Source organism: Toxotes jaculatrix, chromosome 12 (genome assembly GCF_017976425.1).
Source record: "Toxotes jaculatrix isolate fToxJac2 chromosome 12, fToxJac2.pri, whole genome shotgun sequence".
Classification (NCBI taxonomy): Eukaryota; Metazoa; Chordata; class Actinopteri; family Toxotidae; genus Toxotes; species Toxotes jaculatrix.
The window spans coordinates 15,810,632-15,880,812 of record NC_054405.1 but is presented as its reverse complement, the minus strand read 5'-3'; the positions used below and the strand labels follow the sequence as shown (position 1 = coordinate 15,880,812).

The 70,181-nt window shown below is 39.9% G+C and overlaps 2 protein-coding genes across 2 annotated transcripts; both read right to left on the bottom strand.

Annotated features, from left to right (window-relative positions):
- Positions 1 to 52,792: 52,792 nt before the first annotated feature.
- On the bottom strand, positions 52,793 to 58,268 carry c12h5orf15 (chromosome 12 C5orf15 homolog). The gene is made up of 3 exons (XM_041051979.1): positions 58,141 to 58,268; positions 55,034 to 55,806; positions 52,793 to 54,608 (listed from the first exon to the last, which is right to left on the bottom strand). Exons 1-3 carry the CDS (start codon positions 58,253 to 58,255, stop codon positions 54,474 to 54,476), a joined length of 1,023 nt encoding a protein of 340 aa, XP_040907913.1. The 5' UTR covers positions 58,256 to 58,268; the 3' UTR covers positions 52,793 to 54,473.
- Positions 58,269 to 60,377: 2,109 nt separating this feature from the next.
- vdac1 (voltage-dependent anion channel 1) lies at positions 60,378 to 68,588 on the bottom strand. Its single transcript, XM_041051820.1, has 9 exons — positions 68,480 to 68,588; positions 66,200 to 66,269; positions 64,682 to 64,731; positions 64,108 to 64,260; positions 63,728 to 63,780; positions 63,214 to 63,441; positions 62,205 to 62,355; positions 61,419 to 61,476; positions 60,378 to 60,653 (listed from the first exon to the last, which is right to left on the bottom strand). Exons 2-9 carry the CDS (start codon positions 66,264 to 66,266, stop codon positions 60,562 to 60,564), a joined length of 852 nt encoding a protein of 283 aa, XP_040907754.1. The 5' UTR covers positions 66,267 to 66,269; positions 68,480 to 68,588; the 3' UTR covers positions 60,378 to 60,561.
- Positions 68,589 to 70,181: the final 1,593 nt, after the last annotated feature.

Below are 70,181 nucleotides of genomic sequence, written 5' to 3'. Positions count from 1 at the left end.
ACTCAGCTGCAGCCTTGATTGGACTCCCAGAGAGATTATAAAGGCAGATGATTCCTTCCGTTCTACCTTAAATGACAGATGGATCAGTGTCTATCAGAATGACCCCATATGACTGTTCAACAGACAACTCTGATCTGTCTCCTTTATGGATAAAGTTGGTAAAGGAAATGAAAGATTTATTTCTGGTAAGACTGGATGCAAAACACAGTCAGGCAGTTTCAGTTTTATTAAAACTTTGGCAAACAGTTAATCTAACAAGTTAAATTTATGTTAGAAACATAAATCTTTGTAAATGTTTTCACTGAGATGGTTAAAGGTGGTGAGGATTATGTTTTAGCCCTCACCTCTTGCTGTGGTGTGTCTAAATTCAAACGAGTGAGGGTGGGAAGACTTAAGAAGTGGACATGGACAATGTGATAGACTGCTTTGTAGTTAATCACCAAAGCAGGCAGATCATCCATCTGTGACCAGTGAGTCCACATTTCTTTAAATTGATTATTGGCTGTCACAAGAAGGAGGTTAGTAACATTTATTGTTTGGGCCAAAGATACATAATGAGATCGTTTATGTGCATTGTGTCACCGTTTATGTTTATGGTTGCGGTAGCTCAGTGTCTTAGTATGGATAGTAATAATAAAACATAGACAGAGATTAGTAAGGGCTGTTGCAGCAGCGAAAACATCGCAGCACAGCAGGGTGTGCATTCCAGTCAATGGCGGTGCTGTTCCACTGAATGTGATGGTTGTATAGTGCCTGCTGTAAAGTCTAACATGTGGTGTTTTATAAGGCATTTGAAAATGTGTGATGCAGCTTCTGGCTGGATAAACAATAGATTTTTTTTCCCCTCAGAGTGTCTGACTGCATTGTGTTTTATGGCTGTGTGTGTGCAGTCTCACAATGAGGCATAAATAACCAACAGTCTTGAGCTCTGGGAAGCAAATTCATGGCTATAATTAAGGACAGTATATAATTAAGTCCCAAGTCTAAACACAGTTATCACTGTAATTATTATTACAGATTTGTATTTGTTTTCAGGACAATCTTTGAACAACTGCATTTGCTAATTTATCTTTTTTTGGATATCTATATTTATTAATGTATTTATAACCAATTACAAATAAACCTGTCATTTTTAAGCTTACACTCTTTGTATAGCTTTGTGATTTATGTATTTCTTTTATTCTTTCTTATCCTATTTATTGTGTGTGTATGTATTGTTGCCCATACAGATGCACTTGCTGGGATCAAAAAAAAAAAAAGGAAAACAATTAAGCTCCATCTTAGCCTACCCAACCACAGTCACCTAATATGTGGTTATTACTAACCACGGTCTGTTACTGAAGCCACATGACTGCACTTCTAAGCTTTTGCAGTGGTATAAATACTTCACACTACTCCTGCCTTTAAATGCAATAAAGGACATCAAGAGGTTAAATGCCAATTGAGCCCAATTTAAAAAAAAAAGGAATGTTTTTCTGCTCTCATCTTAGCTGTACTCTTGATCTTCCCTATAGAAACCAGCGTAAATGAATGACCTCCTCTCTGACAGCATGTTTAACTTCAAAAGCACTAGCTAGCAGGAACTCAAAGCAATCTAATATAGTCACAAAAGAAAAAAAAAACGTGAAACAGGTCTATAACTTCCTCGAGTGCTACGATGCAGAAAGCTCATTTCACAAAAGTGGATGTGGACGTGTATTAAGACTAATCCTCGACCAACCAGAGAATCTCTTTACAGAACAGATCTCCACTGAGAGGAACTAGACTTAATCCATATGTGACATCATGCTTAGTTCACACGTACAAGGATTTCAAAATTGTACAAATATTTAATCACAGATTATTCTCCCTCTGTAGAAGACCAGGCCCATGTTGTAACATTTTCTAGTCCACATGCTGCACAAGTACAGAGTAAAAGTCTCTCTGTGGAAGCAAGAGAACTCCAGTTAGCATTTCTAGCTTCATCAAAACAAGAATAAACGTTTATTCAGGATTATTTACATGTGCAAAACAGAACTCCAAAAGCCCGATCAGGATTCTAGCATGCAATATGCACTCACTGAGATGAACATCTCTGTTTTTAGCCAAGGGACAGCATAAAAACATTATTACAATAAATACAAAACAGACTGCAGTTATATATGGCGCAGAAGACCACAAAGATTATATCTATCTGTCTTAGCTCTTTACTTGAGGGAACCATCCTCTCAGCAGCGCAAAGCACTTCTTCATCATGTCAGGGTTTTGCTGGAGAAAACAGCATAGAAGAAAATGAGCACTTTTCTCCACAGTGGTTAACTACATCTGTCAGAAACATAAGACTGAGGGGAAGTTGAGAGCTTGATGTCAGACTAACACAGAAGCAGAGAAACGTATTCTAACTGATGAAAGGGAATGCTTTAATACCCGGTGGTGCTAACTCTCTGTAATTGACCCCTTATGGCAGCACTCCATAAGAAGATGATCTCCAGTGAATTGTAAGCACTAACTTTTCTGGAACGAGTGTGGAACGGCTGAACTTAACTTGAGTGTGTGTGTGTGAGGGAGACAGTTTGAGAGCTTGTGGCTGCCTATATAAAGGTATCATCAGCTATAGTGTGTAACTCACACAGAAAAACTCCCAGGTGTTGACGATTGAATTTCCCACAAAGCCTGAACACACCAAAGCACAAACGTCACTTTATCTGTGTACAGTCAGGCAACTGTACTCTGAGTAAATAAAAAACAGCCCCTGTTATTTCTGGATATTTCATAATACAATTCATATCCATGTCAAACAACAAAACATCCTTATTGGATGCTCAGATTCTCAGCACTTTCTGACTTGCCATTTTTCTCTGCATTACTGCAAGCTTGTGGTTACTTCTGCCAGCCATGACCTTATTCTGAAATCAGTCAAATGTGAGCAGCTTCAGAGGTTTTGGCTGCCACAACAACTTAGAAAGCTAATGAATCTACCAAATGTTACACTTCCAGTGTGATGTTTTTCATTACATTGATGTATATGTATATTAACTTATAACTATAGCAGATTTTAACCACTGGTCCTGTATGGTATACAGTTTGCTGGTTACAGTATATGATATTGATGCAATCCACACTATGTCCTCAGCCAATCTTGTCTAGGCTTTAATATCTGATCTTCTGAGCCATGAAAAACACTCATCAATTACTTCACACACACACACACACACACACACACACACACACACACACACAGACATGAGGTAAAATTTGCAAAAAAAGTAATTAATGACATCACGATCAGTTTTTATCCTGGCAAGCTCATAGTCTCAGTCTCCTAATTGACACTGATATTGAAACTGATACTCTCTTTATTAAATGCCAGATAAGTTCTTATGGATTTATGAAGCTGCAGATGCAAATGCCAGCTCCATCCGTCCTTGTTACCACTCCACCGCAAGTTGAAAATGAGGTGAGAGGTGTCTCGGCAGGTTATCGAAAGATGGCGGAGAGGACGAAAATAGGACAACTGTAAATTAGTCAAGTCATTAAAGCAAGTCGGAAAAAAAAAAAAAAAAACTTCTCATGATTTCAGCCTCGCCAAGCAACATGTTTGTTCTTAATCAGCGAAGGTCTCTGTCGATTTGCGGCTGTCTGGGGAATTCTGTGTTGGTTATGTGCAATTACTTATTTGGCATTCAATAAGGCGGTGAAGCAATAAACTGGCTTTGTGTTAATCCAAGATTAATTCTCATGAATATTAGATCAAGGAGCGGGATTTCATACTGGGGAGATGTAAAATACTCACTCGAGATTCATCACCAATTATATAAAGCTCTATGAAAGGAGACTGTGCAGCTCAGTTTCTTTGTGGGTGTTGCATAGATGCTCAGGATGCCATGATTACTGTTGCACTTGCCCACCATACATATTAAATGGCTTTTTTTTTTACTTCAGCTTTGTAGACGAAAGCCTGATATTGATCCTGACAGACTGTGACAGTCATATTCATCGATAGAGAATCAAAAAAGGTGTTCTGGTTCAGATAGAAATGATGGGAGGGGAAGGAAAAGACAGGAAAGGGAAAATAAAGAGGAGGAAGCCAGAGAGAAATAAAACAAACTGCAAAATGTGTTCTCGCCCACACTGTTTCGTGATTTATCCAGTTCCCTCCACTCTCCCAACCAAACACATCACACTCACAGCCTCCTGCACGAGATCATCATCACATAATTGGTTTTAAATCAAGAGGAAGAGTCTCCTGCCTAGCAGGGGCTGGGATCAATCATGGGGCTCAATGACAAAACACTGAAATAATGCCTCGCAAATTGCATTTCTCAACCAGGAGGGGGGCCCGAGGAGCCGACCCCCACAAGCTTGGGACAGTGAAAGGTGTTTTCTCTGTCAAACGCCTTAATTGGTTTACATGTGGTTTACTGAAGTGGATATTTATTGCATTCCCAGTCACAATATAACTCTATAAAAGCTACAGTAAAGTGTGTTATGTCACATAACATTTCTGTCATAATATACAAGAGGGATGTTACAGGATGTTATAAAAACTGAAAGTACAAGTCCGATTTCATGCTGCACATACGCTGCCAGGGCTACTGCTGCTGTTGTCTGTAAAGGTGAACAGCAGATCTCCACCATACTAACACTTGTTCTGCTTCTGTTCCCAGTTGGCCAGCGTCAACAAAAATCTAGTGGAGCATAAAAAATAATCAATATCAATACTGAGCAAAGGGCAGAAAATGTTGTTTGGCACACGCAGAAAAACTTGGCTGATGAGCAATGCAACTACTGAAGGAAGGAGTCCATGCCAAGGATGGGAAGTTTTACAAAATAAGAGGGAAAAACAACAACAGCTTAAAGCTAAAGCAATGTCAACAAATGAAAAGTCTGCCCCCTTCCCTCCGAGAAAAGACCTGTGCCTTGCATTTTTACCTATCTTTTTTTTTTTTTTTTTTTAAACTTCAATTCAACTTGAATCTACCATCTGCTCAGGTAAGCAGCCGGTGAGCTGAACAGGTACAAGTATTCAAAGAATTCTCCATATTAACAAATGAGCTATTTAAAATACCTAATTATTGCTGCCTTTAAAAATTAGCTGTGGCCATATACCAGCACACACACACACACACACACATTCTCTAACTTTAGCAGAAACTGCATAAGAGTTTCACCCTTTCTCCTACAACTCAAGCGCGTTCAGTCACATGTTGCTTAACAACCTTAATGATGCGCATCTGTTCAATAAGTGAGCAGGTGATCTGCATCAACATCAACAGTAAAAAAATAAATAAATAACCATACATGACTGCACACAGGTGTGACTCTTTCAACAGATTTAACCCTGTGGAGCACATCAATGCAAACAACTTCAACAAGTTGGTGTTCTCTTATTTTTTTATACCCTAATACATAAAGTAAGGGTTCAGAGATAAACTGACAACTTAACACTGAAAAAAAGATAAGGGAAATGAAGCAGCATTTTCACAATTGCCTGATTTCACCCCCGATTCATTTCTATGAGGAAAGGGCTGAGACATATGAGCTTCCAACAAATTTACCTACCACTTTAACAGTGATCACTACAAACTACAATCTGATTGACCCTTGACTTATCACAAGGCTCTCAGTGTCCAGCCAGTATGAGAGAGAATTTTAGTTGTTAGCCCATTGACAATGTCAGCTCCTGCATTTTTTTGTTCTTTTTTTTTTATTTCATGGATCAATCTTACTGCTTTTAATGTTCAGAGTGAATGAACTGTAATACTAAAAACAATTACTAATAAGTCCATTCCAATGTTATGCCAATTAACTCTCAACTTCTCCATTTAATTAGTAGATCTGTCACAACAAGCATAACAAACTCATCCCACGCAGCTTGTGCAAACCTTTGTAATAAGTTTTCCCAGAACTTTTGCCATGCTGAGTTATTCATGGTGACCTTTGAAAAGTACACTCTACCTCAACAAAACACTCGCTGAAAACAACTGGGAAAGAACAAGAAACCTTCCACAATGGCTAGTTGTGACATGAGGTGACATTAATTTTGTCCTTTAAATAGGTCAAAAAGCAACATTAGGTCTTAGATCACCAAACCACACAGAAAAAAAAATCTCCATGAAGCATCCAGGTGTATAATTTCATCTGTCCTTGTTCTGTCAGTGGTCCCAGCTGAGGGTGCTACTGGTCAACATGTCCTGTCCTAATTACTGAGGACCACAGGCCAAGATGCACTGGGACTCTCTGAGTGCTGGAGAAAAGGTCCCTGGCCGCTGTCCACACAGAAACGCACAAGCACCAATATAGGAGCATTATACACACACACACAAACACCCAACAACCTGAGCAGAGGCATGGACACATCCTGAAGTGCATTCATAGATGTACAAATGTATCTGCACACACACATACATATGACACAGACTCACAGGCCGTCAGGCCCATATGTAGTGGGACTGTGTATCCTTCCAGGTCATTAGCCCCTGACTGTCAGGGTGAGCTGAGGAAGCGGAGGTGACATGTCGTCTCCAGCTCTGCCAGATGTGCTGCTGACACTGCAGACAGACAGAAACACTTTTCAAACCAAAAGTTTGTGCTCAGGGCATCTCAGCCACTGTCATGTAATTATCTCCTAATTCCTCTGAACTTCAGATGAAGAAGCTCTGAGGGTGGAGATTTTAGTAGGGACGGGTTTAACACTTTAAGAAGGACAGCAATGATTTTTTTTTTTTTGGCAAATGTAAAGGTAAGTGCAGAGACAGTGATAGAGATTGTGTTTACCCTTTCTGGTGGAAAAAAGGGAAAAAAGGTCTTTGTCACTTCTTGTAAGCATTTGTTATCTTAACATGAAACGTAGAGAAGCTCACTGATGCACTAAATCAGTTCATTACGTTTTGCTAATTTAGATCTTTGTCACTGTTTCTTTGCCATCTACAGCTCTCTGTATTTTGCAGAATCATCTGTGTTAATTTAGTTCTGAAAGCATAAAAGCCAACGCTGTGTCAGTCTTTATGTACGTTCACACCCTTCTAAGCCTTTGATAGTTTTCAGCAGCTGAAACTTGGAGCGATTTCAGCTCCATGAAAGGACAAGCAACACTCCAATCCACACTTGTCATCTCCAAACAATTGATAACGAAAAATACTGTTAATGAAAAATCAACACCTACAACATAACACTGAATTGGTTGTGTTGTGTGGATGTGGCCACATATTGAAAAATCAGTCATCATGCTAAACTGTGGCTGAAAGAATTCTAAAAATTCATCTACACCGCACAATTTGTATTGTAGTGCTCATTTTTTCCATAGATAAATAAATGTGCCACTGCCCTCTCATTCTGATTTCAAAACAGGTCCATCATCTCAAACTGACTAAGCAGGGCAAATAAATGTTGATCATAAAACAAAAATCTTTACCTACTTTAAATAAACATCATACTTTTCTGAGTGGATTTCATTCGAAATCTGCCTATGTGTGTAATTATGAATTAGTAAATGTCATTGATTGGCCCATCATTTACTGGGAATGTTCACTCAACTTTTAGCACATTTCACTCTGTATTGATAACTTCCTACTCCGATGTCCTGTGAAAGGTATTTGGACATTGGCCATTCAGTGCATCTGCTGTCACAAGAAAAAGATGATGGTTTCGTTTCCAAGAAAATCTTCTGTCCTCTGTCCTCAAATCAGACCAGAGAATACTCCAGTTATGAGGAACACTTCAGAGTGTCATGCTGCCAGCCCAACTGGATAAGTCTCAGCAGCTTAAGCACGCAGTTCATCTTGCAGTCGGTGAAGGACAAGTTTTGTAATTAATAAACTCACAGTAAAGTTAGTCGGAGCTGCAACATTTTTGACACCAGACCAATACTGCACAACAGAATAAAGACAGAAGTATGTGCCCAAAAAGTTGGCATAGTCCTGGTGCAGGACAGGGTAGGAAATGAGAGGAGGCTGCATGGGGAAAACACAGCTACTGGTGGAGGAAATTTGGCAAAGTTATACTCTGGGCTCCATGCTGCTGCCTCTGCTCTGGAGCTAAGTTGGCTCGTGTGAAAGGAAGGACAGCCAAATCCCCTAACCCAGAACAAATATGTCCAACTAACTGCACTACACTGCAAAAAGTGTCCAAGTTCACCACTGATTTTTATCTTGAATTCATGCTAATTGCTAAAGGAAGTGTTATAATTTAACTTCATTTTCTTCTCTAAAGCATTAGGAACTGTTTAATTTTCATTAAAAATATGTAAGAAATGGCAAGCTGAAACTAAACTCAAATACTTTCCAATATTTAATTCTCTCAAACTGTGATATGATGTCCTGAGTTATTTTCTCAGCTAACAGATGCTGTAAAGTTTAAATGTATGTTTTAAAATTATGACCTAACTAAACAGATGGGATCACTGAGTCACAAGAAGAAGCTACTTTCACATAATTTGATCACATCCAACCTCTATGCTACGTTTTGTTTTGGTGCTATTTAAAGAGGCTGTATTTATAACGTGATTTCACCTCTTAAGGGTAGTTTCAAATTACTGTAGCCCTGTTTGAACTGAACAGATGGGACAGATGATTGGCAGAGTGGATGCTACTGTCAAATTTATGGATTGCCACTGATTTTTATAACACCTTCGGTTTTGCACCATTTGAGGCTCATCAGTAGCTCTTGAGGGGAAGCAACACATTTGCCATTTCATGTGTGATAAATTCATTTAAACTCAACAGATGCAAAAGTTTCATATACTTTAATTCCCTTGTACTTTGACTCTCTGTCCCTAGTTGTGCTTCTTCCTTTGCAAAGTTTTACTCACAGTTTCACAGCAACTCTTGAAGAAAATCAGCAGCTAAACATCAGTTCACCCAACAGTCAACAGGTAATTTTAGACACAAGTTTCATGTCTCCTCCTTAGCTGTGAACATTGCCACATGTGAAATATTATCACAAGTGTGTTGATGTTTCCTCAATCCTGAGGCCACAATTAGAAAATTCCTGGAAAAAAAAAACAGGCATAACGACAGAAGCATGAGATTGAGGGTGTAAAAGAGCAACACCTTCAAAATTTGTGGTGTAACACGCCCTGTATGCAAAAATAGAGCATTGAAACCATGCGCACGCCCATACACACACACACATACACACACTAGACAGAGAGACAACAAACTGTTCTCACAATAGTCACAGGCACAAGCCAAAATGGTCTGCAGAGACCCTCCTAAGAAAATGAGCATCAGATGCACACACACACACACAAACGCACAAACAGAGAAACGCTGAGAGGCACTGACTTTATCCCCAGCTATGTCTTCCCAGTCTGACACACACCTGTGCCGTTGTACACAAACCAGTGAAGTGTGTGTCTTTCTCTCTGGCATTCGTCAGGTTTAATTAAAGAGTGAGCTGCTCACCAGAGGGGTTGATGACACATAGGGGTGTTTAATTAATATTCAAAAGCAGCTACACACTGTGTCAACGTCACAGGACGGGACAGGCTCAAGCTGCTGGAGAGCCAGGAGACGGAACAAAAAAAAAAAACAAAGAGAGAAAGAGAAAGAAGGGAAATGGAGAGAGAAAGAAGGAGGTATTTCAGGAATTTTGCCAGACAGAGGAACTGGGAGATTTGTGCTGTGTTTGATTCAGAAGAAACAAGTTTCAAAATTTCAATAGGTCGTAACTCTATCTGCTTTCCAGCAATAAAATTCAGACAAGAAGCACGGACTACTACTATACCCCTAACATCTGCATGTTGTCAGTGATATTTGGTAACATTTAGCTAGCTAGCAGAAACAACATGAACATAACATGGACATAAAATCTTTTAATCTGATATGACGAACATGTTAGCAAAGTTTCCCATTTACAAACTGAAAAGACTCAGAGCAACACAAACTCAAGCTTTCGACTGGAGACAGATCTTTGGCCATATGATGAATGCAGTGTAATATTCACTCTCCTTTTAGTTGTAGTGTTTTGGTCTCCACAAACTCCTGGGGGAAATATCTGGCTCCTTAGGTACTAAATGCCTCTCTGTATTCACTTACAAGTTTCTAACTTTGTCATTAATGTACAGAGAATTTATCACAGCTTTTCTGCAGGGGAAAAAAAACTGCTGCTGCTGATAATGAGGTTGATGAAAGTGAGATTTTAAAGAGTGTTGAGATTAAACCACACCAGTAAATCTGTGTGAAAAGCAGCTAAAAAGCTCCACAGAGCAACAGGTGACTGATAATTATTTGAAGCTTTGTCACTTCAAGTGAGACTTTGAACTTTACATGTAGTCATTTCATTCAGTGGTAAAATAAATTAATATTAACTTGAGGAGCACAGAGGTGAAATACCGCGTAGTATCATGGTAACGCTTGACATCAGATACAACTTCAAGACCCCAAGAATCCTTACTGAATTTTCTACTTGTAATTTTGAGTTGAAAGTCTGTTACATTACTTTTTTTCCTGGTGGGAATTTCCAGCTTCAGCGAATGCCGGAGATGTAGAAAAAAAAAATAAAAGTGAGAAAAATGGTGAAAGGATGTAACAAAAAGCAAAGGGGACGATGGGTGGGGAAGAAAAAAACTGAAGCAGGGAAATTGAATTAAATGGACAAAAAAAACAAGGAAAGAAAAAGAGAAGGGATGTATCAAAAAGAAAAAGAGAGAAAGTGTGTAAAATCACTCATGACCAGCAGTGCAGCCGAGGAAGCTGTGTGGTGCGGTAAATGAATTGTTCTGCAGGAAGCATTTTCATTTGTGTGCACACACAGCACAAAGCAACTGGAGGCGAACTGGAGCCACTCGCTCTGTTTCTGTGTGTGTGAGCGTGTAGATACGCCTGCATGTGTGTACTTGAGTGTGTGTATAGGTGTCTGTGCTGTTCTGTGGTCGCCTATAACTTGGGATGAAGGAGTGAATATTTTAAAGCCACCAACCCTCACTAATCACCAAGTACAAAACAGCAGTGTCATTTATGAATTGTTTTCTTACAGAAGCAGCATGAGAAGACGTTCTGCTTATTGAATGTCTAATTAGTGATGCGGAAAAAATGACTTTACCAAATGCTATTACATAATAGGAATGCTGAATTATTCTATGCATCGTACGCACTATACTGTATGTTGCCAGTGGACATTATTCAAGATAGCAATTATGTTTCCTTCAAAAGGCATTAGAACTAATTTTATATACAGGGTTTGTTGTTTTCTACATGAACTTGCACACCATTGGCAGTGTGGCAGGTGGATGGATAAAAATAAATTGAACTGAATGAATTTTCAGCAACATGACAAAAACATTCAAGTGACTTTCAAGGTCCCCAGAGGATGAATCCCACTGAGTTTGCGTCTAGTACCACCTCCAGGTGGACATTTTTAGTGAAATGTCTTCATAAAAATGAAATAATGTCCAGGGAGACCAGAGGATGAATCCTAATGAGTTTGGTTATCCACCAACTTTTTTCCCTAGTTCCACCAGCAGGAGCAAGTTTTCAAGTTATTTGTTCTTTTTTTTTTTTTTTTTTGTGAAATACCTCAACAACAATCTGATGGATTGGCGCAAAATTTTCTACACATTCATGGTTCCCAGAAGATGTAACCTACTGACTTCTGTGATTTCCTGACTTTTATTCTATCACGAAAATGAGACTGACATTTGTTGTTTCGAGTTAAATATCTCAGAAGCATTTGATGAACTCATATTCATGCCCCCCTCAAGATGAACTGTAATAACTGATCCCCTAACCTTTTATCCAGTCTCATTACCAGGCCAAAATTTACATCTTTCTTGTCTCTACCTGCCCTTAGGCCTTTAACTCTAATCAGACCAGAATGCAATGCTGATGATTAAATGCTGAAAACGGTCCTTGATCCATTTTGATTTTCAATGTTTGTTGCTGTCTGTATCTTATGTCTCTGTCTTGCCAGATAAAATGTAAACAGGAACAGATAGAATTGTCTGCACGTCAAGAAATACTGTTTATATCTTCAAGCATTTCCACCACCATTTTGCTGAAACAAAACATCAGGGGATATTAGTGACAAAAAAAATAATAAAATAATGTTTAACTCTCTTTCAGGCTGACACCATTTTCACTGAATGTTTGTTCTTTTTCCAGAGGGGGAGCTTTTACGAAACAGTGTTTTTCTTGGTAATCAGTGCAAATAGAAAGTCATTCAATCATGTTTATAATGCCTACATTGTACAAACAAAATGCATACAATATACACTACACATACAGACATGGACTATGCACCACCCAAACACACACACGCTTCAAAGTTTCTCTTGTGACAACTGTCTCACACACACACACGCAAGCACACACTTGGCAGCTCTGCCAGGAGGCTTCGAGTCGCTCCATCCTCCTGTATAGCTTTATTTGTTTTGTCATGAAAGCAAATTTTTGAAAATTGACACTTGCCGTAACGAGCATCTGTTTTCGCCATCTGTGGGCTATGCAAATTAAGCCAATGAATATTCAGGCAGGACTCAGTTTAGAGATTAGAGATTTAGAGGCACAAGTCCTCAGGCTTGCTTACAGTTGGTGGAGAGAATCGTGCAGACCAGCGGGACAAGGGGGGTAAAAAAAAAAAGGAAGTAATTCTTCGTACCCCTGCTCTCCAGCTCCCCATCCTTCCTTTTCCAGTTTAAGTGGGCATATGCTAAATGAAAGCTCTACTAATTTGGAACAATTTATGAGCTGACAGACATGTCTGCTTTATTCATCCACTCGCCGGGACATCTGATCTACCTGTCCTGCGCGTAGAAAACTGCTCTCCTGTTTCCTCCCTCTGTGGTTCCCCGCTCCTCTGCTTCTCCCCACCATCTCCTATTTATCTGTATACTCTCCGACTGTCCTCTCCTTGTCTCCTTCTTTGACCTTCGACCTTCATTTTCTCTCGGCAGCCTCCTGTCTGTATTTTCACCTTTTCCTCTGTACTCTGTTTCACTTGTTTTTTTTTTTAATCAATTCTTTGTTTCCACTGTTTTTATCACCTCTAATTCTCTCTTTCCATCTCTATTCCTCTTACCCTCCCACTTCATTTTCATTTTTCCACCTCTCTTCCTCTCTTCACTTTCTCCCTACAGCGAGGGCATTCCATGAATAATTCAAAAGCATTGCAGGATGATAATGGGAAATTAGAGGTGAGACTGGGCGTAGCTTGTGTGTGTGTCTGTGTGTGTGTGTAAGATTAGTTGATTCATTTCAGCCAGGAGCCAACTGTAAGGGGCTCTTTATCCATATAAATTATGTCAACAAAGTGACACTTCTGTTTAAAGTTGCGGAATGAAGACGAGTGACAGCCGATTTAGTCGTCTCAGGATGATGGCGTAATGATTACCGTTCAGTTGTTATGTCAACATTATTGCCGACTGCCATTAGGGCTATCACTCAAAGCTGGTTTCTGGGGAAATTCAGCAAAAAAAAAAAGAAAAAGAGAAAAAGCCTTGGCTGTGTTTTGGTTGCAGTAGGTAGCAATTTCAACCGAGAGGATACCATGATGGACTGCTCTGTTCATGATGTGAACTTATACCATACACTTCAAATTTATGATATATATCATACAATTACAAACACATTCACATGTCATATTGTACTTCCAGAATTATGATACTATATTTCCCAAAGACGCTCTCCTAGTTGCTACCTTTAGGGGGGCTAACACACATATACATCCAGGGAGACGGTCACTGGTCAGATTACTGTTCTAAGAGCCAGAAGCTCAAGGTTAAACTCAATTTCAACACATAAATGCATCAGTCTGTCTTCTGTCACCTGAATATACGCACTCTTATTCACATCAATGGAGACTTTGCCTTTCTTTGCTTCTCTTTTTTTTTCTTTTTTGTTTGGTACTCCACTCAGTACGCAGAAGATGCAGTGAACTGAAGCAGCGAGTCTGAAACCTTTTGTGTAATTGTGCGTACGAGTCCCATCACCCTGCAACCCTGTCCCAAAACTGACAGGAGGAATCTATTTCTGTTAGATTCTCAATTGAAGATAAGTCTCTTTTAATGGCTGCTCTGAAGTGCTGCTGTAGAAATGTTTTGTTTAATTGTGCATACAGGTCCCGTCTCTGTGCTACCCTGCTCCTGCATTATCCCTGTCCCCAGAGGTGACAGCAGAAAGTATCTCTATCTGTTTTTACTCTCTGAATGGAAGATAAGTTTCCTCTATTGGCTGCCTTTGAGTGCCGCTGCTGCGGGGCGAGCTCATTCATGCTCCTTTAGGGCTTCATTTAACTAACTTACAGTCTAAGCCGTGCAAATCCATCCAGCTGGAGGTGAACGGCAGCACAAGCAGCTGTCAGCTGCGAACTGGCCTCTGTCCTGCTGAATCCCAGAGCAGCAGCAGCAGCACTGACAGAGAGGGACTGTCAACAGAGGAACTGACCAGGGGGGGCATTGTGACACTGAAAGGCATCTTCTTCTCTCCTTGTGTGGCTAAAGATAAAGGAGAGGCAGGGGTGAAAAGTGAAGAGAAGAAGAGGAGAGGACCAATCCTCTTGCCAGAGAGAAATGAGAAACGTTCTCAATGAAAATACGCACAGACTGCATTCTGGTGAATCATTTGATTCGCACATGACTGGGATTAATGATTTCATGATTTCAATGAAAAATGATAGTGAATAGTTAATTTCAATATCACAAACCAATTCCACAATCTTGACAACTGTTTGTATCAAACCTCAGCCAATTTCATACCGACTGAACATGCTTCATGAAGCACAAAAGTGCAAGCGTACTTCATTAATTACATTAGATCCTAGCTTTAACACCATCATGTGGTAAAAAAAAAAAAAAAAAACAGCTTAAGACACGTTGTGTACCTGTGATGTCCTTGGCCTCGCTGCACATGCCACCTTTCTCGCACCTTTAAAACGAGCTATTTCCAAAACCCAGCACAGAAACCAAATGTACCATACTGATCAGTATCCATATTTTATATATAGTCATATTTATAGGCTCTATTTTCTGGGGTAAGCTCATATGTGAACAAAAGCTGAACCGAGACAAACAACACGGACACAACTACAGACATATCTTATGCTTGTTGTTCTAATGTATCTAATAAGTCAATACATCAGAGAAACAACTTTTCCACTAATATTCAGGCAGCTGCAGGCAACAACCACTGACAGCTGGATGTCATGATTTTATATATTTGGATGAACCGGGTTCCAGTTGCAAAGCTGACAGAGATGCAGTTCATGATTTCATACCTAAACCCAACAGATGTGAATGTTAGAGATGTTACACGCAGCTAAAATACATCCACTTTGCTATGCGAAGTGATACTGCTCTGGAAATGGATAACACATATTTGCATACTCAGCGCTGTACCGACAAACGGACGTGTGCACCTGAGCCACAGAGATGTACGTGTGCTGTCATCGCGAATGATTTCTGACGACCTGTTCACATCTATCATGTATCTCTTTCCAGCACCACATATCTTCTGTCTTCTTGATACATTTTCAGCTTACTTCAATTTTGATATGTCTCCCAAGCCCAGAAAGGTCAAACAAAGACTCAAAGGCAGTCTCAGGATGATGACATCACACTGAAGTAGGTGAGACACAGACATCTGTCAGGATACAAGACACTGGCTTCAGGGTAGGAACACACGCACACACACACGTCCTCAGAGGTTCAGCCCTGAGGTGATAGAAAGAGAGCATTACTTCCTTCTCCACTGTCTCAGAGCAAGAGCCTCATCCATTCTGGCATAAAGTCACATGCTCACACACACATTTTCTCTTTTTCTATTTCACACTAGCCTTCTCTCACTTCCGCCTTGTGCCCTCTGGGGGAAGGAGTTACTATATACAACGCACATAATGACCCCTGGATGAGCCTCTCAGGCTTCCATATCTACCTCTGTCTCATAAAGCTCTGGACAGCACTGACAGAGAACCAGGAGTCACCTCAGGCCTGCTAGCTGCACTCGTAAAGAAACCTGGCAGTGCTACCTCATCACTGCCAGAGTCACAAAGCTGCCCAAGTAGCTAACATTTAAAGTCCCTTCTCTTATACCTGTAATACTGCACCACTGCCTACACTGCTGTCATAAACACAGACTCATTCGATATCAGAGGAGACGCCAGGATGAACTTCAGAAACAGATTAAAATGCACACACTGAGTGTATTTCCAGAGCTAGTAAGAAAAGGTAAGACATGTTTAACTGTGAGGAGCAAATAAATTAAATAATATGAGAAAAAACTTCACTTCCTACTTTTTAATGGTTTCATTTGTTATTTTCCATTATCCCCTTTTAGTTTGTAGCCGCAGTGACCCAGTTTACCCGCAAGAATCAGAACAACTTAATATGATTTTACTTTATCAATAATCAATGAAAACTCTGCCATGATGTGGTTGTTTTTTTATGCCGGGGCACAGTTTATGTCCCCCCTTTTTGTCAGTAGGGAAAGACAAATGGGCCGAATGTATCCCATCCCTTATTAAATATCCAACTGAAGTACACAGGAAGACAAATGAAATAAAATGATGAGCTCTCGTAGTGGCACTCAGACAGGCTGTATGCATTAAAAGAGAGAGAAAAATGAAACAGAGAAAAAAAAATGAACACACTGAGATAACATTAATTTTCTGTTACTGCTGTCATTGAAATTCAAATTTACAGCGATGCTCTTCTGTGTCGACAACCCTGCAACATTCGTGTACCAAAGTTTTCAAAGTGCATCACCACTGACCTCTAAGCTCGCAGAGGGGACGGGAGACAGAGACCGCCAAAAGCTGAATTCAATCGCATTTTCCTCTTTTCAAGAGTCATGATTTAAACATAAAACCACCAGATTAGGAAACTGTACCAAAGAAAAAATGAATATTCATGCATCCTCGGCCTATCTGTCAGATCAGAGCTCATCAAAATGTGTCAGTTATTAATCTAATAAGCTGAAACATGATTTTACTGGACAGTACATTAAGTCTTTCCTCATCTTTTTTCAAACTGAATGAAGCAGCGGCAAGGGGCCTGGTTATTATTATTCAGAGGGATATTATTCATCATTTTAAATCTTTAAAGCTTTCAGATGAATATAGATGAGGAGACCCCTGTGAAACTGCAGTCAAATGCTGCCACTCCCGATAGGGATGCAATACACTGCAAAAATCATACTAATTTAGTGGTACTTACTGTAAAGTAATTCAAAACGCTTGCCAAGACTGACCTATTGTGTTTCCAAAGAAAATCAGCTTTGCAAGTTTAAAATTCATGAAGTATCTGGTGTCGTTTTAACTTATTACTTAGACCAAATGGACCTCTTTTTTTCTAATAATGATACTCCAAGCAAAACAAACTCTCAGGAGTACTCTTGCAATTGAAATGTTCTGTTAAATTTCTATGGAGAGATATTTTTTATGGATACATTAGACTGTATTGCTTGTTAAAATGGAAATTCAGCGTTCCTTTCCCCCGTCGTTGGAATAAGGATAGGCTGCATGTGTCATAGGTCCCTCTTCATGTTTTTAATGATGCAAACATCATTAGCACTTAGATGTGTTTAAATAGAAAACTTTGCCCCTGGCATCCAGTGAAATTAGACAAATATCTGCAGTCGGCTCCTGAAGGCATTCCCTCTCTTGTTCTTTAATAATTCTCTTTTTTCCCTCCTTTTTTGCTCTCTTTACCTCGTTCTCTTTCCTTCAAATGTTTCACTGTAAAATGTCATAATGGGAATGTGTGAAATCATTTCATCATCAACTTAATGTAAAAAGTTAGTCATGTCATATTTAAAAAAAAAAAACTAAAGGACAAGGTGACATTCTTTATTAACTAACTTTCAAAACCTCAAATAGACCAAAATTACTGAAATCAACAATGAATTGTTCCTTATTGTCTTTTTCATCCATGCCATTGACCTCCATTGTCCAAAAACTATTAAAAACACAGTCAAAGGAGCTTGTGTTCCTTCATGACAATGGACCTGACCACTGTATTCTTAGTCACTCTCACATACACCTGCTGCTGTAAATATTCATTGGTGCACCAAGATAAGTATTAATCCACTGATGAACACAGTCCCAAATACGCTACTTACTATTGTTTGGGTTGCGCTTGCTGAAAAAGCTATATTTGAAAATATCTAATACGACCAATTTCACTATTTACATCTTCAGTAGAAACAAATGGTGTTTCTGAGAAGCAGAAATGGTAGGGAACTGAACTAGCTTAAAATGTTTTACAGTGTTGTGTATCTCTTTCCTCTTCCGCTCTCACCAGCCCCCCTCCACATCCTCCTATTTATATTTACCGTGGGACTCCAGCAGCTCCATTACTACAGGTCAAGGCACTATGCAGGGGAAGAGAGATTAACTCTGGGCAATTAGAGAAGTGAAATTCCCTGGCAATGTTTATTATCCTGCCCTCAGTCTTGTTCTGGGGCTCAGCTAGTGAAATATGGATGTACATTCAATATTTAACATAAGGACATCAAAGTGGGCCATAGCCTCAGTGCCAGGAAAAAGGAAGAAAAATGAGGCAACTTTATCTAGTGGTATGAGCAGACATTACTCATGGGGGCGCTAAAAATCTGCAATTTCCCAAACATTTCCTATCACTATGTCAGTTTTTCTTTAGGCAGCAGCGTTAGCAAACTCATACATTTTTCCATGGACACTTTTCGTTAAAAGGAACATTTTGAAGCAGCAGCTGAGCATGATCGTCACAGATAACTGTATAAACACGTACGCAGTAATATACAAAGAAGTTTCCAAACATAAAGTTTTCAAACCTTCATGTATGTTTTAAAGCTCTAGTCAGTTTTAACCATGATAAGTTTTCCCAGTGATATTGTGAAAAGAAACGGGGCTGTTGCCTGGATTATGATCACAGGCAAAGGTTATTAAATAAAACGTGTCTTGTGTTTCAAGCCGTGTGGAGTTTTGTAGACAACCAACCACAATCTATTGCTAACTTTGACCAAGTGCAAAAAGCGTGATAATGCTTTGGCTGCTATGATTTAATACTGTATTGCAAAAGTGGATATCGTCAGAAAACAAATGAGATACATTGTCAGAAAACATTTAATATATGCTTGCCAGATACATTAAAAAGGTTTAACCCTTTTGCTGGTAACATATGAGAACCAGGAAGCAATATCATTCTTTCAAAGTATGTTTACTATTGAAAATTAGTGATACCTAAATGTAATTCCTAAGGGACAGGGTTGGACTAGTAAAGTACCTTGAAGCCGACTATGACTGTTGCCATGGTTCCCAACAGCTTGACATACCTTGTGTACTAATTTGTAACGGACAAAAACTGGCAATCAGAAGGCTGCACCACTAAGCTGATAATATGCCAACAAATGCCCAGGCCCAAGAGAAGAAGCTCAAACATCTCAAGTGTGCACTTAAAGCGTGTGGATATACAAACTGGACCTTTGTGAAAACAGCCACAGGATCCAGGAAGAACACCAACACAGCAGGTGGCAAAGACAAGAAGAATAAACGATCATGAACAACACTTTCATCTCTGGAGTTTCTGAGAAGCTCAGAAGGATATTCTACAGGCGCCACATCCCTGTGTTTTTAAAACCAAGCAACACACTAAGACAGAAACTGCTGAAAGACCACAAATCCAAACACAATAAAAGCAATCTAATGAGGAATGCACAGATTTATGTATTGGTGAAACAACATTTCAGTCTTCAGGTCAAGACTCTACCACCTTATCAGTCCTCTATAGCTGCTTAAGAGCCACTAATGGTTAAACATACCACATTTAGGTAATCAAATTACCTGATTTAGGCATACAAGCGTGGGTAGTCCAGGGATGGAACATAGGGATTTGGGTTCCGTTCAGGACCGGGTTATACTAGCAAAACATCCGTCCCACCACATCAGAAATCAAAAGCGTTTATACCTGATCCAAATGGAGAGAGAGAGAGGATGGAGATTCAATATCATTTAAAAACTGGGATACGGGCGCACATTTTCTGACAGTCTGTCTTGAAGGCATTCATAGTGCTGCATTCGGTTGTTCACATTAAAAGTGCCATAAATAGGTGTGTAACAAATGAAAGAAAAAGAGCTAGAGAGAGAAGTTCAAACCCGTTTACTTTCTCACCACCACACAGCTGGCTAGTCACAGCTGGCAGTGTGTGGATATCCGATCAATAAAACACACAAACACATTAGTATGGACATTTAAGCTATTCTTGCTGGAAGAGTAATTCTTAACAGCACCCAAGACAAACACGTCAAATAAGCTATGGAGAGCTGATTTATGAGAAAAAACCCTGGAGTCGCCATCTACTGGACATTATGAGAGGAAAGGCATTTCAGTGCTACTCCATTTTAAGCCATGGTGGTTGACTCAAGCCTTTTTAAAATTACAGATTTGCTGAAGGTCGGTGCAACATAATGAAATTAGTAACATGTTTAATTTTGACTTACTTTTGGAACATTTACAATTATGCTGCATGGTTATTAGTGGATCTAGCTTTTCACTGCCCCTTTCTCTCTGTGAGTGTCTCTCTCTTCCCTCGGTCTTTCTCTTGTCCAAAGCAATTACTCTAACTCATTCAAAAATGCTATGATGAAACAGTCCTCCAGCTTGTTGGAGGAGTGACAACTTGACAGAGAATGCTTAAGGGCACACAAGGCTCTCTCTGATATACAAAGGCCTTTTTTTTTTTTACAATACTGTGTGCATGCACTCTTGTGTATGTGTGTGTGTAAGGTTTTATGTCTGTTCAGTTTAAAAGATGTTCCATTACGTCAGCTAATTATTTTCTTCTTTTTAGTTGAAATACATTTTAAGATGTTGATTTTTTTCTTTTTACTTTTTACCTCAGTTTACATGTGATTTTGTGTCTTCCAGGAAGAACTGTGTGAACAGTCCTTTTTACAGCAGGTGTGATTCTTTGACATGTCGCACCAGAAAAATCAGAGGTGTAACTAATGACATTAAGGATGATTCAGCTCCATTAAGCTTTGTCAGTGAACCAGAATGCCATTACTAACATTATGAGCAGCACCTGTGTTTGGCAAGTCAAACTGTCCTCTGTGAAAAATGGCCAAGAAAGCAATTAAGGATATTTTCCCCTGTAAAACACTATGGACAACATTTGTATAAAATAGTGTTTTACATACACTTGAAGTTAATGTAAATTTATTTATCTTTGTAACACAGCTGCATCTTAAGATGCAGTTTAATGTTATCACATTTTATCTTATGTCCACCATATAAATGTTGTGTGTGTGTTTTTTTTGGAAATGAGTATGACCCGTGTTTAAGTAATTGGATGTAATGTTTCCCCGTAGTTGCTAATATTATGCATCCTGCTAAAAGCAATCAATATTTCACCATACTAGAGGGTTTTGTGATTTTACTTAAGAGTGCCCAAGGCCCAAACTGTCAAGAACCACTGCCATTATTTTCTGGGCTGTGTATGTGTGTGTGTGTGTGTGTGTCTCTAAGGTCCTGTTCAGACCTGGCATGTACATGCGTTTCGGGTGATCCGATCACAAGCAGACAGATCTAAGTACATCAGTTCACAACTGGCAATAAAATGCATCTCCACATGTGTCTCCAGTGACCACTTGTGATCAGATCTCACTTCCTCGCTGTATATGCAAATAAGCCTGTGCATTAAATTCAGTTTGCAAAGACCAAATGCGTAGCTGCTTTTAACTGGCGGGAGGCAGCAATACAGACATATATTCCTTGGCATGCTCCAGGCAAACCAAATCACCAAAGATGTTCGACACACTCATAATATATCTCTATGGGTTTTTAAAATACTTCAGATGTTATGGACAAAGACAACTTACACGATTTGTACAACTTGTATTTGCTTACAAATGAGTACACAGATCCATGCATCCATTTGTTTACGAATGAGTACATATATCCATGTTTTCCATTTCCAACCATTTTCATCTTGCATTGCATTGTGAGACAACAACACACCTAAAAATTAAACAAATTTTGTAAATTTATGCTTTGTATCTTTTAAGAATTTGCAAAAATTGCTACATAGCTGTTGTAGGTGCTTCCTTGGTGACCGTAGATAATAAGACATGGGTTTTTTTTTTGTCCCCTCTCTGTTGATTCTATTCTATTTGGTGAATCAATTTCACATCAAAGTATTGTTTGAATGACTCATGAATACATCAGAACACCCCAAAGAGAACCTATGCAAAGGAACCTGTACTATCTAATATATATATACATTATAAAAAATGCTCTTGCAGTTCTGTGATGACATTATTTTACAGTCATGTGCTGCTCTCTGTTGTTGTCCACCTAAGTGTAACATGTTCCTTCCCTACCAGTCTAATCCCTTTAGCTCTGTGAACTTCTTACCCACTGAAATAGATAATTTTCTACCCCCAACATGTAGGCAACATGCAGCGGCGCACCATCTGACCAGAGCCGCATAAGCTCACATAGTCGTCCACGGTACCCCACGCTGCTTGCCCCCAGTAGATGGAATTACCCAGACAGCCATGGAGCGCTCCAAATGGGAGAAGAGGCGAGTCGTAATGCTGTTTACATCAACACCATGCTGCCACCGCTGTCTTAACTCGCCAAAGATTAACTTAATCTCATGTCACAACGGCAGTGGAAATGTCGCTTCCTGAAAGTTTATTCTGACAGAGGATTTAAAAAAAAAAAAAAAAGAAGGAATTTTTTTTTTCTTTAAGTAGACTGTATCCAAGGGTAAAGTGAATTTCCTCCCAAAATAAAAAGCATGCTGCTCAGAGGGGGGGCACGCTGGGTAAATCTGCATGGTGTCTTTGTGTGCACCTGTTTCTGTCTCTCTCTGTGCATCTCTTTTATTCAGTGAAGATATAGACTCCTGTTTCTCAATTTGCATTTAGATTCCTGCATCCCAGAAGCCCAAATCTGAGTCATGCCCGTTGCCTTTGTGGGGGCACAATGATTCCGGACAGTGAATAATCTAATCACTGCTGGGTAATGATACAGCATTTGTTCACTATTCTGTCTTCTTTGCGTGTCCATGATACTGCTCTTCCCCAAAGCCTTCATCTCCTTTTCCCCTGGTGTTTTTCTGTATTACTGAACTCTCCTCAGCTCCAAACTCCCTTTCCTTCATTTTCTTCTGCCTTTGTTCCCATTTCTGCTTCAACATCCAATTGTTTCATATCAACCACCTCATATATTCCCTCTTTTCTGCCCCTTTCCCTTCCTTTACCCCGTTTCTCTCCTTGGTTTCAAACTATCCTCTCCATTTTCTCTTTAGTCTCTATCAATTTCCCTTTTTACATTCACTTTCTATTTGACAGTGGCTCCTCTACCTTCTCATCATCTTCACCATTTGCTCTCCATTTTTGCCTTCACCTTGCTGTATAGCTCTCCCACAGAAACAGTTGAAAATACTTCTCCCAAGTGTCCTTTCCCTCCCGTGATTTCTGCTTGCTTTTTAGCAAACTCCAGGACATCGAAAGGCAGCCATTTATCACGGCCGCAAAGCTAAACCACATGACCCGAAAGTATTGAGGTGGTCATAAATCTGAAATGCGTGGGGGGCATGTTTCAGTCTGTGCAGGAAACGGTCAGGAAACATTCAGCACCATGTTCTTCGTGACAGGACTGCAGATGGCATACAGAGTTTGGCTCCAATCCAGAGCTAATTAGGGATGTGAGTTTTACTAAAGCATAAGCAGAAAATCTGATCTTCATCTGCTGCTCAGTATTAATGGCAAATAGAAACGTGTTTCCATGCAATGACATAAATGACTCAACTTTATACACATAGCTCCTTTCATACAAACATGCAGCTCATAGTGCTTCACATTACAGGATAAAACAATAAATAGTTATAACAAATAAACATAAAAGTCAATGAAACTAAATAAACACAAGGGTTAAAAATAGGGATGAAAACCGAAGGTTAAATGGAGGGCCTTAGTGATCTGGCTAGATGGCTCTGATGTAGGCAGGTGCAAGGTGTTTTAAAGCTTTATTTAAAAAAAAAAGAAGAAGAAGAAGAAGAATTAAAAGAGCCATTCTAAAAGGTACAGGTAGTCAGTGCAATGTCTTAAGCAGTGGGGTAATGTGATCTATATTCTTTAAGTAAGGATTCTAGCTGCAGCATTCTTGACCTGCTGTTGGCTTTTTATAGCCCTTTTAGGTAATCCACCAAAGAATGAATTAAAATAGTTTAAATTCCTAATTATTAATGTTGTGCTTCACAAAAACAGCCATTTGATGTGGAAAAAGCGGAGTTAAAAAAAGGCACAAAAATGATCAGAAACAGGGACCTTGGCAATGGATGAAATGTCAACATCAATACCCCTAGCAATAACTAAAGCCTGTGTATTTCCATGAATGTGGGTGGCACTCTGTACTTGCTGTACAAGATGGGAACAAGCAACAAGATTGAAGAAATCTAAAGCCCTTGAATCAGTGTACTCGTTCACAAGAAAATTAAAAAAGTAAAGTAAAATGATTTTATCTGGTAAGAACAAAAAAGCTGCTGTCATGTTTTGGACAGCTCATACAATCACGGTGAAAACTAGAAAACTCAGTAACTCAGTTTAGCATTATGCATATTTGTCATGTTAGAATTTGCAATAGAACCTGCTGTTACAGAGTTCATATTCAGAATCAACTCATAGAGGGATATTAGTAACTTTCATTCCAAATAAAATACCTTGATTGTGGAAAGTCTGCTCACGAGTAGGTACATACACACACTGTGGTCAACTGTGTGAAGACAACTTGTGTAGAGATCATCATTCATCAGGTGACCCGGTGTCAGAGAGATCCATTTTGTTGATGTGTCCTTGAGTGTAACTTCTGGAGCCCTGACCAGGTCCGGAGTCACTACTCTTTAGCTGTTTGTGACCTCTGACCTCTGCTGAAGGTAAAGAATCAGCGAGAGGTGAAGCTGAGCTGAGTGGTGACCACAGATCCAACTCGGTGGAAGGGGGGGGGCAGCACTGAAGTTTGCTCTGCTGCTACTAAAAGCCGAAGCCCATATTCATCTGCACAACTCATAAACTAAAATAGACCTGTTTAATTTGTCCTTCAGCCCGGTGTCATGTGAAACCTTAGTGTCTTAACTTGTTTACTGGTCATAAAGTTGCAACAGAATCTTTATCTTTGAACAGGACTTTGTAATTGTTTATTTTAATAGTTTCATTCCAATCCCTGTTGTAAATATCATATGGAAATGAAACCAAAGGTTAGAAAGTTAAATTTTCGGCGTAGTGATTCCACAGAAGCTGGAGGTTGGGACTGACAGAGAAACTTTCTCAGCATAAATGGAGGAAAGAGCACAAGTAAGTTCAGCTACAAAACTCGAGCCGCACTCACGCTTTTGCTCTCCTATGCTGCCTTGCTTCTTATTTGCAGACACTAACACAAAAAACTGCTACTACAGCTCATGTAGCATTTTCCATAAACATCACTGCCACCCAGCATTCACCTGCAGCCTCTAATTTTTAGATCTCACTGTCAATCCCTATTGTCCTCTTTGTTGAGCTTGGTGTGGGCTTGCAAGTTTTGCAACAAGTGGAATTGCATCACAGTTCAAATTCACTTCAGAACAAACAACAGAACAAACATCAAGAAACTACCAATACATAACACCATGTCTCCACAGCTACGGATTTAGTCAGTGATACTGATGGTTCACTAAAGTCAGTTCACTTTGAAGATACAGTCTTAAATATTCTTTTGTACATGTAGTGAACATCTAAACTTGAAACAAGTATTGAGGTTGGAACCTAAATTTCAATACTTCATGTGTGCAAAGGTCTGTTTCATTTCATAATTAATTTGTCATTGTGTGGGAAAAAAAAATCTCTGTTGGGGGCTACTGATGACCTGAGAGAGAGGCTGTTGCAGTGTCAGGAGCTGCACAGTCGTCAGTAGCTGAGAACTGCTGATCTGACACCAAATCCTCACACCATAATTACACATGAAAGCAGCCTGTGACTCATGATAAATACCAAAATAGCCCACACGTCCCAACTAATCATGTGAAAGATAAAGTCAGCCTCATTGGCCATGGCTTATACTGTGTTTGTGATGATGGCATTTGCTGTCTTGTTCATCTGTTTCCATCACGACAGCAGCATAATGTAAATGGCAGAGCGCTATGGAACACTCTGAACCTTGATTCTGGTCCTGTGGTTGGAAATATTTCTCACCATATCCGCTCTCTGTCTGCTGTGTGTCCTCTTCCTTACGTGCTTCAGTTAACTACTCCATCCTGAGCACTTAAGCAGGAGTGAGAGCTCTCACATTTCACCAAGAGAACAGAAATGAGAGTCAGCAGCTGAATGCTAACCACTGGATTAAAAATGATAATCGCGTTAGAGCTGGGCCCAGCATCTGAAGTGAGTGCTGGTGATCATGAAACCATGTGTTTAGTTAGCATACTGCCCACCCCCCTCTGCGTCTCTCTCAATCACACACACAAGTAAAATGCAGACACTGTACAGTATGATCTTATGCCATCAATTTAGTGCCAGAGAGTGATTCTAATCAATTTACAGATAAGTTATAGGTGCCAAGATTGATGTGTTTGTTGTTGTCTTTCTTTTTTTTCCTCTCTACACAGCATGTAGCTGTACGTGTGCTTTCATCTTACGAACACCTGCACACATTGTGCATAATCATATCTGAAGGACTGTGTGTGTTTGTGTGCATCTGCCATTCTCAACTAAGCCGTCTCACTATTAACAACTGGCTCCTCTCTCAGCGAGCCTACACCTGCCAGCTATTGTTGGTGTTCTTGCTAGCCTTGGCTGTGCACACAGTGTAACAGCGAGGGGCCTGCAAATGATGAGTTTGCAAAGGGAGCGAGCCAATCAAGCGCCCGATACTGCACAGTGTCACTCATTATTGGCAACTGCAAGTGTGGAAGAGGCAAAGTTTTCCTGATTGTTTGTGCAAACTGGGACTGCAGGCTGTATGCGTGTGACTGACATAAAAAAACAGGGCTTTTCTGAAAGGAACGTTTTTGTGCTTGTTGGTCAGTGTACCCGTCATGTTGGACATATAAATCTTTCCCATTGTTCACATCTGTGTTTCACACACACAATAAAACCACCCACATTAGCGATTTAAAAAAAAAAAGACTTGAAACTTCTTTGCGTTGTGTAACTTGTCACAATGAACAGCTCATCTTCATGAATCATCTCAAGGTTATCAAAGTGCCTCGAACAGAAGGACAAGTTAATCCATAAATCCAAAACTGTTCAGCATGCATTTGGTTTGCAAAATTCATCTGCAAATGGGCAGCAAAAATATAAAGTATACACAGAAAGCAGTGGTTCTCATCTGGGGGCTTGAAAACCACATAAAGGGCCACAAGATGAACTGATTATGAAATGACAGGAAAGGAGAAAAAAACATTTTATCTCCACAATTATCTCTGATTTCAGACATCCCTTCACTCTTTTCTCAGGTGAAATTATGGATAATCCCCCCCCCCACCTCAGGTCTTTAAAACTAGTCAAATGTAACAAAGAAAGGGGAAAAAAATCCTTCTTAGGCTGAACCAAACAACACATATATTCAGACATATCCAACCAATGCTTGCAGGAAGACATTGTTTCATTTGAATGGATAACAAGCCAAAAAGACTTGCAATAACAGTTTTTTTTTTATCCATCTGGATAGCCACTGAAACAAGCTGTCAAAAACAAGACTGACATAGAGCAGCATCCCCTCTTTAATTTGACAAACAGTTGCACAGCAACATTTCAGCAACATTTTCATTCATTTGGAGTCAAATGTAAGTCCTATGTTCACTCCCCTTTTAGCTGTTTTTGGTCTCCACCAACTCCTGCTAAATGCTCTACACCAGCTGGTTGCTAATTTTGTCTGTTGTTTGGTGCTTGGCATTGGGATTTAGAGATTTTTCTCCAAAAACAGCTGCATGCTGCAGCTGGAAAATAACACTGGGAGAGTGAGAGTGAAGCAAAACGGGCCAAATAACCAAATCAATGGATCTGATAAATGCCATAGAAGTTCCATAGTGCTGAAGGGAGCTGCAGAGTTGGTTGATAATTCTCTGCAGACTCATCACTGCGAGCAACCCCTTTCACATAAAAGGAGGTAGAGTTGGTCACCCATTCATTGGTTCCCCGTGGACAGCCCAGGGCCTTGTATGACAGCTCCACCACCATGACAGTGCAAAATTACAATTAGCCCTGAAACTGAGGGAGTGAAACACAGACAAGACCAATTCACCATTCACAATAATCACATAATTTCACCAGAGTGTCAATTTAATTTTTTGGGAAATTCCTTTTGTTATTTGTGTTTCTTGTTTTCTGTTTGTTTCCTCCCAACCAAATTAAAAAAGTACCACTCTCACACACACAAAGCACACATGCAGACTTATAATAAGCATCAGGCTGCTGTCATAACAGCAGTCAAGAGCTGAATAATGGATGGGAACAAATAGAGACAATTACTTAACAGCTTGTCAATTCAATTAGCCTACTGTTTTAATGGCTTAATCACAGTCATCCCACTCTCTTCTCTCACCCTCCCCTCCTTCTCCTCCCCTTTTTTGTATTTGCAGAAGATGACAGGAGTGAGAAGGAGGGTGGAAAAAAGAGGAACAAAGCCCAGAGAAGTTGTAAATGAAAGAGGAGAAAGGCAGAAAAAGGAACAATGAAGGAACAGAAGAAGGACAAATCGAAAGAAGAAGGAGAGAAAACCAGGGACAGGAAGATGGAAAGGAGTTGAGAAGAAAGGAAGCAAATGAAGACAAGAGGAGAGTCAAGAAAGAAGTGAGCAGGAGGGAGATTTAGGAAAGGAGAGTCGGATGGAGGGAGTTATAAAGGAGGAAAGCCCTCTCCCCTCCAACTGGAAATGAGGAAGGTGGGTTTGAAGGGAGGCAAGGGAGAGAGGAAGAGAGGGAAGAGGATCAGCAAAGATATATAAAGGGAAAGTGGGAGTATAGGCTGATGTATTAAATAAGTAAGAAATAAGACCAGGGGGAGGACAGAGTAAGGGAAAGAAGGAAGGAAAAAAATAGAGGGAAAAAGTAAAGTAGTGCATTTTAGAGACTGAAGGAAGGGAGGAGATAAGAAAGGAAAGACCTGATGTCTTTAACAAAAGAAGAGGGATTTATGAAAAAGGGTGATGATAGAGACAGAACAGATGGATGAGAATAGACGGGGAAGGAACAAGAGAAGAAGCAAAGTGAGGTAATGGTTGTATGATAAACAGAAGGAATGAGAGAAGAAAGGTAGGAAAGCTGGAAGAACTGAAGGACAGGAGAGACAAAGGAAGGAAAAGTGTGTGACATGGAGCAGCTGTCAGGAAGGCAGGCAGACAGTGAGAGGAGGACGGCTGTCAACACCTGGCTAGTCAGATCTGCCTGGATGAGCCACTAAAGGGACACAACTCCTCCTTACTTTCCCTCTGTCTATGCCAAAAACACACAGGAATACTCACAATGGGATTAAGAAAAAAAACACCTGGAGACACCTGAACACATTCAGACGTGTCATGAACATATGTATGCCCATGCGTGTTCAACCTGTCATGACAAACAGCTTTTTTTCTGCAGGGCATCTGTCCCGATGTGATGTTGATCTGCATTTTGGTACATCACAGTTGTTGTTTTAAAAAACTATGCATTCCCCGTGGTTGGAGGCCTGTCCCGGTTAACACATCATCACGTCAACGCATCATGCTTTAACCATTACATATGTGTGACACAAAAAGCCTCCAGTTATACTGTACAGCTGTCATCCAGCCCAAACACCTCTCTGTGACCCTGGTACAGTTCAGAAATGTGGCGCTTCATTCACTCAAAATAAAACGTTGCCTCCAAACATAATCCAGGTTGTCACCATAAAGTAATAGGGAAAACAATTGAGTCATACATAAACATATTTTCATTGAGACATTGTTGATTTAATAATAACATTTCCTCATTATGTTCACAGAAAAATATGACTCAGAGAGCGTTACGTTTCTTTCAGAAAGTATTTGTTAGGATATAAGTTCCCATAGGGTTGTCAGTACACATAAAGAGAGATGCACAAGCACAGACATGGTTAGAAACAAGGATGTATTCACACCACTGCATTCACACACACACACACACACACAGCATACAGTCATAGCTACAGCTGCTATCCTATGCTTCTCTCCCCCAGCAGCCCCAGCAGGGTTTGACAACAGCAGACGGGAACACGGAAACATGCAGTTGCCTGGTGTTTCAAATACTACAGAGAGCTCACACACGCAAACACACACATACACACACAGACTTCATCTTCATCACACACTGTCTTTGCTTTTTTTCTCTCCAGCTTCCATCCAGCCTTTTCCCACTCGTTTTTCTCCACAGTTACATCTTTATACCTGTTTAACAGTCAGTCCCAACCTCTCCAATCTCCTTTTCCACTCTCGTTCTGTTGCTCTGTCGCCTTCCAATCTTGTTCTTGCCTTAACGTCCTCATCTACACTCACTATTACAATGCCCTTTGTTTTACCCCACATCTATACTGTACTCCTATCAGTTATTTACATTATTTTCTTCCCTTTTCATCACCAGCTGTTTCATAAAACACTGAGTTGTCACACGAGTTGTCAAATAATAATTCTCTCAGATTCTGAAATAATTATCAATCCTTCTGCATCAATATTTCCATCTCCAGCAGCATCAAGTCCTGAAAACCCAACCAGAAAACAAGGGTTTGGAAATTATAGCATTTGTCCTTAATGTTCCTGTAGGTCAATTTACCTCACAAGCACAAACAAGATGCAATTGAGCTGACTAATGTCCTGCCATAATCCCTGTTAGATATAACCAGTTATCCTAATGAGGTCATTAATTAAGCTAAATAATGTATCAATTAGCAAATATTCTATGGTGTGTGTGCGTGCGTGCGTGCATGTGCGCGCATGTATTCACTTTGTAAGTCCAATGTGATCTCCATACATTAAAGCATTATGGTAGTTTGAAGAAAATGTTTTTCACCAAACTTATACAGCAAGGAGCTCAAAAGTCTAATCAGCTATAATGCGGTGTAGGTATGTTCTGGCAGGTGTTGTTATTGTGTTGCTGGCTGTCCCGATGTCCCAATACGATTTACAATGGCAGCTGGATGTTAACTCACAGTACATAACTAAATGCAGCAAAAACATCACCTTAATGACAACGCCAGGGAAATGTGAACCTGGGGCCAGTTCTTTGGAGCTAGAACTCCCTATCAAAAAGGTCAAAGGAGCTACTGCAACCACTGCTGAGGCGCCCTTCAGGAAGGCTTTGCTCTGCTCTGCACCAGTGAGATAGTGGATTTACTGACCAGCTCCCAGGTGTGAATGCGTGGACTCTGCAGCGTTGAGTGAGCTTAAATATTGGACTGGGTTCAGTTGTTTCAGTCGGGCGTAGGATTTCAGTGAAGGATTTTCTTTTTTTCTCAGCCAAAACTATTCAGCTACAAAAATAACTACTTTTTCAGCACACTGAGGGGGTGATATGACAATGACAACCTACACAAGACTGGGAAAAAAAAATCTGAAAGACAAAACAAACAGTGACTCCTCCAGTAATGTGCAAATTTAAAGCAGTTAGGTTTAACAAAGTTAAATGAAGTTGTATGTTAATAAAGTCTGATAGCTCCTTTAAAGGTACACAGAACTCAAAATCATTATGAATATGACTTGGTTTTTGTCCTGACATGCAGTGTGAACTGTGGGACCCAATATTCACAGGTGTGTGCCTTTCTAAACTATGTCCAAAGGTGAGATTTCAGTTCTGGATTTTCAATTAATTTCGAAAAACACGTTTTCACTTTGTCATTATTTTTTTGTTGAGTGTACACTGATTAGCACAAGTGTGCAAAAGTTAAAGGGCCTGAATACTTTCTGAAACCACTGTGTGTGATACACATATAACGTGTGTGTGTATTTCATACCAAACTGTGGGTGGAGTAGTCTAATAAATGCTTGTATGTGTTACCCAGAAAACACACTAATCAGCACAATGGCTATTTCATTGCTCTGTTTTATTACACAGTGGAACTTCATGTTCAGTATATGAAATATATTCTATATTTATTTGTATTATATGTTATCTAACAGTTGTTCTCAGGTGGTGTTGAACTGTGGCTTGTGTAAATGTAATGGAATTTTTCTACTTCATTAATAGGTCTGTCTAGGCAGCACAGCTACATAATCATATCCTCCGAGCTTGGCGAGCTCAGACAAATCCCACTATTGATTTTAACCCGCTGAAGTCACCTTCACATGTAGAACACACCTGGAGGGCAGTCTGTCTTTACAGATCAGGCCCTAATTACATGCACAATTGTGTGTGCAAATTAAATGAAAGCTGCAGATTTGCCTGTGTGCTTTCATGCACGTAAAACTGTACCCCTCGTGCTTCACACACACACAAACCACAACCGAGACTCCAGCGTAGGTGGTAAAGAAGTTACACCTCCATGTCAGGTTATTTTTAAGCTTTCTTGACTTAATTAGCTCGTATAATGATATCTCATTAGCTTTCTTTGTAATTCAGGTCTCCACTTTGCTCCTATTAACAAACAACTCTGGATTGTGTTTAAAACAGTGTTCCTTTGCAGCCTGCTTTGATCAGCACAAAGTTCATAAAGTGAGAACAAAGCCACCTGAGTCCCTTGCATCACCCACTCCAAAAAGCCAAACTAAAACATCCTGGTGGGCGAGACAAGTACAACTTAGTTCACCACAAACACACAAACTAGTCCGTTACTCACTTTCAATTGACTTGAAACTTGATTAAATGTCAATAAAAACTGGAAAGACGTGGATGCTATAAAACTTTTGACTGATAGGGTAAAACTTCTATTTAAAGGTTTTCCACCATGTTTGTGGAGGATGTGTTTGAGTATAAAGATTGCACATGTAATCTGAAAAACTGAAGTGAATGAGCTTTCATGTTCAAACCTGAAAAAAGATTAAGATGTGTTATATACTCAGATTTCTCCCAGGTGAAAGGGGCCTTTGCTATTTACTCAAAACAGATTAACAATGAATTGCTGAAGTGCTGCAATCCATAGCTAACTTTGGATATCTTTCCCTAGACCCCCAACTTGGGGTTTCAACCACTAAAGGGGGTAAAAATTTGATTCCCCCAGCAGTGAAATTGTCCTTACATTTACAAAAAAAATAGCTGACAGTGTAAACAAATTCACATGTTGCATATGAGCCCCAGTCCCCGAGGCTGGAACACATGGCTGCTCTAATCAGCAATAATGCATTCATGCCTCCATGTTAAGCCACTGTCTGAATGCTTTTACAGGCTGCCAGTTAGCTGGCTGCCTCTAATATACCTGTCCTTATTAAGCTAATGCCTGGCTCCATTCCTGCCTCTGACCTGCCTCAGGTGACTGTCTTCACACGTCTCTGAAAATGTCCAACGCTCCCTCCCACTGTTGATTTGCCTTATTAGCATCTGTTGGTGACCAGTCAGAGGCAATGCTGGCACTGGCACGTGATGCCACCACAGCAGCTGCCGTGTTAAAAGTGGAAACCAGAAGTAGTCAAACTCTCAGGGGGACTGGTGTGCCCTCTATCTGACACCAGCTCCTCTGGAGTGAATTTTTACAGGTCTCCCACAGCAACCACAGCTGGCACCGTGATGGAGGTCATCTGGAGAACTGGACTTGTATAATGGCTAAATGACTCAAAAACACATCATGGCATGGCCTGTGTATAAAAAAAAGTGAAATTTTCTGGCACTAGAGGGCACAGTTTGTCAGAACAGAAATTAAAAATAAAACTGTATCATGCATTTTATTGGCCAATGCAGCATATTTCCAAATGATTTCATGTTGTACTGTGCTTCATTCAAAAGAAGCCTCATTCTTTTGCTTTCTTCCACCTTCTTCACATACAGGGCTAAGGATGGTCTGAATACAGCCTTACCTCCAAGGCCAGTGAACTACAAACCACTCTGGTCTAGACTTCCTTCTAGACATGTTGACAGTGAAATGGTTGCACCGTCACTGTTGAGCACAGCTCTCTTTGGATGACTCATTTGTTCCAGAGGAAGGTTTTAGATGTTGTGTGTTTTTATTAACCCTGTTGTCAGACAAGGACATGGATAATGGACAATACTGACAAACCCCAGATTACCTTGAATGGCAACGTTTTTAAAATTGTTGCTTTCTACTGAATCTGTGCGCAGCAACTATGACATGGTTAAGGTTTAGGGAGAGATCGTGGTTGAGGCAAAGCTCAATTGCTGGTCTTTGACAGGATGCAAACTGCAGTCTCCTGCACACAGGTCAAATACACAACACGCCCATCCAACACCTTGACATCCACACGCTTACTTTCTGCCGTGCAACAAAAAGGGCAATCTACTTCCTGCATTGGAACTAAACATTTATTGTGAGTTGCAGAATCATCCAGTTCGGGCTGGTTTTCCCATCATTTCCTGTACACAGACATTTTAATGATTTCCAGTGCAAAAACTGAAATGAACTTGATGTAAGTTGACGTGTGTATTAGGGGAAGAGAGCTGTTATCTGCCGCAGGCTCACTGAGAGGTAATTTTAAGTAATATTCTTGTCTCACGGAGCTTTAAATGTGGTTTGCTTCTTAATTGTGCTACTTTGATTTGATAAGTGCATCACAAAAGTATTTATTCTTTTTTTAATGAAATTGTCAAACTGATATGGAATTTAATAACATTCACTGTGTACAGATCTGTGAATGGTATCACTTGTTATCAAGCTACATGAAAATAGAGTTCATTTCCTTTTTTTTTCTTTATGTAAGTGGATAATGTGCATTATCACACATCATCCTGAAGCAGATTTACCAACCCTTAACTATCCCACTCTTCCACCTCATCCTCTTCTCTTTGGTTTTCTCTCTTCCTTTTATCCATCTCAGGAGTACTCACTTAACTTATTATAGCATCTGTAGCCCATGTTAGAGGGATAAAAAGCGAGAGGGGCTTCATGTGCTGCCGATACTTAAGTCCTAAAAGGGCTGCAGAGTACCCGTAAGGTCAACTGCACTCAGATCAGCCAGATCAGTGAAAAGGAGTTAGAGAAAAGCCTTCAGCATCAGTTCTTCAGTATCAGCGCCTCAACACTTAATCACCTGTGGTAGACAGTCAGCGCATTGCCTGGCTCTGCCCTGCTAACATCAGTGGTGGAAGGATGACTGCGTGCTGCAGCCGATATTTCACCATGTTCATCGTGATGTAATAGTTCTAAAACCATTCCTGCTTTTTCCCCTCCGAAAGTTTTATTTATTTACCTACATGATCTTAGAGGATTGTTTATCATGAGCACTGGTATTATTACAGCTTTTGGCTCATGCATTTTGCATTGACTGGGAGTTTGCAATATAAAAAAAAAAACAGAAATATAAACAGTAAACTGAAATAATACTTTGAAATGGCTTTAAACAACCTTTCACTTATGAACACTGGGGTTATTTTTACCAATGAATTGATCTTTTCCATTTAACCAAGTCATTTTTGCTGCCTAAACCATGGCAGTATATGAAGTATAATTAATCAATGAGGATTTTCACCCAAGTGTTAAAAATCTATTGGAGATAGAAATATTTTTAGTTAACTCTATTTTCTGGCTGTCTGCGGTGAGGAGCAATTAAGAGCTGCTTAATTTCACTCAAAATTATCAGTTTCCATAATAAAGCAGATAAACTACTACCCCAGTGAACTGCTGAGTAAACTGACAAAAGACAACCAAAACATAAAAGAAACAATTCACTAATATGTGTTGTGTTTTTTTCCCCATTGCCTTCCTGTCAAACCAATTAAGTTCAACATTTAACGTCTGCTGAGCTCCTTTTTCTTTTGTTTTTGATTTGCAGTTGTCTAAAGGAGAAGTTGCTCCCTAAGAGGCTCAATTCAGGGCAAGATAGTCACAGCAGTGTTTGAACATAAAGCATTGGCAAAGAATTTGGCTTGTTCAATCAGGACTCATAAGATTGGCTCTGGATTGCTGCATTTTATGCTGTTAGGGGGTACGATCAGCAAAATTGTTACTGGTCGGACAATTTTGTGTGGAACTGCTGCACAGATTGGACCAAGGTCCAAGTACCTATAGGTGTTACTTAAAGTTACCTTTAAGTCTCAGCACAGGCTGCAAAGTGCCTGACGGAATTTATTGGTTAGTTTGGTGCAGTTCTCACCTGGCAAAGGTGTTCATATATGCATTGATATTTAAATTCAGATTACATTTGAACAGACTTCCTTATTATTTTATCTGAGTACATTTTTTCTCAAGTAATTTTACCCTGTAAAAAATTCAAAACGATGGGTCTCTAGTGATCTAAAGATCTGCATCCTCTTTGTCGAGCCAACGATCTGCTCTTCGGTCTGCTTTGCCTACATAAATCTTGTTTGATCTCTTAGTGATTCAGGAAATATGTTCATGTTAACTGGTGATAGTCACAACTTAAAACAGGCAGACGCTGCCTACTTAACAAGGAACCTCAAAAACAAATGATCACCTCACATAGTAAAACCCAGGTGTTAAGAAGACTATACAGGCATAGTGCACATACCAAACATATAGTGGCAAAGAACTTGGATCAAGTTCCAAAAACTTTTTAAACAACCTGCCCCCAAAAACACAAATGGAAATCTAACTAATTGGCATTTACACACTGTTGTAAAATAATCTGATTTTGGAGACTGCATCTTATCTCTACAATCAATTAATGCAAGTTAAGGGCACAACCACACGGTATCTGTTTGCAACCTCTTCTAACAGGTCACACCTTATAAGTGCAAAATGCTTATATTTGTGAAGGTTAAATTTGTGTGTCTTCAGGGAAGTGAGGGAAGTTAAGATAGACCCCTTGGATCATGATGTCATGGTGGGATAGGTAACCACAGGACACTGACTGTAAGGGGCCTTGGCTATATTAAAATTTGTTGTAATTGTTCCTCGTGTATCTGCTGTTACATTATACTGAAAGCCTGTCCACGAAAGTAATGTTCCCTCTGTCTGGATCCATTAGGGGGTCAGACTGAGGCACTGAGGAAATGCAGTGATGTGATCAGGGTCATGTTGTGGGGAGAGCGCACTGATTTTAGGTGCGGTATTATCTTTACTTATGGATTATGTTGTAACTCACCTGTCTGAACGTCACTCTGTTAGTCCTGTGCGTCGTGAAGTCCTCCACAGTCTGCTCCAGGTTCCTCTGCTCTGTCAGTCTCAGTGTCAAATGTAAACAATCCATTCAGCCTCCGTGTCTCACCGCGCTCCACAAAGTTATCAAACACTTTGAGCTGACTGAGCTCTACACTCACAAGTGGGATTATCAAAAAAAGAAAAAACAACAACAACAGGAAGGTGATGCGCACCTCACTGAAGGTGGAACTCACAACTGGGGAGTCAACCGTGAACATTTTGGCGTTTTAGCATTACGTCCAGATCCAGCATGCACCTGTTGGTCACGCAACATTGCAGGTGTGTTTGTTTTAGGCCGCTCGGCGTCTTCGCCGGGTGGTGCATTAAATCAGATACTAATTAAAAAAGGCGTGACCTTTTTTCATGAGCTATGCCAGAGCTAATGCTAATCTTAACTATGGCCGCATAATGACATCATCCTTAGTATTATTTATAATGTTGAGCATGATCGGAAACAGCTGATTGGCTGAGAGGTTGGATTGATAACATGGTATTTTGTAGAAACATATACACAAACACACGCATACACATACATAAGTGTCTGTATATAATGATTCAGAGAGGTTAAATACATCTTGTATTATTGATAGTTCTTATGATCTTTGCATGAACAATATTAATGTTACTACATTACATACATTTTTAAGTATCAAAAGGGGACATAAAACCTTTGCTGAAGTGGGATGGGATGATTCTTGAAACGACCTCTGATGTTAGGCGTTCACAGTTTAAATATTTAACAGATCAATGAAAACTATTCTGCCTTGTATTCCCTTCGTCTCCCTGTGTATGTGGACTATCGACACCGCATAAACGCTAACGTGATGATTGCAGATCTCCCATGCAGCTCTTTATAATCTCCCCTGCCATTTAGAAGAAGATAACTGAAACAACAGTTATCGAGGAATGAGTACAAGCCGACTAGACAGGTCTGATAACATTTTATTAAATCTGGATTAGTCAAAGCTGTTGGAAACTTGTCTTGAGTGCAGCTATTTGTAAGTGTCACTTTATGATTGAGCCTAATGTGAACAAGTGAGTATACAGGATGTGAGCTGAGAGAGGTTTTTCACCTCCTTTCATTTTTTTTATTCTCAGAATAAATGTATATTTTATTAAACAGAAAAATACAATACTTGTGATTTTAGTAAAATTTCTGATTTATTTATTTATTTTAAGTACAAGTACACAGAAAAAGATATTTAGTCTTGCTGTTACACTAACAAGACTAAATCTAATCTAACTAATCTAACCTGTTGCTTTCACCTCTGGTTGTACCACCCTAAAGGCGCGCTCATGTTAGAAAGTGGCATGGCCAAAATAATCACAGCATCTTTGTGAAATATTATACTTTAGCTTGGTGACATATAGCAACTATTCACAGGGCTACTTGGTGAACTACTGTAATCACATTAGCTTCAGTTTTCTGTTTTTTTTTTTCTGAGACCTTTACTCCCACCTGGCATTTTGTTCTCAGGATTTTACATCGTCTTGTTGAATACAACGGACTAACATGACAGTTCACACACTTCTTATACACACAATTGTTACAGCATCTCCTCCAAACCATTCCTCCTACAGATAATAAGTTCCTCCATGTCAATCCAGAGTAGTTTCCACACGCCTACATAGTCATGAGATGAGGTCTAATGAGGAAAAATACAGTAAGAGACAGCACCTTTGTGGTTGTACCATGGGTGTATAGGGGTTTTAATTTGTGCAATCATAAATAATTCTCAGACAAACCCACTTAAGCAAATTAACTGCTGAGGAAACTAAACAAATCTTATTGTAATGTGTTTGTACTATGAAGTGAATGTTGATCAGGTGCTATTTGATGATGACCATGAATGAATCAACAGGGACATCTGTGATTTTTGCAGCTGATTAAAATAAGAGAACCAGTAGTGTTTGTCCCAAATGTTTATTTTGTGTAAACAAGGCCAACGGATTGATTTACACCCAAGTGTAATCCAATCACAGCTGCAATTGAAACAATTGTTTTAGGAATTTGCCACTGATTCAAATTCAATACACTGTGAGCCAAGCACTTCCTCTAAGGGCTGTGGATGAAATGAGAAAGTTGGACAGAATAATAACAGCAATGTTAGTGCTGTGCTACACTCAGGGTCAGGGAGTAAGTAATTACATGGAGAGGGAATAATCTTATTATTAAAAAATGATAGTCATTGCAAAACCTCAGTCAGGTACTTCTAAAAAAAATAGATAATTACTTCTTAAATACTGCAAAAGGTTGTAAGGAAAAAAAAAGATCAGAATGTGAGATTAGTGACAGTGATATAATGAAAATAATAATTCAAAATCACAGTCTAATGCCTGGAATGGCTGTCTGAGACTGAGGAGATTACAGAAACATTAACTTCTTTCTAGAGGTAATTTATCTTACAGCACGAGTTGAGAACACAATGTGATTAAGTCTGCAGTCAGTACAATCAGTGTATTCAGGGATGCTGTAGAAGTGAACTGCCTCAACTCAGTTCTGATATATATTCTGATGTGTGGTAATTAAGGACACAAAGAGATATGTGACGCTTAGAGCCAGACCAAATGTGCACAGAAGAAGTAACAGAAAAGAAAACTGCTCTTTTTTGCAACATCCCTGTGTAATGCTAGGTGTTGTGATGGTGTGCTGTGTGTGTTTGGTGTGTGTGGCGTTTGAGTCTTTTATCAGCCGCAGCAGGTCAGACAGTGACTCCTCAGGTTTGATTTGCTGTGACCCTGAGCGTCCAGGTTTCCCTGAGAGAGATGCTGAAATCCCCTGCAGCACCACCAAACCTCGGGGATGCTGTTCTGTAGCCGACACATCGCACTGACCTCTCTGCACCGTGTCACCCTGTGGATGCGCAGAGAATCAAAAATCAGACGAAACAACAGGAACTATGAGGTGTGGAGGAGGTTTACCGCAGTTCCCATCTCTCAGATTTATTCACAGAGGTCAAAGGACCTCACAATATTTTTACCCTAATTAGTAAATAGAATTGCTTTGCTTGCTCTTATTAATAGCAGATGGCCGTCATAATTCCAAAGCTTCATCATCAGGTTGCCACATTTGCCCCCTCAAGCTCCCCTTGACAATAAAGCCTGTTAAAACCCCAGTTAAATCATTGAAACCTGAAAAAATAAACCAACTTTTATAGGCACCAACACACCAGAAAGAAACAAAATAAACACATTGGGTTTGACAGTTATGTTTTGTTTTTTTGTTTCTAACTGGACTGAATGTAGCCATTAATGGGATTAATTACACCTCTGTTTGACAAGTCATCAAGCCCACTGTGAGAAAGGTCTTTTTAAAGGCCCTGCACAGTCACGCAGATGTTCTCACTTATTCTGGCTGATTAGACCTCTGCTCAGGTTGAAGTTGAGAGAATCTACGCTGGGAGTTACATGAGGTTACCTTTCCACAGAATGTTTCATAGCAACACGGAAGCTCTGAGATATTTTATCGTTTTACTTCCCCTCTATTCAGACGTCACATTGTGATATCTGCTGCTTGTGACCACCTCCCACCAGATCACACTTTAGCAAAAATCCAGCCTATTTTCAGTACATTGTGCAGTGTTAAGGACGGCCATAACTGGGGGGGGGGGGGTTACACTGTCTTCCACAGGGGTCTTATAAGCATCGACCACTATTGAGTTATGTAATACTGACTTACTGCTCAATAAGAAACAAAACAATTGTGGAAAAAGATCTGAGAAACTGGATGCACACCTGGATGAATAAAGGTTAAAAACACTGAGTCAGTGTCATTTGGTTGAATTTGTCTTTCAGCTGTGTTTCTAACCCTCAGTAAAGCAAACAGCAGAAATAAAAACAAAGCAGGAGACAGAGGTTCGTTAAAGCACAGAGAATCAATTGGCCACACCATCGTTTTTCCGATAGAGCCGGCTAACCACTGCTTTGGGTGATTATGGATTTATCTATCTCTGCTTCCTCTTCACCTCTTCACACATCACAGACTGTTGCTAAATGTTTCCCTTTGGGGATGAAGTGAGGGAAGTTGATAAATTGAGCTCATGTACAAGAGGCTTTAAACTGATCTCTGTGAACATCAGGCCACTGAGAGTCACAGGAGCATTTCCAATGCCCCCCCCCCCATTATGCTTATGTCAATACTGTTTATTATGTTTATATTTTTCATGTAGAGTCTTCTAAACCAGGTAGTTCCATAGAGATTAAATAGCTCGTTTTCAACTGAGACGTGGCAGAAAAAAAGGAAAATCGATTACAAATATAAAAGCTGCTGCCAGAAACATAAACAATGAGCAAATCAGCAACTAAACAAAGCATTAAAGTCAACTGCAAGGATAAAATCCATAATATGAGATGTTTAAAACTACACTAATCCATATTCTGATATTAACAGTGGACCAAATGACAAACCCACAGAACTAACATCCTACTCTGCAATGTTTTAGCATCTTTCAGCTCATTTTGGTTTTCCAGCTCCTATACTCTGCTCTCATCAACCTCATTTCCAGCCATGACGAGTATTTTCAGTAAAAAGGCTCTGGTAAACTGACTGTGTGCAACCCACCTCCCACCAAAGAGCCAGATATTTTCCTCAGAAGTTGGTGGACACCAAAACAGAGCTAAATAGAGCATGAATATTGGATGTAAATTTGTAAATTAGCTAGAAATACCACTGCAAAATATATAAGCGACCAATTGTTTGCTAACACATTAATCACAACAACTTCAGGGGGTGATAATGTGTCATTGTCGTCTTAACAGTTTCTGCTGCTGCGAACTGGCCAAAAATGGTGAACTGGGAGAATAAATCACTGTACTGAAGTGCTGTTTTATTATCTTTAAAGGCTTCATTGTCAAGAAACAATTTAAGAAATCAGGACTGATATGATAACAATATCTGTATAGAGATGAAAAACATAAAAAATTCAATTCATTAAATGGTGCTAACAGTTTAAAAAAGAAGAAGAGAGAAGAATAGTTTCTTTCCCATGAAATAAGTCTCTACTGACTATTTAATATTTCAAAAGTACAATCATCTCTTATGTTACTATTTTGAAACCAAAGGTAATTAAGGCTAATAACTTTCACTTTAACTCCAAAACCCTCATTTAGTAAAGGCAGCTCTCAAGTCTGCGTAATAATGAAAACTTCATTTTGGAATTCAAACTCTTCATTTTATCTTTGCATTTTTACTGCAGCAAAAAGACTCAATCCTCCTCCCACTCCTGCATTGCCATCACCTCCATTTATGAAAATTAGACCACCTTCTCCATCCCTACTCTTCCCTGTCTCCGCCACTTCTCCCTCCTGCTATCGGCTGCCACAACACTTTTCTCATATTTCCTCCTGCTATATGGCTGCCGTCAGGTGATGAAATGGTTTCCTTGACCAGAGCAGAGCCTGGCAGTTGTTTTAGTGTTTGGGTTTTAGCAGAGCGATAAAACATCACTGACTAACCCTGGCTGACAGAGAGCTATATCTAGCAGACCTGTCTATCTTTTGCCAAATCGCTTGATGCATTTCAATTCTTCAGGAGCAAAGAAGGCAATATATGCACACAGTCACACACACACAGGGCTGACGTTTATTGTAGATGAGAGGTTAGAAATGTAATGTAATAAACAACAAACTTTGAGCTCTTGGGTTTACATTTGTTTTAGGCTTCAGTTTGTCGGCCTGTCCACAACTTTGATTCAGAGTGACCAAATACTGGATAGATTGCTGCAAGATTCTGGACAGACCTTCATGTTCCCTAGGAAAGGAACCCCAATTACTTTGGTGATTCAATTACTTTATTTAGTGCCACCAACAGGTTGCATGTTTAACTTTAACACTGAAATATCCCAATATCTGCAAGATGTGGTGGCACAGCATTTGTTACAGACAGCACACATATTAAAAAAAAAATTAAAAGAAATAATGTCACTGTAAATCAACAACACTTTATTAGACTTCTGTCTCTCTGACAAGGAGTGACAGCATCAATACTGATTTCTGGCAACACGACTAAAACACCCTCTGGACCCAAAAGAACAAGGCAAAGCCAACTATTGATGAAAACTGACAATGTTTGTCAAGAGTTTGACACTAGAAGACTGTTTCATCAGCTGATGATGGAAAGTTTCTCTGGGATCGTCTTTAATCTGAGTTTAAGACATGGGTGTACAAGCATGATTTGTGACATCGCAACTGGATTACAAAGACAGTTTGTGGTTTAATATGCAACTTAGACAAGTGTGACGCAGAAACTTGAAGCACACAAGTGCTCATACAGTGAGAATGGACTATTCAGTGAAGTTAAACTTTAGAAATTACACATTCATATTTTCTGTATTTTTCAGTGGGGCAGAAAGAGTACATGTATTTTTAAGAAATTTTGACTAGGTACTTTGAGGAAAAGTGATGTCAGAAACATTATTATTCAAAGAAGAGTTTTCATGTGTCAAACTTTTCCAGAAATGAATCCCACCTCTGTATATAGAGAAGTTCATGCCAAAAAAAACTGCAACTTTGAAATTGTATGCAGTATAAAAACAACTTGAGTAGGTGTAGGGATAGGCATTGTAATGATAATAAACACACTGTTATGGTTGTGAAACTCAACAATGCCACTAAACAATAAAGCATAACTATGGGTTCTACCCATGTTGACCTTTTTGGGTTCACCATCTCACATAAAATATGCTATACTGTACCATGGATACCTCAGAAACCAGAGTCTGAGTTCTTTGATCCATCTTACAATTTTGTTTACTTTCTTTACATTGAGAGATACAGCCAGCCAGATCAGACAGTGCTTATACAACTCACAGGTTTGTTTCCAGTTTTTAAAGGTGGAAAAACTGGTTATTTTAAGCTTGCACAGTGAACATCAACAGCTCTCTTTCTCCATCTCCCTTCCTCCTCTCTCTGCCTCACTTCACCTTCTTTTTCTCTCTTCTTCTGCTCCAGAAAAGCTTTATCCTCTGTACCTTCTGTTCTATTGTGCAGTGACGGTGCCCTCATCAAAGCGAAGCAAAAGGGCGAGGAGAGGGTTCAGCATCCAGTACAAAGAACAGACGCTGCAACATCATTGTGTGTGTATGTGTGTGTGTGTGTGTGTCTCTATATGTGTGCGTCCTTCAGTCACTCCCACCAAAATGGGACTACCGTTTCTTTTTCTTCATGCAGTCAGTCTCATTTATAAACATAATAAGCTTTATAGTTACAGAGTTACAAAGTACCTCACATGGAAGAAAAAACATGCAACACAATCAATAAAAACAATTGCAATACAATACAAGCAATGAAAATGAAAAATGAAAGCATGCAACATGGAGGAAAAAGTATTTAAAGTAGTAAAGAACAGAAACTTTGTGCGATATTCATCTTTGCTTATGGTAATCACACTTTTAAAATTGATGTAGCAATGATTTATAGATATTAAAATATTTCAGAGCATCTAATGATATATGAAATGGATTGGATGAAAGGATTATGTGTAGTGTGTCAGCATAAGCAATAATTTTCCTGAGTTATGGAAGACATAAGACATTTGTTGTCACTTACGGTGACAAATGTTGATTTGAAAGTGGGGTCAATTGTTGATACAGTGCCTCATTAAATCAGGTTGATGCACTTTGAGGTTTTACATTAGATCCAGATTTCTTCAGTTTTTTTTTCTAGTAGGCTGTAACTTACATAATATGTTATAAAAGCAAGACCGCCACAGAAGGGACGGGCGGCGGGCATTGAGGGTAGTGAGAGCTGTGTATGTTATAAAAGCAAGACCGCCACAGAACGGACGGGCGGCGAGCATTGTGGGTAGTGAGAGCTGTGTATAATATGTTATAAAAGCAAGACCGCCACAGAAGGGACGGGCGGCAGGCATTGTGGGTAGTGAGAGCTGTGTATAATATGTTATAAAAGCAAGACCGCCACAGAAGGGACGGGCGGCAGGCATTGTGGGTAGTGAGAGCTGTGTATAATATGTTATAAAAGCAAAGTAAGACAAAGTAAGACAGAATAATTTGATAATCTGAAATTAAATCGTTTACTAATACAGCTTCAGATGACAGAGATCCAGTGTTAAAGAGTCTGCATTTATTTCTCCTTTTTGGTTGTAGTATTGCAGTGGTGATGTTCATTTTTATGAGATTTTTACGTACAACTCCTCTTCTGTTTACTTTTGATTTAATCAATTTAAGTGGCCAGGCAGATAAAGTCTCTGTGGGGCTTTTGGGTGGATAACTGTTGTAATGGAAGCGCAGAGAAGCGTGTAGGACTGCAGCTCTGCCTCCAGGTCTCAACTCTGGGTAGTCATGGTTTTGGTCTGCTAATAAACTTGGTCTTTGTAAATGTACCATCTGTTAGTGTCTCCTCACACACAGCCACGCAGATTTATAAAATAACTAGATGCAAATTAACATTCTGGGTCTCAGCTAAAGAATAAAAATGCAAGTCCTCCACATAAAACAACAAAATACATTTGTTTGTCCATGTCCTCAAGAATAAGACGCAAGCATTTTCTGATCTGACACCTCCATCAGCCGGACGGCATTTAACATTATGAAGGCTTTGATAATACAAACTCTAATTCTGATAAGTGGCTTTGCAAAGACATTGGCTTGAATGTTGGCAGAAAATCAGGACTGAGCATTGTTATGTCTCTGAAATATATACACACAGAACACACACACAGATGTTGACACTGACTGGATGCCACAGAGAAAGTTAAGCTACATTGTGTATTTGAGCAGCTGTTACATTTCTGGTATCACTTCAGTATTTTTAACAAGTTTTAATAAGATGTTTTATTTTTGTTCTTTTATTCCAGGAGATCACATTGGAAAAGAAAAACTACACGTAGAAGAAAAGAGTCAGAAAGTCACAACTAGCCAGGTTCTTTACAAAATCCACACTAATTAAAACCTTACTCTGACAGAGAAATTGATGTAAGCTAATGTGAAGACATTACTCATTACTATAGCACTATTCTGCTAATTACCTTAGAACAACATGTCCAATCTCCCACAGAACTATCTTAGAAATACTTTTATCACCTGCAGCAAGGACTCACCGACTCCTCTCTCTCTCTCTCTGTCAGAAAACTTGGATCAGCGTAATCAAAGCCCCCCGGCAGAAATCTCATATAGACAGAGGATAACAGGATGAGAATGTATCTCCCAAAGCCGTGAGAGCAAGCCAAATACAGGAGGGCCAATTAATGCAAAGGAGACATACCTAAAAATACACACACATACATTCACACCTAGCAAATAGGTTGCTTAGCAGAGGTTGGGAGAGGAAGATCAAAGTAGCAACAGCAAAGCACAGAGACGAAGGATATGAAACTGAGCCATAGCTGAGAAGTACAATCCATGATGTGAAGGACAGAGAAAGAAAAGGAGGATAATGCAGGGGGGAAAAAAACAAGAGGAAGATTAATAGAAAAAAGGCAGGAAGAAAAAGAGACAGAGGCAAAATGAGACAGAAATGAAATACTCAAACCCAAACCTTTTGAGAGGAAGGCAGACACAAAGATTCAAAAAGTAAGAGTTTTTGGATTTTGGTTTGATGGATAGAATAACTCCCACAAGAAGAGAAAAGATACAGAAAAAAAGACAAATGACAAGGAGTGATAAAATGTTTCGAGTGCAGAGGGAGGAAAATAAGAAAAAAAAAAAGCAAAGTGAGGTAGACAGTGACAAGACCTTTGAAGAGGATTTAAAACAGCCGGCATAATGAAGGATCTAATGTGGAGAAAAACCAGAGACATCAATGCTTTAAACAGCAGGTTTGAGCTTATTGCTGGAAGGGATGGGTGCACTTCAGTCATCTGTTTTGAAGACCGAGACATTTAAAAATATTTTTACATGCAACTCAGAACTCTCTGATGTTATTGTCTTGGCCTTTTTTTTTTTTTTTGAAAGCCAACTAGCCTGCTAGCAATCAGTGAGCCCTGGGTGTGAAAATCATGGTTGGATTCAACCACTCTGGGGCCCTGGTGGCAAAACGAACTCTACAGGCTCCCACTGACCTAACACCCCAACTTATCCACTGGATTGTTGTGGATTATGTGTGTGTCCGGAAACCCATCAAATACAGTGGATACTGCAGACTATACAAGGTCCTCCTATGAAAAACAACCCTATGGGTCACCTGTACAAGCAGCAATAATTCTATTAAACACAACTGTTATTGGTATATGCACCTTGTGAGCTCAGTAAGAACAAAAATAAAGATTTAAGACTTTGACAAAGGGCCACTCCACAAGACAGGTTCCACTACTTTGAGGAAGAAGACATCTCCTTATGTAACACCAGCTAGTCACTAAAATTATCTGTCTGCCATTTTGTGCTAGACAATGAAAACAGCAGTATATACTGTATTTGTCACAGCTTTACTGCTGAAAACAAATGTTGCTGGAAATAAGCTTGATTTTACATCAACCTTTGCAGACTAGGAAACCAAAGTAATGTGAAACGTTTCATATTTCATTTTGTCTTTTATATTCATGTATATTTTCTACTTTCTGTACTTTTATTATTTTGAATAATAAAGACCTTCAAACATTAAAAAAACAACAATTTGGTTCAGTTGCCACTTGGGGCCGCCAAAATGCAACATTAACAAGTCCAGCTTTGACCCGTCACGAATGGAACAGACTTGAGAAGGACTCTGTCACATTATGAAGGACACAGTCATACATATTATACTGTATATACACACCATACAGCCATTTACAAGCTGTTCCTCCTTCTCTTCACAATGTGTTTTTCTAATTGGTACTTCTGCTGGAGCTAAACTGCTCTCTTCTGTTTCTGTTTCTTCCTTTCCCTCCGGTCATATCTCCGCCTCTCTGACATGTCGCTGAGCCTCCCCCTTCTCAAACCATAAAGATGATGGCCCTTGTATTTTCTTCTGAGCAGAGAGAAAAAGGAAGAGGCTCCATTCTTAATGCCAGCCAAGCAGGAGATAGAGAACAAGGGCGGTTAAGCTTTGTCAACACAGAGACACAAAACTCTGAGAGATAAAAAAGAATGGAGCAAACATTAAGCCTAGACTGTGGATATAATGTGCTGTTCCTGAGTAACTCTAGGCTATGAAACTCACAGACAGGAAATTAAATATAAAGGAAACTGGAAAAGGAACCCAGGCACTCTGCAGGTTTGCAAAGGTAATGAAGAAGAACGCCATACTTCTTATGTTTGTGTTTCCATTAAGGAGAACTATGAACATCAACTCGCAGTCTCAACGTCTGAAAGCTCGAATGAATTCTAGCCCATCCAAGAGAGAGAAACTCCAAAAATCTTACTTTCTTTCTGTGCCACCAAGAAACCCAACACTCATTTAGAAAGCACTCTGACGTCTCAAGGGAATAGGTGTAGTGGAAAGTTTCCCAGCATGCAGCACGGAAAAAAACCTAACTCTCTACAGTACGTATGCAACATGTCTCTTAGGTCACCTGTTAACTATTCTAGTACTGACAGCAACTTTGTTATGAAACAAATTTTAGACCTGTGGGTCTTGAAAGGTGTCAGTCTTTCATTACTGCAAGTGTTGCTGGAGCTTTGATAATTGTAGACTTCTTCCTTTCTTCAGGCCCCAACTCTGCAAAGTTATTTACAGCCCTATTCAACAGCCTTGATGTTTCATGAAAGCTTCTAAAAATAGCAAAAAACAAGAAAAGCTTATGTAACATACAGAGCGTAGAGGATGACTTCACGAATAACGTTCACAAATATACTCACATACAGCTGGTAGCAGTACACAGTAGCCACAGTGTATTACTGATGGCTGCTGGCTGGCTAAACAGGATCAGTTGTGGGTCAAGGCCATCTTGATGTGAGGTGAGGAGAAAGGACAGATAATCATTTACTTTCCCTTACCAAAAATAATTTCCCAGCGTCCCCATAAACAACATGATTATATTTCTTTATTTCTTCCTGTTGGACTATAAACGTTCTTTAAAAAAAGAAAAGAAAAGAAAAGAAAAGAAAAAAGAAAAGAAAAGAAAAGGAAAGAAAAGAAAAGGAAAGAAAAGAAAAGAAAAGAAAAACAGTAGGTATTTGGCACAATGTGCAGATACTGTACAAACACACTTTTGCTGACTTTACTTTGTGTCATACTTTGGTCTGTGGCTGATCAGTTTTCACCTCCTGTATAAAACATTATCTTCAGTACCAGACATTTACATACAGTGTTTGGTGAGCAGAGCGTTAATGTTCCAAAACCTTTCCTTAGGCGGGACTCATCAGTGTGAGTCCTTCCCTTGACCACTCGCCGCTAAGGTAGCTAAAAGGCCAGACCCCATGACCTGATCACTGCAGCATGTGCTTTGATAAGCTCTGGCCTTAACCCAGCTATTTTATCTGTTATACCTCCAGGTCTCCTGCCGCTCAATATATTGACGTCTTTTTGTGTAAAAACGGATACCTGCTGGAATGGGATTATAAGAACCGGGCCGACCTAATCCCACCGATGCTGAAAATACAGAAATTATTACAGAGACGGCAAAGTCAGTCAATATCCATCAGAATTGTCCTTGATGGATAGTTTCACACAAGCAATCCGATTGGTCAAAGATGCATCCAGCTGTGCAAATTATTCCCGTAAAGCTGCACAATACTAGCAGTGCTTTAGATTGCTCTGATTGCTTTGCAAGTGTGTTTTTTTTCCTTACCATGGGAGGAAGTTAGTGATTTGTCTTTCTGATGGAAAGAAAAACTCTTCTTCCCAGCACTCTCTGCTGTTTAATCCATTACTGCTTCCAGTTGATGCCTGAATTTGCCTGCCTCTTGTATCTACCTGCATTACTGTCACACTGAGGAAGACTCTCAAGACATTTTTGCTATAATTAATTAAAGCAAAGGCTGGAGTTTTGTTGTAACCATTAATTTGAGATGACTTGCAACATGGGAAGGTATTAGATGTTTAATTATTCCCACAACATGAGAGTGGAAAAAAACAATAAGATAATTATTAGATGATTCCAGCTTATGTTCATGAAAACAACACATCACAAACATAAATGTGTGATGTCTTCTTCTCTTGGTTTGCAGCAATCAACCAAAACGACACCTCTCATGAGTCAAGAATATTTATCACGTTAATAGTGTGAGTGAGAGCTTCATTTTTGTGTATGTTATGTGTGTATCACTGATACAGAGATAATGATGTGAGAGATCATTTATTAATCAAAATGTTATTCATTTGATTAGAATAAATTAGAGAATCCAACGGGCATCTTAACAGATTATTTTGGAGCATTTTTAGTATTTTTTTTTTTTTGGTCAGATTTCATTACACTACGTTACACCCATTTTGAAAGCCAGTTAACACCTGAAGATCATTAAAGATTATCCATATATAAAGATGATTGAGTTGCATTCTTTGCTTAAAAATATGACTATTTTGAAAGCAAATGTCCCAATAAATCAGGCTGATCGGGCTCTAAAGTGAGTTTGACCCTTTCATATTTTTTTTAGGAACCTCAACTAAAGGGTGTTGTTCTCTTGAGAAATTTCTTTTGAAAGTTAGAAAACCTTTTTCAAAAGCCACTGGATAACTGTTGTTAAGATTTTCACCCTTCAGTGATCAAAAGTAGTTGTGAGATTTTCCAGCTGGTAGATTTCATTTGCCGCTGTCTTTCAGATAGATTCGCCTGGCATAACTTTGTACAAATATCCACAAAGCCTGGTTATCTTATCTGCTGATGACACGCAGCCTGCAGACATCACTTCCTGCTTTTTCATCTACAGATTTTACATTTTAGGAACATGATGAATAAGCAGGTAGGAGTTTAGAGTCTTGAAAAAGGACATTCTAATGACTTTGATGACAGAAACGAAACAAAACTGAACTTTCACACATTTTTCTGCCTAACCTCCAGAAACAAAGATACCATTTTTATAAAGGTTAATAAGTAGTAATTGTGTGTTACAACCAACTCTAACCTCGTACCAAATTAAGCTGATTAGAGTGATTTTTTTCTAATCTTAACCTTTTTTCCATAGAGATTATCATATTGTTCAACCTGCAAAAGATTTTTTTTAATTAATGGGGATTAAAGACTGAGGATTAAGTTTTATTTTTCTGCTCAATATTACTGTAAAATTATGCCCAGGAATCAGATCAGCATTGCTTTAGTCAGTTTTGAATAGTTTTGTTTCAGATTAAGTTTCTCCCCTCTGAAAAATTGCGCTCTGACAAAACGACTGCTAGCTGGGAAATATAATTGTCCATTAAAGCTATGCAGTATAAAAAATGCTTTGTTAGAAAATAGCTAATACTTCTGAGGTGATGAACTTTTTGTCTCGTTGCATAGACCTCGTTGGAATGAATTCCTTTATGTTGTGCTGCAGTTCAAAGTACAGTCGAATGATTTAAGAGGGATCTGCTGGCTTCTGTCTTGGCAATGTTTCATTGTAGGTCTGTAGTACATTAGAGTGAATTCTGCTCAAAGAACAGAGTGTGACAGCCATTAATCAAAACTAGACAGTCAAAGATACGCATGTCCAACTTGGTCTGCCTTTCTTTCTCTCTGCTTCCATCTGTCAGTCTCCGCTGTTTACAAACTTTAAAAGAGAGACGTGCCATGATAAACTTTTTATCCTTATTGCATTCCTGAAAATCCATCTCAGTGGTATTGTGTGGCATTAAAGATTCTGAATATGAGAGACACTGAGACTCTCACTGAGTTTTTCTCCCTTTGGTGTTTCTGAGAAATTCTGGGTAATCATGGCACATATGGTTCCCACCACGTATTGTTAGAAAACATATAAAAGTGTTGGAGGTCTTTCAGCTCGAATTCTCCTTTATTATGCTGATGTGTTATTCGTGTCACACTGGGAGGAAAAAGCAGAGGAATACTAAATGAAAAATTACATTTGTATTTGTGCAGCATTTTGATGTGGAGTCATTTACACACACTCAATACACGCTTGCCGACTTGTCTCTTACACAGTATGTGGTATGACTCCACTATCATTCAAATTCTTGAAGGACACAGCGCACAATCTGACAACTGGAATGCTCAGGTTTGACTGATCCACCTATTTGTGTGTGCATACTGCCTCCTTGTGGGGAAGTTACTCATTTTACCTTTAAGCAGTCCTGGTACTGGAGTCTGCCTTTGTATGTCAGTTCATCTCAATTACATGACAGCATCAGATGAAAAAATTGTCATCTTTCAACCTGTGGTGCTGCAGCAGTGGTTTTTGATTTCAGTTCATCATTTAGCATTAAAGTTTTAGGAACTGCATCTAATGTAGAGAATATGGTATTTTGCAAAGTGCACTTTCACTTCTGCTAAATATAGATTTGCCTGTTCCAAAACCTTTCAACTGCTTTTAGGTCTATAAATATGTAATAGCCTTTAACCACAATTTTTTTCAGCTCCATCTGTGACTGATATAATGAAAGGATACAACCTCTGAGCTTACTGTGATCAAAGGAGATCAAAGTGAATATCTTGCAAGCAAAGTGTCCAGTCTAGTTAGTGATGCCAACACAGTTAAGCTGGGCATTTACCACATAAAGAGCTGGATCACAGAAGGCTCTGTGATATAAATACTATCTTGATCTGACTCAACTCGAAATTCACCAGAAGAGTACCTTAGATTTATCACTTGAGTTGGACAAATGTGGAAAAATCAGTCACAGAAATGAAAGATATATGGAGGACTCACAATTTGTACACAATTTGTGCTTTACTGACAAAAAAAAAGAGATTGTACAGTGTCTACTGTTGATTGCAAGAGCAGTATTGATCCATCACCTCTACACAAGACATCTCTCACCCTTCTAGTTAGTTTGACTTAATGGCACAGTGCAAATCGCGTTATCTATCTACACCACTGTGTATGTTATATACGGACAAGATGAAAACAACTGGCAGAAGGCGACAAGAAATTGATAACAAAAACAAGGATTCATGTGGCAGTGACGGAAATTCAACTGAAGGCATGAGACAGCAACAGGCTGAAAAAAAAAGTGACTGTGATGAACAGGAAAGAGTCAGTGCCCAAAAAAATGTTATGTTTTTTTTTTTGGGTGCTCAAGAGAACATCAGGCCACATAGAGCGTGCAAAATTTCTGATCAACAGACAACAGTCCACCAACTTTGTACTTTGATAGGAAGCAACTAAAATTGAGCAGGAAGGAACACAGCCATCACTTTCTGCAAAAGTGACGATCATAAATGATTGATAGAGACTTCACCGAAGTCATAAAACAAAGAGGGCCAGGCCCAGAATTTCTGCATAGCAAAGTCTGGGCAGGAGAAGAAGAGGTAATGCGTAAGACAAGTTAAATTTAAACTGATGAAGAGGGAAAAAAGCCTCGCAATAAAAAGTACATTCTAACCTGAACAATATAAAGGACCTGTCTTTATTTAAATGGCTTAAGCACATGAAAATACCCCTCGCCTGAAGAGTAGTCACCTTCCTTGACTTAATGGTTAACGTGCATCTTAATCTCCCAATATAACATAGAGATTTTACATCCCTTACATAATGTGAAATCAAAATGAAAAGGCTATTATGCATTTTCTGTGAAGGCGTAACAGAAATTATAGGTGATGTTAAAAAATGGTCATCTGATTAATCTTATATGAAACACTAAGGAATATTTCAGTTTTATATTTTTAAGTCAATTTTTACCCGTGTTTCTTTTTTATATCGTACAGTACTTTACTTATAGTATATCTACGAAAAACAGAGACCATTTTAAGATGAATGACGAACTGTTTTTGGAATGACTGCATATATATCTGTGTATCTCCTTCTACTAGATTGCTGCTTTGTTTGCATACTTACACCTTTACATTACAAAAGTATGCATGACACAACAAGTTCTTTGAAAACAAAGTTTTTTGTGTGTCATTTCATATCTTGGCTAACTGCTGAGAGAGAAACATATTAATAATCTTGGGGAAAATAATCAACTGTTTAATTAAGCAGAGTATTGTACTATATTAAGACAGTATGAAAGAAGGAAAACAAAAGTAGGTGTAGAGGGACCATAAGGCTGAAGCAATCTCAGAAATAAAGATAAATATGAGACCCCTAATAAACCAAAATATTAAATCCCAAGAAGTTATTAATTTAGAAAAACAAATGCAAAATAACATTAAAATATAACAAATAAGAATTACAGATGAACAGTAAAAATCTCTCTATGCAGACAACGAAAAAAATCTTGATCATAATTTTATCCAAAAGACAAAACCGCTGCCCTCCAACTGGCCTGAAAAGCAAGAGAAAGCATCAATCACGCTCCACGACAAAGCACGGCATCTTGAAAATGCAACTGGCCAGGAGGGAAGGCCAACTGGCTCTGTCCAGGTCTGGACATATTTCCTCTCTCCTGAGCACGGATCAGAAAATGTAATCTCGAGTCATCTTGAGGGACGGCATGGCTTCGTTGACGTTCTGGTCCAGGCGGTGATACTCCACGCTGTTGCGGGAACACAGACTGTCCTTCCAGCGCCGACTCTGAGCCAGGAGGAAGATCTAACAAGAAGACATAAAGAAGCAAATTTCAGATAGAAATCAAATTAATGTGACTGATGTACAAGTGCTGATCAAGTAAAATTATTTCCTGGTTGACAGGCTAGCAGAAAAGATGAAAGACTACATAATTGGAATCTTTACTTCAGCTGTAAAACCCAATTTTACATAAGGCCAGTATAACATGCATTATAAAACCCTCCTCTGCAGATTTGACAGAGAAAAAACTTGTGCCCCTAAAAAGAAAAAAGATTTTGTGCTCTTCACCAGAATACTGACCTATGTTGTGATCATATGTTCTACAGTACACATGGAGAACAGAACAATACACTGGGCTGAGGCTGTTCAACTGGGGACACATCTGGTTGTTTTTGTTCCTGCCTCTACATCCTAACAAGCTGCCTGGCTGTCGTCATGCCAACGCTCACCTTCCTCTTGTTGTGGTATGTGATGTAGATGATGGCCACCAGGAAAGCGAGGATGACCAGATGAAAGAAGAAGTGGGAGTCCTCATCCTCTGTGTTGTAGCTGTCTGCTCCCTTGTAACGGGTCACCTCGATCCTGTCTGATTGCTGGGGCCTGTTCAAGGTCTGCTCCTTGCCATCATCGTCTTCGTCATCCTCGTCGTCTTCAAATTCGCTGTTAATGTTTCCAAAGCTTTCAGTGTCCTCGCTGTCCCTGTAGGTATCATCGTCATTGTTGTCCTCATCTGGGTAACCAGTCATTGATCCCTTGTCGGTGGTCTGCTGCAGGTCTGGGTCTGTGTCCGGTTCCCTGAAGGGTTTAGACACTGAGATAGGTGGTTCTTCTGTTACAGGTTTGGCTGGGGCTTTAACAGAGATGGTGGTAACTTCTGGAGTAGAGGCTGGAGTGGCTTCAGAAACAGCAGGTTCATCTGTTGGCTGGACACTCTCATAGTCATCTGTTTTCCCATCCCCATTGCTGACATTTCCTTGTTGCACTTTACCAGGAGAGGTAGCAATGACTTGATGCTCTTTCTCCTTAGACGTTTTTGTTTCAGTGGTTGTCATGGTGTTGTTTTCAGGAGCCTCTGTTCCTGTTTTTGTGGTGTCACTGCCGACCGTTGTTGCAGGGTCCTTGGGAACATTAAAAGTTGTTGCATTCTGTTCAGGGGGTGAAGGCCCTGTGTCATTTGCTCCCTTGTTCACCACAGAAGAATTCTGAGAAGTGGTTCCTACTTCTGGTGGTCAGATAAGAAGGGAATAACAATGCAAGACATTATATAGGTAACAAAAACAAGGTTGACAAAATACTACTTAAAACAATCATCTGAATTTGAAATGTTTTCATGCTAAACAAAATATGTATGTGCAAAAGAAGGAGAGGCACTTTACTAACCACTTGCTAGGCTAATAATGCAGCAAGTCCAAATTTGGTCTGAACTTTCCATTTGAACCTATGTGGACATTTCTAAACAGCAGCTTGTTTGTGTGCGATTATGTGAAAACATTCATTCCTTTACAGATTTCCTTACTCCCATGACCACAGCCAACAATGAGAGACTCTGAGAGCTTTTCTCCTTAAAGACACAATGTGATGTGTTTGTTTTTTTGCATACTTTTGCCATGATATCTTCAGTTTCACAATAAGAAATCTCCACAGCTAAATCAATTCCTGACTGTGTCTTTAAATGAGAACTGAACTCATGCATCTGGTCAGTCTCCCTGAATCAATGACACCATTGAACCAACAAGTGTCAACATTATTCCACCCTGTGGGACTAGGAGGCGTTGCTTAGGATAGGAGGACAACACTAGGGACTTGAAGCACAGAGTAAGACATACCCACGAGAACAAAGAAACTATTCATACAAATGGGCCATGGGCAGAATAAATAATCATCACTGAACAGGAGATCTTTGTGGCAGAGACAGTCATAGGCTTTGCTGCATGAAACAGCATGTAGAAAATTCAGCTTTTGAGACTGAGCAGCTGGGTCACACTTGACCCATGTCACAAGATTAATGACACAGCATGTTTATAATAATCCTTAAGTCACACATCTCACCCACCAGCCATTGGGCGCCTTCCTCCACTCTAAACTTGCTCTTTTGGCTCTTGGGTCAGTTTTGTTCAATTAGGCCCATGAGATACTTGTACGACTTGTAAGAATGAGTGTAGGTACTAGCCTAACACTGGTACATCTAAGTCAGGTTGAACAGTCAGCCATTGATGTTTGTATTTCAAGCAAAATAAATATTTAGCAGGTTAGTGGCTGATCACGTTAGGATCATCCTCCCTCTGTACAAACATTTTTTTGTGTTTCCTTCCCTGCTTTCCATTGACAAAACACACAAGAATAAAATACAAAGTGTATCAACATGTAAGCAGTTTATGTAACACTGAATCTGTCAAAAGAGGATGAAATGTTAAGTCACTAAATGTTGCAATCAAATATTGATGTAACTCCAGGCTACAATAGAGATATTGTGTGTTACATATGTTATGCAGAGAACGACTTGCCTATCACACACATAAAGTTTTTGATCTTCTTGGAAATAATTCCTAGAGAAAATAGACCATTCATGCCATAAGTGGCATGGCACAGTCTTATTATGAATCAGAAATGAGCGAGGGACCATTTTTCAATGGTAACAAAATTCTGCAAACCGGCAGCTGCCCAAACATGCAGTAACAGGACACATATTTGAAAAAAATATATATAGAAAACACAGGCCAAGAAATCAACACAGCTCACCCTACAGATTTGAGTCAATCAACTACATACACTGCGCAGTCAAAGTCCAGTGTAATTGAGAACACTTTTACAGCCTTTACTGAGGCCCCAACTCCTTGATGGTAAACTTCTAAAGGATCTCCTTCAATGAGCAGTGGGGCTGCTGGACTAACAGGGGCATAATTAAGAGGTCAGATATATGACAGGTACATCTGGACCATGTCACTCTGTCTGACCACCACAAATCACTGCAGCTGAGGAGTACCCGGGGGCAAAGAGGAATAAAAAAGTCGAACATATCAGACATTTAGGTTAACTAGTCAAAGTAAACCTTATACCCAGTGCAGACTTAAGCTGGTTGTGAGGTCTGATAAGCAAAACATGACATCCATGTTTGATGATTTCTAGATTCTCGTTATGACTGCAGACTTCACAAGGTTATTTGAAACACTGTCAAGTGCACGTACAAATTTTGTACTGACACAAATAACGTCTAAACATACGAGCGTTTCGACACTGTATCAACTGACCATCTCACTAACATTTTAAAAACAAGACGGAGTCGTCAGGCGTTTTTGGAAAACTTATTTTTTTTATACACTGTACTATAACACTCTGATACGGACTCGAGTATTAAAAATTCTGTTTTATTACTTTTCCGGGGAATACAGGCCGTCTGTTACCGACCGTACACCGTGGCTGCTAGCATGACGTACAAGCCAAATGTTAGCTACACTGGCGTTAGCTAACAGACACTAGCTAGCCTGTTAACACGCTATCCTGTTGGTTGGTTAAAAACTAGTCATCAGCTGAGAAACTTCATATATGTATGACATACCTGAAGGAGCGACTGGAGCTGACAGGCAGCCGCTGACAAACAGTTGGACGAAAATAAGCAGAAAAATAACACAAATATCCCCCCTGTTTCGCCCCATCTTCCTGCATGTCGCCATGTTGATACGTGAGTAACTGAAGAGGCGTGGTTTAGCATGGCTACACACTGCACACATACACACACAGGGCGTGACTGTTGCCAGATTTGACCGAAAAAAAAGTAGCCCACCCAGAGCCTAGGACTTGACCAATCCTCGTAAAAAAAATAGCCCAGTTTTGTACATTTTACATATATATGCTTAAAATATATTTTTTGGATAATGTTTCATTAAACATTCTTCCCTCATATAAACAGATAACAGCTAATCGTTTACAAGCCGATGTTTGTTTACATTTTGGAAAATTAAATAAGCCGAATTGACCACCAACAGTTCCTGTTTGCAGGATACATTACTCTTAAACTGATGAAAACTTAAAAACCCGATGAATCCTGGACAAGTTTGAATCTGTGGAATATAGTCTAAAGTTCGCAGGTGTAAAACCGCCATCACAGTACAAAAAATAGCCCAAACTGGAGCAATCTGGCAACACTGGGAGAGGGTGAGTGAGTGATTTGTGGTTTAGTAAATTGGGTGCTTAAGGTCTGAGTCATTGCGTTGTGACTAATGTCAGCTGCTTCTAATGTGTGGTCACCCTCCAGACAGATTCACTTCAGAGTGAGATGTTGGTGAGGCTGGACTACCAACCAGTCAAAGTGGGCTACTGCTAAAGAATCCCAAAAGCCCCAGCTTTACTCTAGCCCAGAGGTGTCCAAACTGTTCCACAAAGGGCCGTGTGGCTGCAGTTTTTTTGTTTCAACCAAGCAGCATCACACCTGACTTGGCTCATTTAATCAACTGATCTCACTCTTCAGACAGTTGATTGGTCAAGCTGTGTGCTCTTCATTGGTTGGAACAAAAACCTGCAGCCAGGAACAGTTTGGACACCCCTGCTCTAGCCTATGTCATTTGTTAACAATTTGCTCTACTCAAGTACAGTGTCAGTTATGATGGCTTATCTATTCTCCATCTTGTGGTTCTGGTTTTATACAGGGACTCCACAAATGTCAGAGTGAAAAAGGCCCATTATTATTTCCCAAAATCCAAGTGAGTATATGCTGTTTTGTTTGGCCAGCTATCAAAAACACAATGTAGAGTTTACTATCAAATAGGATGAACCATTAAATGGTAAGATAATAAAACAATATTATATATTTTTTTAGTGCCGTAAAGAGGTGTCCACAAAGAGAGAAGATAACTGTTAGTTACAGCTGAAGAGTGAAATAAACATTAACCCAGTGAACTTCAAAATCAAGATAAAACAATATAATTTTCTGCTTCAAAAGACACAAGAACAAATACAATAAGAAACTGGTTCAAGATGTTTTTTATTTATTTCAGGGAATGACAATACTGTCAAGTACACTAAGCATGATTCCCATAACCAGTGTGGAAGACGACCATTTCCTGTCCACTGTATTTATTCTTTTCATTCTCCTTTAAAGAAGTACTTCTCCAGAGAGGTTCAACTGTGTGCATGATAGGTTTCCTTTCATTTGCTCAACCAGGAAGAGTTGACAAGTCTTTGCCTTCGCAAGACTTCACAGGTGGATTAAACTATGCAAGACTGTCCATAAAATATTATTTTTGCTATATGTAACAAAAGACATGATTCACACCAAATGCACAGACACAAAAGACAAGTGAGACAAAAACACAAAATGTACACATTGGGGTGTAGTGTCTCTTTGAGCTACTGACAGCTGCTTACAACAGGGACAACTAACCCTTCCCATTGTTTAATTTATCCAGACAAACTCTTGGGCTTTCGAGTGCAAAAGTGATCAAATAAAACTCACCACTACACCTTTTGAGTGTGGAGTGCTTTGTGGTGCTATGCAACAGTACCATCTGGTGGTGTAACTACTCAACTGTACGCTAACTGTGTCAAGCCCTTTATGCATTTTGGGCTAACCTAGTTTTGATTTTCCCTTTTATCTGCATTTGAAAGCAGAGAGACACAAATTAAAGCGTTGTGTATGAATGTCGTAAAATGACAAATAGTGAGGCCAACATGAATGTACTCAAGGCTACTTTTCCCTTGCAAGCTACACAATTCAAGATAAAACTTTCTGTTAAACTGTTGTAGTTTTGTTCTGAATTGGGCTCTATTTTCAAAATATAATGTTCCCTTAAAGTGGTCCTTTAAAAGTGGTAGATCGTCTCAGGAACGATTTAACCTTTATGCTGTCTTGCTTCCAGCTGTAGCACATCTAGGGGAAACAGGGTTTTGTGAGGGCTAGCTAATCAGTAACAGATTTGGATTTTTTTTTTGGTGGGGAATGTGTGTGTGCAGGGAGCACTGGAAGGGCATCTGTCTCATCCTCCTACGCTTGGAATTCGAGGCCAAGACCAAGCTTGTGGCCACCAGCGTTGATGTTCTTGCCATCGAGGAGAGCAGAGAGTGTCAGCTTGATGCCTGCAGAAACCGACATATCAGGATAAGTCATGCACAGACAAGGAAACTGTGTAAATGTATACATTACTTGCGACTTCCAACCATTGCACAGGGTGCTGACTGAACTATTCCATTCTTGACTGACTGAATATCCCTCTCTCCACTCCATCTTGTCTTTCCACTCCATCTTTCCCTCCAGCAATAAATTCCAAACTCCATCTTTTTGTGATGTATGTTGCTACTGTTGTTTACCCTTGTGGAAATGAAAGTTGTAGTCCTGAAATTCACCCTTCACAGACATTTTGCAAAACTTTCAGTAACAGTTTAGTTTGCCTTTGTGCAAAGCTGCAAACACTACCTCAAAGCCATATTTTGATTAAATATTTACCTTGTATGTCTAAAATTTACTTCAGTTGAAAAATCCACATATAATAAACTTCTAAATTCCACTACTCAGATTATGACCTAATTCAAACTTTGAAAATCCTGGTTAAATGGCATTTTTTAAAAGTTATAATGTTGTCTCAAGTACTCAGTAAATATTCAAATACAGTGGTCTTTGTAAATACGGTTAGTATTTTGGCCCATTTAAGCTTAGTAGGATGTGTACCCACTAATTTGCTGTGACCATGTGCATTAGTCCGCACAGTCACTAAGCTACAAGGGCACCAACTGCACATTGTCGGTATCAAGCCAACTAAAAAGTCTGTGGTGTCTCTATCTGTCCGTGTATGCATTCGCAAGGGAGTATAATTGAGGCTTAAGTTATATATAGATTTCACTCACCTGGCTTCAGAGTCTGAGTGTAGCCCAGGCCCACGAGGCTGGAGTTGTTCACCTTGGCCTGTGGGGATGAAAATCACACAGAGAACTCACATTACTAATAGATACACTTACCATGCCAATTCTGAGTGATTTAATGACTGCTCCAAGCTAAATGTCAACAAAAACAAAACGGTGATTCATTTTGAAGTCTGAAACCGATACTGTGATTTAAAAGTCCCATCACTAAATCTGTTTCACATCAGAATGGCACGTTAGCCACATTATTATGTTAATAATAGTTGTTAGAAATACATATAATTACACAAACAAACCAAACAGCCATTCACACTAACTGGCTCTGCTGCAAGTGGGATTTAAGGACTAATGTGATCGACAGGACTAAATTAGCCTGATCCTTTCTGTAGTAGACAGACTCCTTGCACTGGCCATTTCGGCTTGAATGAGGCTGCTTTCAGAGTCAACTAAGTGTGATGTGTTCACATGGATTTGGGTCCATCCTTCCAAGTTGGTCAAATAGGCAGAGCATGCAGCAAAGACAGTGACCCAGAATTTAAGAGGGCACCAGGCCCAGTCGTAGTGCATATTACTTTATAGCGATGACACCCAGAATATGTCTTTAGAGCAAGACAAGAAAACCTGAACAGCCAAAACAAACACAGAAAGGGGCTGGTTTCACTGCATGACACTTGAGGGAGAATGACACCAAACTGCCAATTTTAGCAGCCGATTTTATAATTAGACCACACCACTACTATAATTACTACTTCAGGTTAAAACACTACTCACAGAGAAGGATGCATCAGGATCAATTTGATACTTGGCGGCAATGCCAAAGCGGGTGTTGCTGTTTCCAGCAGTCCAGGCCAGGTTGACGGCTGTCTCCAGCTTGTCATTCACCTTCTGGTAGATGGAACCACCAAACTCAGTGCCATCATTTCTGAGGAAAAACAGCAGATTGGAATATACGTTTATATTGCCGTAACACAAACGCTTTTTCTGTACAGGTGATATTTTCCTCTCCACTCAACAAAAAATGGTTCTGTTTTGTACACAGAGTATGTACAAAACAAATGCTGATATAAAGCCTGCTTTACACCTCATCTGACCTCACGTCACCACTTCAGCTGTAGACTGAAACAGACAGGCTTGGCCAAGGACACAGCAGGAAACAAGGCAAATACTGTGCCCTATCCCTCTCTCTCTCTCTCTCTCTCTCTCTCTCTCTTACTGTCTGTCATTGCCTCACTCTGACTTTTCACTCAAGCCCTTTACGGTTGCCAACCATTCACTCCATCTCACTTGCAATATAGCAAATCCCATCACCTGGGTGTAAAAATAACTGCAAGGCACCTGGGTGAGCGGCAAACAGCCAAGCAGGCAACAAGTTAGTCAGCCAGACAAGGATAAGAAAACAGAGTTTGAAGGCTTTGGTCTAGTCAAGGTTAATCATCTGGGCTTTTAGCCTGTGACTTGGGTAGTACCACAGTATTTAACTTGATTGTTTTTTTTATCACATACACATCTACTGATGTTTTTTTTCACCTGGTCAGCTTTAAAACCAGGCATCAGCACAGCATCAATAGGCATGCATTCTCCTTGCTACCTTAAATTTGAATTTATATGAACTGCACCAAATCCACAGCAGTGATTACAGTATGTCACACTGCTCATAAACTAACACTATACAGTGAAGAAGAGAAGCCATACTGGTTCAACCGTTCATGAGAAATGGTACAACAGAAGGGTACATGTGAGCATATTACTCATGGCAATCTGCTGCTTCATGTTATCTTACACATTCGTATGGAGCTGGAACTCGTCAGTCTTGTATCCAACTGCAAAGTTGCTCTGGGTGATCCTGTTCCTGCCAGCCTCGAAGGTCATCTGGTAGCCAGCCAGCCAGCCCTCATAGCCCACCACTGCAGCACCGTGGATGGCTGTGCCATTAATGTCGTAGTGAACGTCACAGCCAAGGTTGATGTGGTCGCACTTGTAACCTGTCTTGATCTTGCCGCTCTTCTTGCTGGCAAGATGTGAGAGAGAGGGGACAAATTGTTACCCTTGTGTGAAACCGGCAGACCTGAACCCGTTCACACTTTCAGAGAAACGAAAATGACCCATGAAAGGTAAAACGAGGCCAATGGACAGTCGTAATCAAAAAATGTCTTCTAATAAACTGCTGACTCAACCTGCTGTCAGAATACATTTAAAATAAATAATCTATTATCTAATATCAATGTATTATTGGCACACTATCTAGTTTAGCATGCGAAGATTAACAAGAAATACTTCACCAAAACAATACTTACCCAGTGTTCGGTGAGAAAGAGGAATCAAATGTCAACTTCAGCCCCTTGGCCAACTGTGGAAAAGGTAAGAAAGATTTCACAATAAGGCAAATGGCAGTGTATCCACTACTTAAGTGACAGGCATTAGTAAATAAAGAAAAAGGTATTGATATCACTGATCATTTTTCATGCTATGGGACATGACTCAACAAATTTGAATTTTAAAGTTTATAAATTTTAAAATTAGATGTCTCTACAATTTAGTCTAAAACAACCTGTACAACTCTCAGATATAGTCATTATAATTCACATATTCCATGGTCAATGGCAAAACAAATTCATTTTTCAATATGAATTTTTCACATTTTTCAGTTTTCTTGGCCCCACACACTGTCACCAACCTGGTCTTCAAGGGTGATCTCGGTACCCAGGGTGTTGTCAGTGTTCCACTTCTCTGTGAAGGTCAGGCCATGCTCTGCCCACTTGTATTTGGTCTCCAGGGATCCAGCAACCTTGCTGGTCTCAGTGTTGGCAGAGCCTGTGCTGGTGAACTCCTGCAGATGATATAATAGGTGTCAGAGTCATGCAGACAGGTTAATTAACCAGGTACATAATCATTTTAAAATAATCTTATTGTTAAAGTCTTGTGCCAAAATATATTTGCGTTAGGCGTTTTAGACAGTGAAAAAGTCCTGTAAACCTTCCACAAAAGCTGAGTCTGCATTCCATATCAAATACTACTAATCAATTATTCACAAAAATAAGAAGTATAGAAACCTTTGCACAGATTTTTAAGACATTTTCTCACTCTTTTTAAAGTCATATCAACCAGATAGCCAATGCATCCTGGCAATGTTTAGGAGATCAGATAACCTGCCTGTTCATTATCAGCCAAGAGCCTCTTAAGCTATGATAGGACGGCTGCAGTCTGGCGTAGCAGCTCCGATAATCTGATAATGACTGGCGAAGACTTACCAGTCCATTCTCAGACTTTGTTTTCAAGTCCAGCTTGATGAGCCCGAAGCCTGAAACAGACAATATTAAATAAAAGATCAAAATGATGTCTGAATGACAACACAAATATTACCAATCCAACGATAACGACTCTGAAATATTTCATTATTGAAGTGCAGCAGGCTTCTACACTTAATTTGCAAACACTGGATATCCCTCAAAACAAGTTCCACTTTGATGCCAGCACTATTAGTCATTACCATGCAAAATGTTCTGCTAATACACATTTAAAGAATCCCCTCAGATATTTCACAACTCATTAAATCAAGTCAATGATTGGTGCCTGTGAAATACCCATTTGTTAGCCTCCAGAGTACATTTAAAGTTATTTAAATCCTGCGGACAGAACGTGTGTATTGATTTGATTTAGATTCTGTCAAAGCATTAGTGCTGTCAGTTATGAATAATAGCCAGAAGGCTGTTAAAATAGATCCTGGCTCAAGCCTAAAGCCCCACTCAGAATCACAACCATCAACTGACTGACCCAGCCACACTTCACATGACCAAGGGACCCCCCCCACTACAGTAAAACCCACCCCACAGTAATGAATTAGTCACCGCCAAACAACCAGGAATTTGTTTTAAGATATTAAGTGGACGTTATTCAATAACCCTTGGAGCCACACAGCTGTGTGTATACACAAAACACACCCAACGGACTCCACCTCAACATGAGTTCAGCTAGTAGTAGGCTACACATAGTACACTAACTGGTAGCAAACCTTACGTTGTATGCAGGAACTGGATTTTAACACTCCCTAAGAGGAAGTGTCGCACCAAATCTTGCAAGAAATTTCCTTAATTGCCTCACAGCACAACATAGCAAGAAAGTACTGTACTTCCAGAGTAAAGAGCAGTAGCAATACTAAACCTTAAAAAAAAATCTACCACACCTACAAGCAAAAACATCAACTGAACAAGTCTTTCTGATTTAGAGAAGCATCGGCTAACAAGGTACTAACAAGGTACTACCCCAAGCAGTTGGTAGAGGCCGTGAAAACAGTTTTATTATGATTTCTGTGGATCTGGAAGAGCTTTGTCAACTCTTTATTGCTGACTTACAATCAAATAAAGGCATATGTGTACACACTACACCCTGCAATTTATTTGTGTGGGAAAGGTTAAGATTCCATGCACTTTTGTTTCGCAAATCGATCTCTAGTTAAAGGTTTCTCTATGTAACATTTTAATTAGGATTTATAAAGCGCAATGTGATTATCAGCTAGCTATCTAGCACAACACAGGCTAGTGACACTGAGCTAATCCATCCTCACAGAATGATTCAATGACTGCATTTCTATGATATGTCACCATTAGCTAGCTAGCCGGCTTTATCAATTGCTGTTGGTTTAGCTTTCACTGAGAAGATCAGCAGTGTCAGCACAGATAAATCTGCTAGATGATAACATTAACGGTTAGTGAGCTAGATGGAATATTGTAAACAAGATGAACGAGCATGACTGGCTGCTTGGTGCTTACCATATCCCTTGGTAAAGACATCCCTGGCAGACTTTCCAAGGTCAACGTAAGTGGGAGGTACAGCCATTATCTGCAAAGCAACAGATGATGATCAGGGCTGTGACTAAGAACAAGGCAGAAAAAAATATAACAGACATCAGTACTGTCCTCTCACTGTGTCACAGCCAGAGCTTACAGTAAGACAGAGGAGGGAGAGAGACGCTATAAGAAAGGAGCATACCCAGCAGGTCAGATGGAAGAGCAGTGGTGCTGAAAAGCGGAATGTAAAGTAACCTGAAGGTCACTGATGGATGGGAAAGGTACAACAGAGGCCAGCTTGTACACAAGTATCAAATTTGGCATTAGCTGTTCATTTCCAGTCTTTGAATCTTAGAGACATTAAAATGCAATGTCAGTGCAACAACTCATTAATTCCCCTATGTCCATTGTGTTTTTTTTGGATAAGTTTACATTTTAGAGAAAGCAAAGGTCATTTTTGACACTATAATCACTTTTACTAAGTCAAATTTGATGTTTTAAAGTGGACAAAGCCAAGTTTAGAAAGGATAATAAGCGCCATGGACTGAAGCAGAAAGCAGACTCTTTACTAACCCTCTGGACTGGCTGCCCTCATGTATGAGTGCACCTCTTTGTCCTTCATTTTCCTGAATAGCCTGTTGTGCAAGACATGTCTATTTCACCATTAGAACAGATGTAGGTTCCATTTTTCAATAGTACAACAGTTATCAAGGTACAGTAGTTACGCAGGCCTATTGATAACATACATGTGCATATTGATAGAAGATAGAACAGGAATTCAAGCAATTTCTCAGGTGAACAGCAACCTTAGAGCGTGCAATTTCTCAATTTACATTTCATAAATCTCTCGAACTACGACTATTCTACTGTACTGCAATATGTGTTTCTGTAAGACTGAATGTGGTTCACTACTACAACAGAACAATTAAGCAGTTATTCTCAAAATAAAAGTTCAGCACAAAAACATACACACGTACTCAATCATATAGGAAGGTTTTTAAAAGACATGGGCATTCTGTTTAAATGACTGTAAAGAGCAGGGGCCAGGCTAAAGGTTGCTCTACTTCAATGACTCATTCAACTCATTCTACTTCAATGCCAATATTACATCAGAAAACTTTTCTCTCTGTGCATTCCCAGTTCAGTGCATTCCTGTCCACTTCTTTTCTTCAAGCCTTTTCAATCAAACTTATGAACGGTCTCACATTTTACTAACAACCTTGGCATGTTCTGAGGCCCCAAGTCCAGCTCTAACCTCCCTGAACCATTTAGGGTACCCCAACCATCTGAACCCGGTCATCATGGGTTTATAGCAGGCAGGAAGTGGCCTAGTGTCACGTATCTGCAGTGCCTGTTAACATACACACAATTAGCCTGCCCGCTAAGCCATTCATCCCGTGCTAACACACAAGCACAGTCTGCAAGTACACACCCCTGTGCCTGAATAGTTTTATGGCTTTCACACATGGACACAGGCAGAAATGTCAGAGGCCGTAGCGTGAATAGGACGAGGACAACCCTGTATATATGATAGCCTGCAAAGTCTTGTCACTGAGGAGTCCTGGGGGAAACGCTAGATCTTTACGAACACCAATGACTTTGAAAGAGGGCATCAATCCCACAGCGGATGAGGCAGATGAGGACCATGCATGAAATATTACACTTGACTTAGCATCGAAGTTTGGGATCTGTCACTGCCCTTCAGCACAGCACAGCTTTGCTGTAGTCCAATTAGATTCGCCATAGATTCGGTTGTGAGACAGACCTCTCAAACGCTTTGAAAAGTCCGGTCTCCCTCGACAGTGGTCACAAAGAGGTTATGAAGGCATGGAAGGTAGCATCTCTCTCTGCCATCGCCTGCTAAGAGACTAGCATTAGCTAGCTATCAAAGTGGACGGCGGACGAGCTTAACCTGTGAGTAACGTTATGACAAGCTGGCAGTGAGGGAGACCGTAACGTGTCAAGAGGGTAAAACTGGGAATTAGTTAAGCTTCTTTGCAACCCGCAGCCTGAATAACTGCTGACCACTGTCAAATGACCGCACCGCGACACATTAGCCACCAAGCTAACAGCAGTTGGTTTTGTATAAGCGGCAGGCCTAGCATCTCTGGTGCACGTCGAGCTGTATCCCGCTCCGCTTGAAATACAATCGAAGGATGGGGCGGACAGTTCGGGTCTCTGGAAGTCAGAATCCCCCGGATGATAGCAGCGACAGAGCTGTGTGGTAAAGAAACTGACAAGTGTGTTGAATGAATAACGTACCTCTGTGTGTTCCAGTCCTGTCCGAGAAGGAAGGAGCTTGTCAACCGCACAAAAGGAGAGAAGGAGGGAGGTGGTACGGCGTCACGTACGCTACGAGTCACGCAAGCAGCAGCAGCCGTTTGTCATTGTCAAAGACACAACGGTCAACAAAACAGCAAGATGATTCACGCCCTACGTCCACCTCCGCCTGAGTGACGGGGGAGCGGCATGCGCACCGTGCTAGCAAAATGTCTATATATATATATAGTGATATATTTAGCCAAGCACTTATACCTTGGAATATTTACATTTTATTCATTTTATACTTCCCCATCACGTCCTTTCAGAGGGAATCATTTTAGTGTTTACTCACTCAATGGCGGTTTTTGGCACGGGCGAACCGGACAGCCGCCCGGGGCGGCATCACATGGGGGGCGACACAACCCCGTGAAAAGAAAATCATCTGCGTCGCTAAGCTGTTTTCTATTATCTATCATATTACTGCGTGGGGAAATTGACCAATTGGCGCCGTCCCTATCTCCCAGCATGCACCACCAGCATATGCATGTAGAAAGGGCACCCTGACTCAGGGTGGTGGTTAGGTTGGAAGAGTGGGGGAGCCGTCCCAAGTGATGGTTCTCTAACACTCGAGGCTCCGACACATGCCCGGTAGCTCATGAGGCAGTTACATCGAACCACTGTCACCCGTGCCAAAAACCGCCACTGAACATGAACCCTCTCGCGTTGCAGTATTCTCTCTGGTATGGGCTGGGCCGTGTATTACCTTGACGCAAGCGCGGTTCACATCGGCAGCATGCAACTCCTGCAGCATCACAAAAAAAAAGTCCCGTTTACAGAGCTGCCCGGAGATCAGCTTTCTGCATCTTCATCGCAAATCTCATCCCATCATGCAGTTCACACAAACCGTTCCGGGACAGGGGAGACACTTCAGCAGCTGTAGCGTTACATCACATCTGTACAGAACAGAAGGGGAGGATGTTGACCTCTGCTGTTACATGATGAAAGTATTTTTACAACTTGTGACTGCTACAGAGCCAAATAATGTCACATATTCTTGACACCTATGGTTAGTTGTTGTTTTCATGTTTATGTGTGTGTGTCCATGTGAATCACGATGCCATCGGAAGGACATTCATATTATTAGCCTTTTAAATTACCCTTTCAAACCACTCAGATTCTGAGACTGACAACATTACCATCATGTTTCATTTAATCATGTATCACATGTGTAATAGCATCTAAGTTAACTTTATTTTCCCTCATCCTCCTGGTTGTGGATGCAGAGTTGGGCTGTGAAATGTTTTGCTGTTTTGTTTAATTTTGTGTGCAGGGTTTTGCAGAAACACAGTGTGGTCGGGTTTAGGAAGCGTTGCCAAAACCTTAAGGTGCTTCCTTTGCAACGGGTACAGCTGGCAGAAAAAAAACTCACAATTAGACACTTCTTAGCAAAACCCCTTTCACCTATAAAGAATTTCATTTTTAATCATTTTCTTTGCTCCTTATCTGACGTGCTCATTCTGATATTTATCTTTTTCTCACATGCCTTCAGATGTCCTTTTCTAGATCTCAGCATAATTCTTTTTATCATATATCAGAATGAGAATGACATGAAACTTCCCCGGCCTTATATAAAAGAGGCCACCGAAATCCCCTGAAAGGAAAATAACCTTTATCAGTGGATCAGGAAATTATAATAAGCCAC

Excerpts from the sequence above, each read along its gene's own strand:
- vdac1 (XM_041051820.1), bottom strand. The coding sequence starts at position 66,266 with ATGGCTGTACCTCCCACTTACGTTGACCTTGGAAAGTCTGCCAGGGAT. Across the intron at positions 63,442-63,727 it reads TCTTTCTCACCGAACACTGG|CAAGAAGAGCGGCAAGATCA; the intron begins GTAAGTATTGTT and ends ACATCTTGCCAG. Across the intron at positions 60,654-61,418 it reads CACTCAGACTCTGAAGCCAG|GCATCAAGCTGACACTCTCT; the intron begins GTGAGTGAAATC and ends CGGTTTCTGCAG.
- c12h5orf15 (XM_041051979.1), bottom strand. The coding sequence starts at position 58,255 with ATGGCGACATGCAGGAAGATGGGGCGAAACAGGGGGGATATTTGTGTT. Across the intron at positions 55,807-58,140 it reads AGCTCCAGTCGCTCCTTCAG|AAGTAGGAACCACTTCTCAG; the intron begins GTATGTCATACA and ends TCTGACCACCAG. Across the intron at positions 54,609-55,033 it reads CATACCACAACAAGAGGAAG|ATCTTCCTCCTGGCTCAGAG; the intron begins GTGAGCGTTGGC and ends TCTTCTTGTTAG.